This window comes from Papaver somniferum, chromosome 2 (assembly GCF_003573695.1).
Source record: "Papaver somniferum cultivar HN1 chromosome 2, ASM357369v1, whole genome shotgun sequence".
Taxonomy (NCBI): domain Eukaryota; kingdom Viridiplantae; phylum Streptophyta; class Magnoliopsida; order Ranunculales; family Papaveraceae; genus Papaver; species Papaver somniferum.
The window spans coordinates 182,817,023-182,889,111 of NC_039359.1; the positions used below are offsets into that span (position 1 = coordinate 182,817,023).

The following is a 72,089-nucleotide window of genomic DNA, read 5'->3' on the forward strand; positions in this document are numbered from 1 at the left end:
ATGAGGTCAAGGAATTTCCATGAGATTATGGAAATAATAATAATAAAATAGGAATTCATGAAGTATGGGACCGGCTATGGCCAAGGAATGGCCGGGCGGCCAATGAGCACGGTCCCATGGCACTTTCCCAAATTTTATATTATTTTCATGACTTTAGGGAAATATCATGAAATCAAGGAGTTTGTTGAAACTAAGGATTTTCCTTGAAGTGAAGGAGTTTCCATGAGATGAGGGAAACAAATAATATTAAAATAATGAGACAAGGACGTGTGGGATCATCCACGGCTAGGGCGTGGCCGGCCGGCCAATGAGCCCGGTCCGTGAGCTTTTCCCTAATTTTATATTATTTTCATGAGTTGAGGGAAATATCATGAAATCCGGGAATTCTCATGGGATGAGGGAAATAATAATAAATCATAAGGAGTCATGAGGTGTGGGACCGGCCACGTCTAGGGCATGGCTGGCCGGCTAGCAGGCTAGGTCCCGCGACACCTTTTCTAATTTATTATTATTTCTTTGATACGAGGAAACACCATCAGACTGGGGAGTTTCCTTGAGACGAAGGAGATTTGTTCACATGAGATCATGGAAAAATAATAAAATATGATAAAATATAGAATTGGGCATGGGACTGGCCACGACGTGACTCGCCGGCCGGTGATCCCAGCTCCCTAAAGCCTTTGCTAATATTTTATTATTTTTATTTTTCTTCCTATTTTGTTTAGGTTCATCGTTCCTTCATGTTTTGGAATGCTCGTTCGTGCATTCAGGTGCTCGTTTGTGTATTATTGCTGAGTACACTTGCACCATTATGGTCGGGGTTTACTCGATAGCGGCTCAGACGCCCGTACGTTGAATATTTATTACTAACCCATGGAATTCTTCTGGGAAGAACCATGAATTGAAGTAGCGAAATATTATGAATAATGTAGAATATTTTTCAGGGATTCAGTTAATGAATCTTAGTAATTTAGGAATAATTAATCAATATCTCTATAGTAGTACGATCGTCTAGGAGCATTGATTATTCAGGAATTGGGCGATAAGATCTTGTTGAAGCGTCATACTTCTTTTATATAGTCAGGGAAAAAATTGTTACATCCTGAAGACGTTATTGCTCTATACTAGCAGGCAAGCTGTCTAGGAGACGTCCAATCTTTCGATTCTATATAGAAGTAATTACTGAAATTGCTCAGTATTCATGAGATATGTCGTTGCCACAGCTGAGAGACTACACATCTATATAAACTCTGAGAGACAGTGTTCTCAATCAGAGATTCTTGTGGCATGAGCTTTCATGCTTCAATGAGAGACATGAGCCTCAATACTCATATGATTGCTGGGTCAAGAGCATGTATAATTATGGTTTTACGATTTTAGCCCTTGTCGAAAATCCACCATCTACATTAAGTCCCCTTCTTAGTAAGGGACAGTCGTGTTCCCCAGTCAGCACTGAATGGTGATTTTCTAGTTATAAACAAAATAAGTAATTGAACTTAGTCGTAAGATAAGATGTTACCGGATTTTCGATTGCATGAACGAACCATGGATTGAAAGAAGATCCCAGTGGCATGATAGAGCATCGTCTAACGAGCCTAAATTGATGTAGAACCGCTGGTTTGGTGATGGAACCTTGGTTGATTTTGGATTCATGGGTCCGGGCCGAAGAAAAGAAATCCTTGTTTTAGGAACAGACCCTCGTTATTTTGTTAGTTTAAGGAACAAACAAAATAGACCTCAGTCTAATGATATAAAATTTTGTCTATGAGCTTTCACGAAAACCTTTTTTTTAAATATATGAGATTTCACAAAGTGGAATAAACTCTCGTTTCAAAGGTGGATGCTCGTACGAGAGAATTTTTTTTTTTTTTTTTCAAATAGACGTGCGTCTATTAGTAATAAAATTTTGTTTATGAGCTTTCATGAAACTTTTTTATCTTCGAGTTTTCAGAAATCTTTGAAAATATAATATCGCTTCAAAGACAGATGCTCGTGCGAGGGAACAACAATATATAGATATATTTTTCAAATTTACGTGAGTTTCACGTTAAATATTTATATATTTTGTAAAATCATGTTTTGATTTTGAACAACTGTTGAAAGTAGACCGTTATATATGGTGAAATAATGTTTGTATGTGAGTTTTCACAATAGTAGAATGGACGTCTGTCTAGTTTTTGAAAAACCTCAAGTGGGTTGTTCACGGTTTTATGAAAATCATGTCATGATTTTGAATAATGAATTTTGCTCGTCTTTGCAGGTTTGAGGGAACGAGCAAGTTTTCAAAATTCTGACGTTATAATCACCACAGCTAGTGAAATTGTAAATAGGTAAGAGTTGGATTGTTACCATTTTGTTATGCGTTTGTTATTGGTATATCCATGACTCCATGTCTTTCGCCTTAGATAGTGGTGACTTCTGGTTACAACCACTCTTCTGGACCTTCCGGGGAACGCTCTAGAAATATCAAGTCAAAGATTAAGACTTCTGCAGATGTTCATGCCGAGGTGAATTGACCTTTCAAAGACGCTGGAAAGCTGATGCATTGTATGTCTCTCGATCATCTGGGAGTCGTCCATGACGGAATCAACGCTTTCATAGACTTAGCGGATGCAGAAGAGAAGCAGGGACGAGATGAGTTATTACTGAAAAGGAAAGCTGAAGATGAAAGGCTTGCAGCTTATCAGCAAAACGCCGCCGGCTTCAGCAAATGAGACTAGCGGCTGAAAATGAAGTCTGATCTCGCGAGGAAGGCGTAGCTTTTGATTCAGGTGTAGATGAATGAAGAATTTCGTCATAATTTGTCATCAGAAAATTCAGAAGTCAGGTCTTCATTGAAAATGCTGTAGAATCTTCGTTCGATGTCGTATTTTCGCGATCTACCCATGTTTCTTCATCCTCAGAAAATTTCCAAGATAAGTAAAGAAGATTTTCGGCTTTTGATCACGTTTAAGGGACGAAATTGACGAAACAGTAAACTTCCAGGAGACTTCCAGAAATATTTCATCTGGTATGTAGTCCAATGTTTTGGCCACATCATTTTGCTCGTTTCTCCAATTGCTATGAATTTTGGATATATTGTAGAGGACATCCATACGAAGAGAATGGTATATGACCCATCCTTATATTATTCACCAATTTCTCCCATCTCGCTGCTTTGTTCATGAAAGTGTAAAATCATCTCAGGCGAGCTTGTTGTAAAACACTCATGTTGTGTCTTTAGACCATTCGCTTGTGTCTGGAACGGTTGGTGAAGGATTTTAATGTCATTGATTAATTTGAGATCAGGACCCCTTGATTGATACATGAGCATGGTGCTTGCAGTGCCATCTTGTTTCTGTCAGTCGTAGAAACATCACTTCTGAAACCCTGATCACGGGACCATAACTGAGGTTGCTCTTAAGAGGGGGTGATGTAATGACCATGGTTGCATGTCCTGGTGGTAGCATTCCTTTTATGATGAATGATTAGCACATGAGAGTCTGGTATTACGGGTCTCGGACTGTGAAACTGATCATCATGATCAGCGGACTGTCAGTCCCCAGTATTTTATTAAATCTCTCCTTTTCGTTTTCTCTTCTTCTGGAAAGACTTGGATAGAGGACCCAGGTAGAAAAATTGATGTAAAGACATAAAGGGTCGAAGTTTAAGGTACCTTGATGAAGGACTTAGTGGAAATACCTGGTGGACACCGATCGACTGTGGAAGTTATAAATCTCGTCTAAGAATTGCAGCTTGCATATTGTATGCTCTGGAAGCTGCAGGAACCTCATACGACGTTGGAATTTGATGCTTGACCCCAACTTTTGAATCTAAGAGACTGAAATATCTCATGAAACAAGAATAACTCAATTTGGAGTTGTAGAGATCAGCCAACGAAGCGTGCACATTTGTAATTTGTAATCTCGTATAAATTTTTCATATTTCGTAGACCTGACGGTAAAGGCCATATCTTTCATATCGTATATCCGATTGATGCGACCTTTTGGTATGTTGTAGAAGAGACATAAAAAAACATCTTTTGTTCAGGAAGAATTGTCCCATTCCTCACCCATTGGTACGTTTTTCTAAACCCATGGCTTGAAGTGTTGTATCTCATTTGTAGAGGTGATGAGAACATCTTGTAGAAGACTTGGGATTGTGCCTGCCCATCGTGAAAGCTTCGGAAAGACTTTCATATGAACATACTTCATGTATACACACCTTGATATGAATCATTAGTGCTTGGATAAGTCTGCTTCGTCGAGCAATAGTTCAGAGAATGGTTAATTGATGAAGCCCTGTCATGTGGATGTTGCTCTTGAGACCGTTGTTGATGCTAGATCACGATTGAAATTTTTCCAGAAATTCTTTTTGTTGCTGAGACCATGAACAGAGTTCCTCCACATATCCTTGTTGATGCCGATACTATGTTTGGGTTTGCTCCAGAGACCGAAAAAGGCTAGAACCATGATTATCGATATAGTGGTTGCTCCTTCATCCAGTGATACTTTTACATTCACGAACTAGTTGGTGAGTTGAGAATTCCTAAGATGAAGATGTTCTAGGAATTCAACCCAAATTCTCCTGAATATGACTTTACCGTGAAGTGGCTTCGTCAGGGAATCGATGTTGTTGTGGCAGATAACAACGGCAGTCTCCATTCTGGATGTGAGGAGAAAAAGTTCCTTGGTCGTGCAAGGCTTGTGATATAGAGAGGATCCGTTGATGAAGTTTCATGGAATCACATCAGATTGCAAATTCCAATAAGATCAAGTTCCCAGTGTATGTTGAAAGAGTTTGTGCCATCCATGGATGAATGATGTTGCATCTGTTTCAGAAGTCTTATCATGGGATAATGAAGAATTAGCGATTGTAATTTAGTTACACTTTGATTGCGCTGGTGTTGAATCAATGTGTCATCGTCGAGATATTTATGCTGAAGCTAGATGCGCTATTATATGAGGTGTATTCTTTGATTGGGAGTACAATTTGAAGGCTTCTTAGATGCTTGAGCGTTGAAGCGTCATATCCCTTGAGCATGTCTTAGGTTTGATCGTTTGGGTCCCAACTATCTTCTGTTGATTCAGCATTCATTTAGTCGCGGTAGTAGGATTCAACACTTGTGCAGACATCAGAGCTTTCTGGTTTTGTGGCACACATGAATACTCCTGCAAGGCTATGGAGAAATGCCCAAATTGTTCTTTTCCGTGCTTGAACATCATCTCAGTAATGAATGTCTCAGTGAGATGATCTTTCGGAGAAATGTCAGATTCAACCACTTGGTAAAATATTGCTGAAATGAGATTACCCACTTATAGCGTCTTGCAATAGCATAGATGCTAGCAGAATTGAGTCCCCATGCTAGAATAGCATGTGAGGAAATATATGACATAGACACGGGAGGACTGAGACTTGCCTGAATGCATGACCTTTTGATGAATGTTTATGCATCTTTTTTGGGTTCTTGTTTTAACCTCGTCAAATTTCGAAATTCCTCCAAGTGCTCTGATGATGGAACGTGTTAGAGCATTGCTCGGTCGAACTCGCATGCGTTGCTATCTCAAGCATGTTTGTCAATGTTAATGATAAAAATTATAAGTCTTGATTTCTAGTCTATTATAGCTAAGTCTCGTACTAGTATAGAAAGTGTAGTTGAGCTCAAGGACTTCATGGTGATTCATCATACAAGTAGAAGAACTACTCAAGGAACCGGTGGAACTTCTCTAAAAAAAGGTATGTGAAGACTTGAACTTATCTATCACTCAAAAGTCTATCTACTCTATCTCCTACTCTTTGAGACAAAAAGTCGTATGCTATATATATAGACTTGGATTATACACATTTGGTATTTCGAGCCGAGTATACCTCGCCTATCTATATCTCGAAATATGTATTGGTAAGCTTTTCGCTTCGATCAAGTTTATCTTTACCATGTGACGAAAGTCGTGATATGTTTCAATCATCTTGAAAATTTATTTGACGAGAAATGGTGTAACAACTATATAACGTCCTCTAAGAATGTTCCAATGATTGAACTGAGAGTTTAGATTACATAACCAATGGTGGACTTAAGCATTGTTGTGGAAACACATATATGTATAAGTCCTATTCCTTGAACCAAAGTTTGCGAACTTTGTTGATCAAGAGAACCGGAAGAATGGCGTGAGCCAAGTCCGCGAACTACGTCCGCGAACTGCCGAAGTTCTCAAACCCGAGAATTTCCGCTGGAGTTGACAAACTACTTGCGTGAAGCTAATTGAAATAATAATTTCCGCAATATATTGTTATTTCAATTTCCGCATTATATTGTTTTATCTTTATAATTGAAATAATACAGGTTGTGCGTCTAGATCATCATTTAGAATAATCCAACCTTTGGTTGTTGATTGTCATTGATTGATCCTTGGATATTGGTCTTTGGTACCATCCAAGTTATTCCTTGTGTTTGATTAAAGACTCGCTGATTTCTATTAGCTTGAGTAAATCAAATCAAGAGAGAGATATTAACTTCTTGAGATACTTTTACCTAGATTGAGTCTGACTGTCTAGTTCATTCTCTAGAAAGTATTTCGGAGTTAGTCCATACAGATTGCTAAGCGAAATATTGGGTGGTGTTGTTAGACCCCCGCTTTTTCAATTGGTATCAGAGCAGGCAAACACGTTCAAGACCTTACAAGTCTGTTGTTAGAGCATTGCTCGGTCGAACTCGCATGCGTTTCTATCTCAAGCATGTTAGTCAATGTTAGTGATCAAAACTATAAGTCTTGATTTCTAGTCTACTATAGCTAAGTCTCGCACTAGGATAGAAAGTGTAATTGAGCTCAAGGACTTCATGGCAATTCATCATACAAGAAGAAGAACTATTCAAGGAACCGGTGGAACTTCTCGACAAAAAGGTATGTGAAAAGTTGACCTTATCTGTCACTCAAAAGTCTATCTACTCTATCTCCTACTTCTTGAGACAAAAAGTCGTATGCTATATATAGACTTAGATTATACACATTTGGTATTTCGAGCCGAGTATACCTCGCCTATCTAAATCTCGAAATATGTGTTGGTAAGCGTTTCGCTTCGAACATCTTTATCTTTACCTAGTGACGAAAGTCATGATTTTTTTCAATCACTTTGAAAATTGCTTTGACGAGAAATGGTGTAACAACTATATAACGTCCTCTAATAATGTTTCAATGGTTGGAATGAGAGTTTAGATTACATAACTAATGATGAACATAAGTATTGTTGTGAAACACATATGTGCATAATTCCTATCCCTTGAACCAAAGTTTGCGTACTTTGTTGATCAAGAGAAACCGAAATAATGGCTTGTTGTCAAGTCCACGAACTCAGTCCGCGAACTGCCGAACTTCTCATCCCGAGAAATTCTACTGGAGTTGACAAACTTGTTGCGTGAGTACCAATCCGCGAACCCAGTCCACGAACCCGCGGAAAGTCTTTGCCGAGATTTTCTGCTGGAGTTTGTAAACTCTGCCCGGTTGCTTAAGTTCACGAACCTAGTGTGCAAGCTTAAGAAGGTTATATATCTGAAGATAATATCTGAACTTAAACTTATAAGACTAAGGAATGCAATTTTCAAACCGTGGCTATAAAGTTCATGAACCGATTCGAATGAATTAAATCATCTTTGCTTCAGTTGTGTCTTGTGTAGTACATAAGAACTCCTTGCAATTGAACAACTCTCTAACTAGTTCAATTGAGTCATTTGAACTTGTTATGGTGAAGAAGAATATGGTTGGTATGAAATGCTCATATGGCTAACCTTTTGGTTAACTATTATTGAACCAACAAATGTACACGTTTGGGTACGGTTAACAAACCAATAAGCGTACATTCATTTGTGTATAACAAGATAAGTTTTCGATCTAACGTTTTAGAAGTATTAGCTTGAATCTAAATCAGGTTTTCATCTAACGGTATATATTGTTTGCTTTGTGACCAAGGAGAAACCCTGATTTGAAAGAATATATAAAGGAAACATATAGTATTGTCCAAAACTAATCCCCACACTTCACGTGTGATACTAGTTTACGTGCTAGAGTCGTTTATCCTTTAACCTTTGGTTTCTTCTTCTAAAACCAGGTTAACGACTTAAAGACTTCATTGGGATTGTGAATCCAGACCGATACTACTTTTACCGTAGTTGTGTGATCTGATCTTGCATCTTCTATCGTACGAGCACAATCAGATTGATTGGTTTGAGATTAATATATCTGATAGGCAAGATATAAAAAGTAGTCACAAACATCTTCATCTCATTGTTTATAATTTCGCAACATCTTGTTTCGCTACCATACGATTAAGATTGTTGTGAGGTGATTGATTTATCTAGGATTTTCTTCGGGAATATAAGACCGGATTATCAATTGGTTCCTGTTCACCTTGATTATTATCAAAATACGGAACAAAAACTGTAGGGTTTTTCTGTGGGAGATAGATTGATCCTTTGATAGACTTGTCTGTGTGAGACATATTTGTTTATTATCAAAGCCTGCGATTTTGGGTCGTAGCAACTCTTAGTTGTGGGTGAGATCAGCTAAGGGAATCAAGTGCGCAGTATCCTGCTGGGATCAGAGGCGTAGGGAGTACAACTGTACCTTGGATCATTGGGAGACTGATTGGGGTTCAACTACAGTCCAGTCCGAAGTTAGCTTAGAGTAGGCTAGTGTCTGTAGAGGCTTAATACAGTGTGTGTTCAATCTGGACTAGGTCCCGGGGTTTTTCTGCATTTGCGGTTTCCTCGTTAACAAAATTTCTGGTGTCTGTGTTATTTCAGTTTCCGCATTATATTGTTTTATCTTTATAATTGGAATAATACATGTTGTGCGTTAGATCATCAATTAGAGTAATCCAACCTTTGGTTGTTGATTGTCATTGATTGATCCTTGGATATTGGTCTTTGTTACCATCCAAGTTATTCCTTGTATTTCATTATTACTCGCAGTTTCTGTTTGAGGAAATCAAATCAAGATAGAGAGATATAAACTCGTTGATGTACTTTTAATTGATTGAGTCTTGTTGATTCTCTTAAAAGTATATTCGAGTTTGTCCATACAAATTGTTAAGCAAAATATTGGGTGGTGTTGCTAGACCCCCGCTTTTTCAATTGGTATCAGAGCAGGCAAACACGTTCAAGACCTTACAAGTCTGTGTTTGTAGCGATCTGACTCTATGGACAGAGGTGCTATCTCTATTAACGTACCACCAGTCTTCGATGGCTCTAACTACTTATGGTGGAAAATTGCTATGCGGGCTTTTCTTCAAGCTCGTGATTTTCAATCACGGGTATATGTTGTTAATGGCTATGATGATCCAGTTGTGGCAGTTGGAGATGTAAACGTTCCCAAGAATATTGGTGAATATAATCCTGCCGAGATACTTGCTCCAGAGAAAAATTCCGATGGTTTGAATGCCATCATACATGCCATTACCCCAAATCTTCAGCACCATGTGTCAAATTGCATTAGGTCTAAAGATTCTTGGGATATCTTAGAAAAAGTATTTGAAGGAAACTCCAGTGAAAAGGAAGGTAGGCTTCAAAACCTTAATTATGAATGGGAGAACCTTCGTATGGCAGATGAAGATACATTTGATGAGTTTAAACACAGAGTGTCTGAAATTATTAATGCATCTATTGCATTGGGTAAGACTTTTCCTGAAAAGGACATTGTGATAAGCGCGTAAGTTCTACATTTTATACCCATATTTATATTAGCTAGGACTCGATATTTTGACTAATGACACTATTTTTGGTGCTTTTGTAGAAAACACAAAGAATTCTGTTCTTCCAGAGAATAAACATCTAAAGTAGAAGCTAAATTAGCATTTACGGCTCATACACCAATGGAGCCAGAGCTTAACATTAATGTTCCAGTGGAATACCAAGTCACTGATTCATTTTGCACCATCACTTGCCATTTGACGGCCAGAGGATGATAGTGAGAAATAAAGTGGTCTCTTTGTTTAAGGGAAAGCACGTGAAGGGTTAGAAAAGTATTGGGACGTGGTGTTGTTCGGTTCATAAGAAAGAAGTGCATGTAATGATTGGTGAAACTATTCCGAGCAATGGATTTGGGGTGAGTTGTGGATGAAGTACCATCGAGAAAACAAGGCAAATATCTGTATGTTGGTTGGTTTTATGTGGAGTTGTTGTTCTTGAGAAATAGATGAGAAAGCTCGGGATACTTGGTAGCTTACTGCCGTGGATTTCTCACTGCGAACTTTTGATTCGAATAAGAATGCAGCAGCGAAGATGAAGGGTCCGTATGTCAGCTGGAGTTGGGAGAGTTTGCGAGAATGAATGGCAGCAGATCTCTGCAATCAGTCCAAGGAAATGAATGGCGTGTAGGCTAGAAATAGAAGGGAAGGTGTACTGACTGATTTGAGTTCGATCTTATACCTACCATGGGTTCGGTCAAAAATTGGTGTTGGTTGTTTGTATACTGCAGTTTTGTTTACACAGCAACACGAAGTGAATGTGGAGGTTTTCGGTGGACGGAGATAGTTTCGAGACGGAACGAATGGAGCTGCAGGTGGTGATCAGTGGTGTTGAGACGAAAATAAGATTTTGCAGTCAATGAGAGTTATGTCTCGGCAGCAGTGGTCGATGGAGCAATGAAGGTGTGTCGACTGGGGGAGACGGATTTGTCTACAAGGGAGACTGGTCTTAACTGTGAACTCACAGTTTGTTTTATACGTACAAAGAGCTGGTGCTGCCATGATGGATCGAAAAGAGAAGAACTGTGGCCATTGATTTATTTGTACAACTGAGACTGGAGATTTTTATTGCGTTTGTTGAATGGTGAACTGAGTATGATGGCTGCTTTGGTTGAGAGTGAGAATAGAAGTGGAAAAGCAGGTGTTGGCTGATGAGAACCGAGTAGAAGTCTTGTGGTTGGATTCAGCTGATACGTTTGTGCCGCGACTAGTTATTTGCACGAAGGTGTTAGACGGCATCAGAACAAGAGGTGTTGGTCGAGAAGATGAGTTGGATGAGATGCTCTGCAAGCTGCAGACGTAAATGAAGATGGGCAGGTACTCGAGAAACAATTGGCTGCAACATATGGTTTCATGTTAAGCTAAAGAAATTTAAAGAAGAGTGGGACTTTGCGCTGAGATTCAAGCAGCTGCGGTTCAGTTGGATTATGGATGGTCTTGATTAGACGGCAGTTGTACATAAAGCTGTAGATATGAAGAAAAAAGTCGGATAGCGAGAAGATAGGTACTGTGGTCAGTTTGGGTGATTGGTATGTTAACCGGTGGGTGAAATTTAGATGGTCACGGTGGAACCTGGATTGGATATCGGCATAGGTATTGGACTGGGCCTTGTCAGTTGTTGTTAGGTCTTATGTAAACCCACAGCAACACTTATAAAAACGAGGAGAAACAGATTAGTGAGGTGGGGAGAAGAGGAAGGCGGCTGCAGAGCTGTTCGACGGAGCCGAGCACAAGGAGAAAAGGGTTTAATCTGTCAATTCCATTTTGATTATCGATTGGTTTGATCCTCTCTTATAATATTGTTTATGGCTTTTGAGAAAGTCATGTTTTGCTAATTTTTGTGACTAGAGTTTTATGGATTGAAACCACCTGGGGTATTAGGCTGTTTTGATTTGAATAATTGAGCATAGACCATTATGATTTGAATAGATCAATTTTTGATATTGTTTATTGACTAATTGAAATATGAGTTGTTGCTTCATCGGTTTTGTAAACCTTTGTGCGTAGTTGTTAGGATAACAAATATATTTGTCTACTTATTTGATATTTCATGCTTGGGTTTAATCCTTTGATGGGGTATTCTTAGAATAGCTGGGTATTATCTGTGAACCTATATTTAGTTTCGTATAATTTTCTCACTAATGCAATTTGATGGTGCATGCTTGGGTTTAGTCTTTTGATGTGCCATGCTTAGTGTTTCCCAGTGATATTTGCGACTCTATACATATAATAGGTGATGTCGATAGAACGAAGAATAAATAAATATTCATGAGTTGTGTTTCAATTCAGTAATTGACTAGAAATAGTGGTGGATACCAATAAAACCATGGTTACCGATTCTCCCATTTAATTCGTTTTGTTACTTTAGTTTATTTTTCTGTTATTATTATTTCAAAAATCCAAAAAAACATTATTGTTGGTTTATTTATCAGAGATATTGGTTACAATATTTCCAGCGCTCCTTGTGGGAACGACCCGTACTTGCCTTCTGTGCGATTGCGGTTATCACAATAGGGGTATCTCCGGATCCCATCAATTTTTGGCACCGCTGCCGGGGAGCGGTTGTGGAATATTGTAATTGATATTTTCTACATATTTATTATTTATTTAGTTTTTGTACATAGCTTATTTTTCTTTTATTTTTATATTATCTTTTAGTTGTTTTTACGCAGCTTATTTGATTTTTTCTTAGGTACCTTAGTCTGAAGAGCAACGATTGGAGTCAATAGCAGGCCTATAGTAGTACTTGATATTCTCGCAAAGCTTTTGCAAGGTGAGTTATTGAAAATTTTACTTTGGATAATGGTTTCCAGTGAGTTGACTTCTTTTATTGCTTTTTGGAATCTTACCAAAAGAGCTGAGACAGAGGAGTCATTTGATATTTCACCTGAGGAGTATGCATATGCACCTTCTCAATCATTCTCATAGGTATGATCATTCCAAACCTTGTGAAGGTTATGATCATTACCAACCTTACCCTGGTTATGAGCCACAATTTGTTGATTCCAATTATTATTCACACATTTCTCCGTCACAGTATGAGAGAGATGATCAATCTTACTGTGACCCATTTTCCTCACAACTATCTTTGCTAGAATGCCTGAATATTGACATTGTTGAACAGACCAAAGCTAATGAGTTATTTTTTGCTGAGCTGAGTAAAACCCATGCTTCTATTGCTCAACTTGCTGAACAAACTAATTTATCAATTGCTCAACTAACGCAGTCGGTAAAATATTTTGGTCTTACCGAGGAGAAAAGTTCTAATTTTTCTAATACTCTTGATATTTATGATGAAACCGCTTTAACTAATGAATCAATGTGTATGGAGAATGATGATGAACTTGATAGTTGTGATCATAGGAATAGAGACATTTTCATACCAAGTGAAGGTGGTGTATTTAGTCGAACTCCTGATCGTGTTAATGATCACTCGCCTATTCAAAAGGATGAATTTAGGATTGAAGACACCATTCTTTTAGACGGTGTGACATATCGGTGCTATAACAATGATGCTTATGAAGAATGTGTTAATTCCGAAGAGACCGTAGTTAAGTCTAACGACTTAGAGACATTACACTCTATTTATAAGGTTTCTTTTAATCATCTTTATTGTGATATTCCTATTGATTCCCAGGTTTATGATATTTATGATAATGAATTAGTACAGGTTTGCAAACCTAGTGGAGAAGTTAATACACCTAGAATTGTTAGCACAACTTTTCGGAAGATTCCTAATTTTGGATTAGAACTGCGTGCTTCTCCAATATTACTAGATTATTTTGCATCTCGTGACTTCTCTTTGCCTGTGCATGACTCTCAGATCGTTTCAGTTCCCATCCCCAGTGAACCACTTGAGTCGGTAATTCTTGTTACTGATGATTTATCCTTTGCAAAAATTAGGTTTGGGAGTAGCTCTTTCCTTTTGATAGTTTCTATATCTTTACGTTGCTACAACGAGGATTTGAGGTTGTCATTGTTTGTAAATACTGTATTTTGGGTTGATCTCCAAATTTTCAGGTTATTAGTGTATGGGGATCCTTTATGTACATTCCAATAGGTATTTTTATTTTCTTGTTTTATTTTTATTTGTTTATTTTCACATATTATGAATTTCCCATCTTAATTTTACGTTGGATGACTCAATTACATTGAGGACAATGTAATGTTTAAGTTTGGGGGAGTGGTTAACTTTTTAGTTTACTTTTTCTGGAATTTTCTTGCAAATCATGATCAGCTGTTGAGCGGGTCTATTGTAGGTTTGTACGTATATTATGACCAGTTGTGTAGCGAGTCTAATATATATATATATATATATATATATATATATATATATATGTGCATATGACCAGTTGTTTAGCGGGTATTTAAAAAAAATTGCATTTTATGATCAGCTGTTTAGCGGGTCTTTCTGATTAGTTGTCTCGTTGTTTAGCAGACTTCTCCACTCCACTGTTTAGTGGTTTTTTCTTGCTGTTTAGCATACATTTCTATACCACTGCTTAGTGGATTCGTCTCGCTGTTTAGCAGACATTCTCGATCTTGCTGTTTAGCGGATCTGTCTCGCTGTTTAGTAGACATTTTTCTTCATATCCAGCTGTGCAGCGGTTAAATTCTTTGTTTTGCTCGAGGACTAGCAAAATATAAGTGTGTGGGTGTTGATAAGCGCGTAAGTGCTACATTTTATACCCATATTTATATTAGCTAAGACTCGATATTTTGACTAATGACACTATTTTTGGTACTTTTGTAAAAAGCACAAGGAATTCTGCACTTCCAGAGAATAAACATCTAAAGTAGAAGCTCAATTAGAATTTACGGCTCATACACCAATGGAGCCAGAGGTTAACATTAATGTTCCAGTGGAATACCAAGTCACTGATTCATTTTGCACCATCACTTGCCATTTGACAGCCAAAGGATGATAGTGAGAAATAAAGTGGTCTCTTTGCTTAAGGGAAAGCACGTGAGGGGTTAGAAAAGTATTGGGACGTGGTCTTGTTCGGTTCATAAGAAAGAGGTGCATGTAATGATTGGTGAAACTATTCCGAGCAATGGATTTGGGGTGAAGTGCCATCGAGAAAACAAGGAAAATATATGTATGTTGGTTGGTTTTATGTGGAGTTGTTGTTCTTGAGAAATAGATGAGAAAGCTCGAGATACTTGGTAGCTTATATTACTTCCGTGGATTCCTCACTGCGAAATTTTGATTCGAACAAGAGTGCAGCTGCGAAGATGAAGGGTCCGTATGTCAGCTGGAGTTGGGAGAGTTTGTGAGAATGAATGGCAACAACTCTCTGCAATTAGTCCAAGGAAATGAATGGCGTGTAGGCTGGAAATAGAAGGGAAGGTGTACTGACTGATTTGAGTTCGATATTATACCTACCATAGGTTCGGTCAGATATTGGTGTTGGTTGTTTGTATACTGCAGTTTTGTTTACACAGCAACACGAAGTGAATGTGGAGGTTTTCGGTGGACGGAGATAGTTTCGAGACGGAACAAATGGAGCTGCAGGTGGTGATCAGTGGTGTTGAGACGAAAATAAGATTTTGCAGTCAAGGAGAGTTATGTCTCGGCAGCAGTGGTCGATGGAGCAATGAAGGTGTGTCGACTGGTGGAGACGGATTTGTCTACAAGGGAGACTGGTCTTAACTGTGAACTCACAGTTTTTTTTTGGACGTACAAAGATCTGGTGCTTCCATGATGGATCGAAAAGAGAAGAACTATGGCCATTGATTTATTTGTACAACTGAGACTGGAGATTTGTATTGCGTCTGTTGAATGTTGAACTGAGTACGATGGCTGCTGTGGTTGAGAGCGAGAATAGAAGTGCAAAAGTAGGTGTTGGCTGATGAGAACCGAGTAGAAGTCTTATGGTTGGATTCAGCTGAAACGTCTGTGCCGTGACTAGTTATTTGGGCGAAGGTGTTAGACGACATCAGAACAGGAGGTGTTGGTCGAGAAGATGAGTTGGCTGAGATGCTCTGAAAGCTGCAGAGGTAAATGAAGATGGGAAGGTACTCGAGAAGCAATTGGCTGCAACATATGGTTTCATGTTGCGCTGAGATTCAAGCAGCTGCGGTTCAGTTGGATTATGGATGGTCTTGATTAGACGGCAGTTGTACATAAAGCTATAGATATGAAGAAAAATGCTGGAAAGCGAGAAAATAGGTGTTGTGGTCAGTTTGGGTGATTGGTGTGTTAACCGGTGGGTGAAATTTAGATGGTCACGGTGGAACCTGGATTGGATATCGGCATAGGTATTGGACTGGGCCTTGGCAGTTGTTGTTAGGTATTATGTAAACTCACAGTAGCACTTATAAAAACGAGGAGAAACAGATTAGTGAGGTGGGGGAAGAGGACGGCGGCTGCAGAGCAGTTCGACGGAGCCGAGCACAAGGAGAAAAGGGTTTAATCTGTCAATTCCATTTTGATTATCGATTGGTTTGATCCTCTCTTATAATATTGTTTATGGCTTTTGAGAAAGTCATGTTTTGATAACTTTTGTGACAAGGGTTTTATGGATTGAAACCACTTGGGATATCAGGCTGTTTTGATTTGAATAATTGAGCATAGATCATTATGATTTGAATAAATCAATTCTTGATATTGTTTATTGATTAATTGAAATATGAGTTGTTGCTTCACCGGTTTTGTAAACTTTTGTGCGTAGTTGTTAGGATAACAAATATATTTGTCTACTTATTTGATATTTCATGATTGGGTTAAATCCTTTGATGGGGTATTCTTAGAATAGCCGGGTATTATTTGTGAACCTATATTTAGTTTAGTATAATTTTCTCACTAATGCATTTTGATGGTGCATGCTTGGGTTTACTCTTTTGATGTGCCATACTTAGTGTGTCCCAGTGATATTTGCGACTCTATACATATAACAGGTGATGTCGATAGAACGAAGAATAAATTAATATTCATGAGTTGTGTTTCAATTCAGTAATTGAATAGAAATAGTGGTGGATACCGATAAAACCCTGGTTACCGATTCTCCCATTTGATTCGTTTTGTTACTTTAATTTATTTTTCTGTTATTATTATTTCAAAAATCCAAAAAACATTATTGTTGGTTTATTTATCAGAGATATTGGTTACAGTATTTCCAGCGCTCCTTGTGGGAACGACCCGTACTTGCCTCTGTCTACTAGTTAGACACCGTGCAATTGCGGTTATCACATATAGGGGTATATATGGATCCCATCACATTGCGATGAAAATTCTAAGATCGTTGTGATAGACGCATTTATGTGTCTAATATATCTCATTTGTATATACTGTTAGTGCCCGTTTTTGTACTCATTATGGTGTTTTATTTATTTATAGGTGTTTTTGGAAAAATAAGGTTTTGCGACGAAATTGGTTAAAAATGCGGCGTTTGGAGCTCCGTTGACAGTGTACCGGAAGCGCCCCAGAAGTGTGCCGGAAGTACCCCAAAAATGTCCCAGAGGAACCCCGAGAAAGTGCGGAAAACGCCCCAGAAAAATCACTAAAGGCACCAAAGAAAAATCGATAAAGGCACCCTTTTCTTATTCAAATTTTCAAACTCTATTTTGGCGGGAAAATGCATGCAAGAACTGGTAATATTTCATTTCGATTTTTGATGGGCTTCTGAAGAGATTCAATCACCGAAATTGATTGGGCTAGGCCTGGTTAAGCTAAACAGACCATATGCAAGTGTTATAATCGAAAAACCTGAGCTAAACAATCCGTTGGAGAGGATCAAAGTTTAAACAGAGAAGAGAATAATATCGTTTCTGTTGGAAAAGATTTGCGCAATTAGAGAAGATATTCTCCTAGGATTTGAATATATCCAAGTCAGAGAAGTTTTAACAGAGATTAATAAGCGGCGTACAAGGAAAGGGAAGATTTGGGGGACACGATCTTCATAAAACAGAAAAAAAATATTTGAAAAGATACGAAGTGCTGTGAAGATTAAATGCGAGATTGCGTGAAGATTTCTGGAAGCTGATGTGTATAAATAGCATCCTTAGGAGTCAGAGAAAGGTTATCAAGAGTTTGGAGAAGGTTTGGGACGCAGAGGAGCGAAGAAGAAGGATTAACAGCAATTCCCACCTGCTGCTGCTGCTGCTGCCATTAGAGGACCTTGAAGAACACGAAGAACAGACTGCACAGAGCAGTCTTATTTTCCGCAGCGTTAACAGAAGCAGCTAAGTATCATTGTTTTACAGCAGTCTTCTATCGTTGATTTCTGGACGCCTTTTGTGGGTCGTAGTTTCACTGTTTTATATTTATCACTCTTTTAATCATATTTTGAGCATCAAGTATGTATTTTGAGAACATGATTATTATGAGTAGCTAAACCCCAATACTGGGATGATGGAGGAAGCTGTTTTTCAGCCATGTGGTTATTTAAATAATTCTTAATTCACTTTTTGCACCGATTTTAATTGATTTGTGATTTCAATTAATTACTTGTGATTTTGTTTGATGGAACATGCTTAGTCCTAGGGATTCTTGATGTGCCATGCTTATAATATACAAGTAATATTTTATGGAATCTAATTTGGCAAAGATAGAGTTAATATTTGTTTTATTTTGAGCTATAATCGCCTAGGATTAATTTCTGAGCCACTTGAATATGAAACACATTGGAATCCTGAGTCCTGGTTCCTCTTGATCTTGTGACATAATTTTTGTACATATATTTTTTTTAAATCTTTTCAATTCCGAGTAACGAATCCCCTATTTACCGCACAATTATAATACTACAACAAAAATGGCGCCGCCGACGCGGACTTGTATATAGATTTATTTTTAGGTTTATTTTTTTTTTTATTTCTTTATTATTTGTTCCTTTTTACTTTGTCTTTTTGTCTTTATTTTGCAGGTTCAAAGTGAAAACTAAGGACTTGGAGAGGAAAAGCTTAAAGCGAAAAGCGAAAAAGAGAAGAAAAGAGGACAATTTTAGGATTTAATTTTTAATTCTTTTTGAGTGTGTGAGGAAAACTGTAATTTTTTTTTCTTTTTCTTTTTGAACTTTAAATTGGACTGGACATTTGGACTTTAATTTTTAAACCCTGCGGAAGGGTACCCTTAAATACAAATTGTGTGCAGGGAAGGACGGTGATTACAATATCACCTTGGCCCCTCGGGTTCGCACACGGCATAGGAGTCGTGGCCCGAGTCGACGACAACGGTTCATCCCCCGTATGGTACGGGAGGTAAGTCCAATCGAAACACTTGCGAATCTCCTGTAAGCGAGTTATTGTATTCCTTAAGGTGATCATTAATTGAGGACGAATTTGGACTGTCTTTATTTTCCTAGTAAAGGGCAAGGCCTGGCCTAAACAAAGATAAGGGTTCGGATTTCATCATTGCTCCCTTCTTGCCCGCTTTAGGAGAACAAAACCTAACGCGAACCCAAGCTTTAAAATCTGATTAAAAAGAGACCTATAGGGTATCGCGCTTATTAGGAAAAATTTTCGAAGGATATTGGTTACTTTCTTAAGCACACCTCGAAGTTCATGATGGTTTTTGTGAGTTGAATGCGTGACTGCGCCGCCTTGTGATAGCGGTGAGGCCTTGGGTATAAAAGCTCCACTAAGCTTCCCTCGCCTCTATTCAACTTACTTTGACTCGGATTGATTCCAGAGGGGTTTGCTCAAATTGCAACGAATTCCCTTTCGAAAGATAGAAGCTGGTCTAGAAACAATCTAAGTGGAGCCATCATGCTTTTTGTTTGCTAGAATTTATAGGTTTGATTTGGTCGAGTCATCCTTGTTTGTGATTGTGTAGAGTTCCTCTGTAGTTTGTGTTTCCTCGGTGATGAATCCTTTTCAGGAGACGCCACCTGAGATGACGTTACGAGAATATATGTCTAGAAATTCTCGTTATCAAGAGACGTCTTCGGAAATGACTCTTGGTGAATATATGTGTGGGAAGCGATATATGGATACTCCAACTTTTATTGAGGAATCACCTCTAACGATTTATGAGAAATATTATAAACATAAACCATGTAGTTGGGAACAAAGCTTGAGAATTCGTGAATGTCAAAAATTATATTGTGATGATGATGAGGATGAGGATGGTGATGATGATTATAATGATATTTCTAGTTCAAATCCAAATAATTTTAATAATTATTTACCTATTCAAAAGGACGAGGATTTGACTAGAAATACCCCCGTTTTAGACGTTGATTACGAAACTGATGATGGTTTAGAGGAACCAGTTTATATTGAGAGTACTGTTTTCGAGTCAAACGATTTAGAAACAATAGTCTTAGATGAACTCGTAGAGATTAGCGGGGATGAACCTCACTTAGAAAAATCAATCGCCCACTTTCAGGAATCTGATGACCTAGAAATTAGGGAGATTATGACCAGTCTACCTAGAGACGCCGAAAAATCTAAGTTTGGGGGTGATTATCATTCTCCATGTTCTTTAACTCTTACAAAAATCCCTCACGTGGGACTTGACATTAATGCCTCAACCATCTTACAAGACTATCTTCGTACTCGTTTTCCCGAACTTAATAATATTCAACACGAGTCTCAACTGTTAGAAACCCATCCTCTGGTTGATGAGGTTAGCCCAGGAAATAATACCAAGATTGACTTTGTTTTCCCACCAAAAACTTTTCTACCAATTGTGGGAACATATAAATTTCAGATGTGTCAATTATTAAGTTTTGAGACTAAACCTAATTACTTTAGGAGATTAGGGTCGACACATCTGTTTAAGGAAGACCACTACTCTCATTGTGGTCAATTATGTAAGTCAAATCTTATTGACTTAGAGGATCCTCAGTTATTTAGGTTATTATTGTGCGCTTCTAAGATCATATTTGAGTTTTTCCAGACTCTAGGACCTAATGATTCGGATCCCACCTATGAAGAAACACAGCCAATGAAAATTTTCTATTTAGACCCTTTCATAGAACCTGAAACTGAACCAAAATTAGATATAAATTTCTTAATAAGGAAACTAGGTAAGGGGTTGCTAGTCTTGTTCAATTTCTTGGTTTATTGCAGTTTCCTTTGGTCATCTCTATTTGGTTTTGAAGACCCACAGTTATTTCGACTGTTACTATATGATTCGAGGTGACTAATTTTTCCTAAGTCTGGATGAAGACATTAAACTTAGAACTTCTTGGGAGGTAACCCAATCTCATGCAACACGGTAATATCTTTCCTTATCTCTTTTGCTTCAAATGGTAACAGTTTCTCCTTGTTCATGCTTTTAATTTCATCTTTAGAACATTGAGGACAATGTTAGATTTAAGTTTGGGGGTATGGGAGAAACTTTTTAGTTGCAGTATGAACAAATAAACTCCAGAGCATAGAAATTTATGCGTATTTAGGATGGAACTAACCAATCTAAGTGGATGGAAGCATTTTGGTTGTAGGAGTTGAGGAACCAATCTGAATAGATGGAAACATCTAAAGAGTCTATTCATAAAAGCACAGAGCTCCGGTGTTAGAAATAACATGATAGTTTCACCATATCTCGTTGAGTCCTTTTCACTTCTATTTTTATTTTATTTTGTTTTTAAACCATGTTTCTCTAAGTGATAGGTGGGGCCCACGATTCAAGTTGTTACCAATGCTAGGATGAATTAGAGTGATTGAGTTACAAAAAAAAAAAAAAAAATTGAGAACAGACCATTTGACCAAAAGGAATAAATTTAATAAAGTCGACCACTGGTACCCTTGTATATGCCAGTTGTGTTGACCTAGAGTTAGGTTATCGACCACTGGTTCCCTTGTATATGCCAGTGTGTTGATATTAGTCAGACTAGTACCTCAATCCATTAGGATAGGTTCATTTTGGCAGAGGCCTTCAGACAGATATGGGAAACGCCGTTCACTTAGTAAACATCAAAACCATCTATGTTTTTATATATTCATCTCTTAATCTTTCCATGTGATTAGTTTGACTCCGAATATGATGTCCGTAGTGCAACTATCTGAGTAGAGCTCTGTCACTTATATATGAATTTTAGTATGCTTGAGTGCAAACTCGTGTACATCAATTGGAATTTCGCATCAGGGTACTTCCTCTTGTAGTCAATAAGTATGCCAACCAAGGAGATTCGTTAGTGCCTTCCAAGGTTCGTTGTAGATATCTAGGGTCTGGAGTATTAAGGTTTTGTGGGTATATCTCTTGTAAGCCCTCCCGAGACTATAACTCGGCCACTAGCGCCACCTAGGGGTTTAAAGGCTTGTTGCATATGCTAAATGCAACCGACGATGCCTGCGAAAGTGAGTTAGGATTTTATTTTGTAGTTTTAATTTGCTCGGGACTAGCAAATAATAAGTTTGGGGGTATTTGATAGACGCATTTATGTGTCTAATATATCTCATTTGTATATACTGTTAGTGCCCGTTTTTGTACTCATTATGGTGTTTTATTTATTTATAGGTGTTTTTGGAAAAATAAGATTTTGCGACGAAATTGGTTAAAAATGCGGCGTTTGGAGCTCCGTTGACGGTGTACCGGAAGCGCCCCAGAAGTGTGCCGGAAGTATCCCAGAAATGTCCCAGAGGAACCCCGAGAAAGTGCGGAAAACGCCCCAGAAAAATCGCTAAAGGCACCAAAGAAAAATTGATAAAGGCACCCTTTTCTTTTTCAAATTTTCAAACTCTATTTTGGCGGGAAAATGCATGCAAGAACTGGTAATATTTCATTTCGATTTTTGATGGGCTTCTGAAGAGATTCAATCACCGAAATTGATTGGGTTATGCCTGGTTAACCTAAGCAGACCATATGCAAGTGTTATAATCGAAAAACCTGGGCTAAACAATCCGTTGGAGAGGATCAAAGTTTAAACAGAGAAGAGAATAATATCGTTTCTGTTGGAAAAGATTTGCGCAATTAGAGAAGATATTCTCCTAGGATTTGAATATATCCAAGTCAGGGAAGTTTTAACAGAGATTAATAAGCCGCGTACAAGGAAAGGGAAGATTTGGGGGACACGATCTTCATAAAACAGAAAAAAATATTTGAAAAGATACGAAGTGATGTGAAGATTAAATGCGAGATTGCGTGAAGATTTCTGGGAGCTGTTGTGTATAAATAGCATCCTTAGGAGTCAGAGAAAGGTTATCAAGAGTTTGGGGAAGGTTTGGGACGCAGAGGAGCGAAGAAGAAGGATTTACAGCAATTCCCACCTGCTGCTGCTGCTGCCATTAGAGGACCTTGAAGAACACGAAGAACAGACTGCACAGAGCAGTCTTATTTTCCGCAGCGTTAACAGCAGCAGCTAAGTATCGTTGTTACAGCAGTCGTCTTCTATCGTTGATTTCTGAACGCCTTTTGTGGGTCGTAGTTTCACTGTTTTATATTTATCACTCTTTTAATCATATTTTGAGCATCAAGTATGTATTTTGAGAACATGATTATTATGAGTAGCTAAACCCCAATACTGGGATGATGGAGGAAGCTGTTTTTCATCCATGTGGTTATTTAAATAATTCTTAATTCACTTTTTGCAACGATTTTAATTGATTTATGATTTCAATTAATTACTTGTGATTTTGTTTGATGGAACATGCTTAGTCCTAGGGATTCTTGATATGCCATGCTTATAATATACAAATAATATTTTATGGAATCTAATTTGGCAAAGATAGAGTTAATATTTGTTTTATTTTGAGCTATAATCGCCTAGGATTAATTTCTGAGCCACTTGAATATGAAACACATTGGAATCCTGAGTCCTGGTTCCTCTTGATCTTGTGACATAATTTTTGTACATATATTTTTTTTTAAATCTTTTCAAGTCCGAGTAACGAATCCCCTATTTACCGCACAATTATAATACTACAACACGCTGCCATCTAGATACGAGTCTAAGAAGCATGCCATCCTTGAGGGAAATAACCTTGATAATCTTTCCCGAAATACATCGGTTGGAAAGCTAAAGATCTTTGATCATGAGCATACATCCAAATCGGAAAGGATGTTTCCTTTAAAGCACAGAAAAACACTATGTTACTTGATAAAAGTAAAAGTGTTTATGTCTCTGAGGATGATCAGTCTGAGGGTGATTTTTCGGATGAAAATCTTGGCAAATCAGTCTCCTTGATCACAAGACATTTTAGGGATTCTATTGAAGAGAAGTAAACGGTTTACAAGAGACAAACCTAGGTCGTCAGATAAACCTCACAATCGCGTTCCTCCTAAATGCAGGGATGCTGACGAGGCTGATGACGAGGATATGCCACAATGCTTTAAGTGTAAAGGTTTTGGTCATTTTGCAAACGAGTGCCCAAATCGTAGAAAATACACTAAGAACAAAGGTCTTGCTGTAACACTTGATGAGATGTCTGAGATCTATGATTCTGATGAAGATAGGAAATCAAGTGTTGGCCTTCTATGTGAAAACATTGATTTTGATAATTGTAGCAATACATATATCAACCTTGATGGTTTCGGTGAAGAAGAGAATCCAATCAAGATGGAAGAATCAATTGACCCATCCTTTTGAAACTCTGGTTGTAATGTTTCAGGATCTACTATGTGTCTGGTTGCTTTCACACCACAGATGCCTGAATACTATCCAAGTTTGACGTGCTCGTTTTGTTCTCGTAAGGGTCATGAACTATCAAGATGTTACAAGTACAAACATCAAGTGAGGCACGCCAACAAACTTCAATGAAGATCAAACCGATTGGCAAGGAAGATTAAACTTGCTCAGAAGACTGCTGAGGTATGTAGGATTTTATCTTCGTCTAAGAAGTTGGTTTCCAAAGACAAAATAAGACCATTAGAGAAGAAGGTATGGTCAAATCGCTTTAATAGACAGAAGTATGAGGATTCCTCTCAAGATAAAAATGGTGGACAAATTGTTGTTCACCACAGCACAAATTAATTGTGTTGTTTGGTAAATCTTGTCTCATGTGCCTGATCAAAAAGAGATAAGATTGTGTACCGCTCAGGCTTTAGGAAAAGTTTTTTTTCTTAGGATTTTTTTTCCTGTCTATCAAATAAAGTAAAGGGTTATTATCGATAATTCTAATCTTTATAGGGTTTAGAATTGGGCGTCCACAAACCTGTTTAAGGGTTGCGAACCCTACATTCCTTTTTCCTCTCTGATATCTTTTATATCTTAAGACTGCTTGATGAGATTGTGATTTCCACTCACAAAAACCAGTTGTTTATAATTGTTCTCTAAGCATCATGTCTTTGGATGGAAAATATGTCAATATGATTGTTAATCCATCAATCAAGGAAAAAGAGAAATCTCCAGTAACTCCTTCCTTGAAAATAAAGAGGAGGAATACAAGAAAGCCAAGGGATGTCCCTTCCAACTCTCAGAGGTTTTACGATGTTCTTGATGAGTTGAAGAAAGTAAGAAAGGAGATTAGTGAAATAAAGGCTTTCGTTTTAAGATCTTTGGAAATTCAAAAGGCCCTGGTTCGACATCATCGGCCAAGACGGTTTGTTGGTATTGACTCCTTCCTCCACGAACCTTATATTCTGATGGATGTTGACGACAAGGAGTTCGGGAATGATAGGGAATTTCTCAAAGATATTGTTTCCTAGCATGTATTCTTTTTGGTTTAGTTGGAAGAATAACTAGAGCTTTAATATCAATGATTGTGACTACACATATCTATCATTTTTCATCTTCTTGTTCTTTTTTAGGTTTATTGGTTTAAATTCTAAAAATATTTGGAGGATGATGGTTTGCAGTATTTAATCTTTATGATTTGTTATATTGCAATTTGTTATGGGATATTGGTGTTTACGTCCGTGAACTATGCTGTCCCATATTCTGTCAAAAGTAAAGTCGTTCATGATCGGTATTCATGTATTGATTTAAGGATGAATAGACTTTTGACATATACAAAAGTTAATCCTATACTGTCAATTCTTTGATGGAAGATAGGTTAAAATATTTTGTGTTCAAGGATTATGTCTATTAAATATCGTTATGCAAATAGTGATGGAAGATAGAATGAATCCTTGTGTATTCCACGGTATTGATCTTCACTGATCCATATTTTATGTAATACTGCGAGGCTCCGTAATGTGTCTTATGTTGAGAACGATACAATCAAGTTGATTAATTTTTGATTAGCTTGTTGGTTGTTCCATAAGGTACTTTATGTTGAGCATTCTTGAACTAAAATAATCATCTTGTTTGGTTATTTAGTTATTGCTCCATAAGTCTTTTTATGTCGAGCAAAACATATGACAATTAAATTGATTACTTTTGTAATTAGTTTGGTTGTGTATTCCAATTAGATTAATTATGGGTTCTCTTGTAATTAATCTAGTTGAGTATTTTCATACTCCGTAAGATTCCTCTTATGTTGAGTATATGAACGACTATCATATTCATTTTCTAATAGTTATGTTAGTCGTATGCTCCGTAAGTTCTCTTATGTCGAGCATAATCAATGAAGTTGATCACTTTTGTGTTTAATTTGATTGCGTATTCCGATTAAATTAATCATGGGTTTACTTGTGATTAATTTGATTGAGTTTTTGGATATAGAAAATCATTCTCATGGTTTTTGGTGTCCAATCAAAATCCTTCTTTTCTTTTGAAATTAAGGTCGCTCTTGTTGTTCCCTTGGTAATGACATCAAATGGGGGAGAGTTCTTTTGAACTTGTGCTTAATGGTCATATCTTAAGGGGTGTGCGGCTGTGGAATTTTAAAGGGGTTATCTTGTATCTTTAAACTCCTTGATGAATGCTATTAGCTTCGTCTATATGATTTCATCTAAATTAGATGGTATGTACTTTGTTTTAGTCATGAAATGTCTCTTACGGAAATTTCATTATGATACCGTTCTTGTACCTTTGCCAAGTTTATTTACAAAAAGGGGGAGAATTAATATGTAGTTCACACTAAAAGTACATATGGTTTTCGGATCATCGTGTAAGTGGGAGTGGTTTCCATGTGAGATGGAGTATTGACTAAGGGGGAGTGATACATATCACCATAATATTATTGTTGAAGTTATGATACAATTGGACTTTGACACTATGTAATAATACTATGACATTGTATAACAATGATCAAGACCGATACTTTCTCATTGTTATAGCTACGGATCTTCAACAACGGTGATGCTAAACTTACAACCTTTTGGATCATTGGAGTACTTGGAAGTGACGAATATTTCGAGGAATGTTGAAGATTAGACATGTGAAATAGGAGCTACTAAAGTTTATTTATCTTTTTTGTATTCCATATGTATTGATAGTTTTGTCACTGAAATTGACAAATGGGGAGATTGTTAGAGCATTGCTCGGTCGAACTTGCATGCGTTGCTATCTCAAGCATGTTTGTTAATGTTAGTGATCAAAACTATAAGTCTTGATTTCTGGTCTACTATAGCTAAGTCTCGGACTAGGATAAAAAGTGTATTTGAGATCAAAGACTTTATGGCAATCCAACATACAAGAAGAAGAACTACTCAAAGAACCGGTGGAACTTCTCGACAAAAAGGTACGTGAAAAGTTGACCTTATCTGTCACTCAAAAGTCTATCTACTCTATGTCCTACTTCTTGAGTCAAAAAGTCATATGCTATATATAGACTTAGATTATACACATTTGGTATTTCGAGCCGAGTATACCTCGCCTATCTAAATCTCGAAATATGTGTTAGTAAGCGTTTCGCTTCGACCATCTTTATCTTTACCTAGTGACGAAAGTCATTATTTTTTTCAATCACTTTGAAAATTGCTTTGACGAGAAATGGTGTAACAACTATATAGAGTCCTCTAAGAATGTTTCAATGGTTGGAATGAGAGTTTAGATTACATAACCAACGATGGACATAAGTATTGTTGTGGAAACACATATGTGATAAGTCCTATCCCTTGAACCAAAGTTTGCGAAATTTGTTGATCAAGAGAAACCGGAAGAATGGATTGTTGCAAAGTCCGCGAACTCAGTCTGCGTCCGAACTTCTCATCCCGAGAAATTCTGCTGGAGTTGACAAACTTGTTGCATGAGTACCAGTCCGCGACCCGGCGAAAAGTCTTTGCCGAGATTTTTGGCTGGAGTTTGTAAACTCTGCCCGGTTGCTTAAGTCCGCGAACCTAGTGTGCGAACTTAAGAAGGTTATATATCTGAAGATGATTTCTGAACTTAAACTTATAAATACTAAGGAATGCAATTTATAAACTGTGGCTATAAAGTTCATGAACCGATTCGAGTGAATTAAATCATCTTTGCTTCAATTGTGTCTTGTGTAGTACATAAGATTTCCTTGCAATTGAAAAACTCTCTAACTAGTTCGATTGAGTCATTTGAACTAGTTATGGTGAAGAAGAATATTGTTGGTATGAAATGCTCATATGGCTAACCTTTTGGTTAACTATTGTTGAACCAACAAATGTACACGTTTGGGTACGGTTAACAAACCTAGAAGCGTGCATTTCATTTGTGTATAACAAGCTAAGTTTTCGATCTAACGGTTGAGAAATATTAGCTTGAATCTAGATCAGGTTTTCATCTAACAATGGATATTGTTTGCTTTGTGACCAAGGCGAAACCCCAATTTGAAAGACTATATAAAGGAGACATCTAGTATTGTGCAAAACTAATCCCCACACTTCACGTGTGATACTAGTTTGCGTGCTAAAGTCGTTTCTCCTTTAACCTTTGGTTTTCTTCTTCTAAAACAAGGTTAACGACTTAGAGACTTCATTGGGATTGTGAAGCCAGACCGATACTACTTTTATCGTAGTTGTGTGATCTGATCTTGCATCTTCTATCGTACGAGTATAATCAGATTGATTGGATTGAGATTAATATCCCCGATAGGCAAGATATAAAAAGTAGCCACAAACATCTTCGTCTCATTGTTTGCGATTCCGCAACATCTTGTGTCGCTACCATATGATTAAGATTGTTGTGAGGTGATTGATTTATCCAGGCTGTTCTTCGGGAATATAAGACCGGATTATCAATTGGTTCCTGTTCACCTTGATTATTATCAAAAGACGGAACAAAAACTTTAGGGTTTTTCTGTGGGAGACAGATTGATCCTTTGATAGACTTGTCCATGTGAGACAGGTTTTTTTATTGTCAAAGCCTGCGATTTTGGGTCGTAGCAACTCTTAGTTGTGGGTGAGATCATCTAAGGGAATCAAGTGCGCAGTATCCTGCTGGGATCAGAGGCGTAAGGAGTACAACTGTACCTTGGATCAGTGGGAGACTGATTGGAGTTCAACTACAGTCCAGTCCGAAATTAGCTTGGAGTAGTCTAGTGTCTGTAACGGCTTAATACAATGTGTGTTCAATCTGGACTAGGTCCCGTGGTTTTTCTGCATTTGCGGTTTCCTCGTTAACAAAATTTATGGTGTCTGTGTTATTTCAGTTTCCTCATTATATTGTTTTATCTTTATAATTGAAATAATACAGGTTGTGCGTTAGATCACCAATTAGAGTAATCCAACCTTTGGTTGTTGATTGTCATTGATTGATCCTTGGATATTGGTCTTTGGTACCATCCAAGTTATTCCTTTTATTTTATTAGTACTCGCTGTTTCTTTTTGAGGAAATCAAATCAAGAGAGAGAGATATAAACTCATTGATGTACTTTCAATTAATTGAGTCTTGTTAATTCTCTGAAAAGTATATTCGAGTTTGTCCATACAGATTGCTAAGAGAAATATTGGGTGGTGTTGTTAGACCCCCGCTTTTTCATCCGTATTTGTAGCGATCTGACTGTATGGACCACAAAGTCTCAATTGACGCCTCACCAGGTTTAAAAACCAATCGTAGGAAAAAGTCTGATAAAATGGTTACTCTTCGAAAAGGGTTGGATGAACAAATCCAGATCAACTCTGGTCTTGTTGCAGAAATTGCATTTCTTAAGGATTTGCTTCATGTTAATAGTCCCTTGATGGATTTGAGTAACTCCAATTATTCCTCTTTAAAGAATAGTCGCAAATCGGATGGTAAACAATGATCAAATGTTGTGAAAACTGATATGACTAGGAACCACTCAGACAAACTGCAAAGTATTGGCCCGTGTTGGTATTGTGATCCCTTCGATCACATTCAACAAGTTCATATGTCTTTTGAAAAGAATCTGAATGTTGCGAGTGATCCTTTTAAGAAAACTAAACAACTTTTTGTTACTCTAAAAAGACATACAAAACTATCAGGAAATTCTAAACAGAAAGTACTGATAGTATGGGTACCTTTTCTTTAAGTCCTACATCTCTCTTTCAATGGTTTCTTGACAGTAGATGTAGTTATTTATTATATATGATAGGAGATTCTCCATGGTGTGTGTCATCTATCAACTATGAAGGTGGAAGAGATTCTACAGCCAAAACAAAAGGACAACTTCAAAATATGTGCAAGATTGGATGTTATCTTTTACAAGTAGAATCAGGAAATTCTGATGAAACTCTGAACGACCCCCTTTGGGTGAATGCAATGCATAAAGAGTTAAATCAATTTCAAAGACAAGACGTGTGGGATCTTGTACCATGTCGTTCCAATATCAATATTATTGGTTCTAAATGGGTATTCAAGAATAAGTCTGATAAATTAGGCATAACTGTCAGAAACAAATCCAGACTTATCACTCAAGGATATTCACGGATTGAAGAATTTGAGTTTGAAGAAATCCTTGTTCCTGTAGGATGCCCTGAGTCCACTCTACTTTTTTTTAGCTCATGCTTGTTTTCCTAAGGATAAGCTGTTTCGAATGGATAATCGTCATAGGTCCTATGAGACGAGTATTTCCAGAATCAAAAGGAGGAGGATTTCTTCTCACACAATAAACCTTGAAAATTCACGATGTGATAAACAAGTGGGGCTTTTGGATCACTACGTATCTATCTAACTCCATAGACGTTCGCATCCTCGTCTTTAACTTGAGAAAATGAGGTTTTGCATCTTTTCGGCTCAAGTAGTATTTTCTTGGTTAAAAAGTTTGTTTTAAAACTATATAAATAACGAACTACAAAAGTTTTGTTGTCCAGGATTTTAGTCGTTCGTAAATGTTGTGTTATTCCCCAAAGGAATACTGTTTCATGGCTCCTGTAACTAGAGGCAGCACAAGCAGGGATGCAGTGGAAGCAGCTAACGTACGTCGGTGTACAGGAATTTCCTCCACAAGGGTGAAGAAAGTGAAGGCTGAAAATAATGGTAAAGGTCCTTCCTCAAACTGGTTCTTCTCCTTTTATCAAAGTGATATTAACTCAGGAACCTGGTAAAAGAATTCATCAGCAAAAGAAACGATTTAAAATCTCAAATCGGTTCGTCTTTGGAAGAACTAATTCACTATGAACGGATGTTGTCTCTAACAACAAACACCGTACATAAACTGAAAAGAGAACTTAGTAAGTTTACATTTATTTCCAAAGAGTTGGAGGAATTGAATGATCCCGTTATCAATGGGTTTTTCAACAACGATAAGGAATTCTCTGAAGAGGACTTGGGAAAGCCTCATGTTGCCTAGTATGTCTTCTTTTTGGCTTAGTTGGAAGAATAACTAGTGCGTGGAATAGCAATGATTATGACTACACATAGATATTATTTTTCATCTTCTTATTTTTTTTAAGGTTTATTTGGTTTAAATTCTAAAAATATTTGGAGGATGATGTTTTTGCAGTATTAATCTTTATGATTTGATATATTGCAATTTGTAATGAGATATTAGTGTTTACGTCCTTGAACTATGTTTGTCCCGTACTTTGTCAAAAGTAAAGTCGTTGTGTTCGGTATTCACGTACTGGTAAAAGAATGAATGGACTTTTGACAAATACAAAAGTTAATCCTATATTGTCAAATATTTTGATGGAAGATAGGTTAAAATCTTTTGTTTTCAAGGATTATGTCTATTAATTGTCGTTATGCAAATAGTGATTGAAGATAGAATGAATCCTTGTGTTTTCCGCAGTATTGATCATCCCTGATCCATATTTTTATGTATTACTGTGAGGCTCCGTAATGTATCTTATGTTGAGCATTATACAACCAAGTTGATTTTCTTAGCTTAGTTGTTGTTCCGTGAGATATATTATGTCGAGCATATTGAACTAAATTAATCATCTTGTTTGGTTATTTAGTTATTGCTCCGTAAGTTTTCTTATGTCGATTTAAACAAATGACAATTAAATTGATTACTTTTGTGATTAGTTTGGTTGTGTATGCCAATTAGATTAATTGTGGGTTCTCTTGTAATTAATCTAGTTGAGTATTTTCGTGTCTCCATAAGTTTTCTTATGTTGAGCACAATCAATTGAATTGATCACCTCTTGTGTTTAATTTGATTGTGTATTCCGATTAAGTTAATCATGGTTTTACTTGTGATAAATTTGATTGAGTTTTTTGGATATAGAAAATCATTCTTATGGTTTTTGGTGTCCAATAAAAATCCTTATTTTCTTTTGTAATTAAGGTCGCTCTTGTTTTTATTTCGGGAATGACATCAAATGGGAGATAGTTCTTTTGAACTTGTGCTTAATGGTCATATCTTGAGGGGTGTGCGCTGTGGAATTTTAGAGGGGTTATCTTGTATCTTTAAACTCCTTGATGAATTCATTTAGCTTCGGCTTTATGATTGCATCTAAATTAGTTGGTATGTATTTTTTTTCCTTTTGTCATGAAATGTCTCTCTCGGAAATTTCATTATGATCCCGTTCTTGTACCTTTGCCAATTTTATTGACAAAAAGGGGGAGAATTAATATGTACTTCATACTACAAATACATATGGTTTTCGGATCATTGTGTAAGGGGGAGTGGTTTCCATGTGAGATGGAGTATTGACTAAGGGGGAGTGATACATATCACCGTAGTATTATTGTTGAAGTTGTGATACAATTGAACTTTGATGTTGTGTAATAATACTATGACACTGTATAACAATGATCGAGAACTATGTTTTCTCATTCTTATAGATACGGTTCTTAAACAACGGTGATGCTAAACTTACAACCTTTGGGATCATTGGAGTACTTGGAAATGACGAAGATTTCGAGGAATGTTGAAGATTAGACATGTAGAATAGGATCTACTAAAGTTTCTTTATCTTTTTTGCATTCCATATGTATTAATAGTTTTGTCACTAAAATTGACAAAGGGGGAGATTGTTAGAGCATTGCTCGGTCTAACTCGCGTATTGTTATCTCAAGAATGTTTGTCAATGTTAATGATCAAAACTATAAGTCTTGATTTCTAGTTTATTATAGCTAAGTCTCGGACTAGGATAGAAAGTGTAGTTGACCTCAAGGACTTCATGGAAATTCATCATACAAGTAGAAGAACTACTCATAGAACCGGTGGAACTTCTCGACAAAAAGGTATGTGAAGACTTGAACTTATCTATCACTCAAAAGTCTATATATTCTATCTCCTAATCTTTGAGACAAGAAGTCGTATGCTATATACATAGACTTGGATTATACATATTTGGTATTTCGAGGCGAGTATACGTCGCCTATATATATCTCGAAATATGTGTTGGTAAGCTTTTCGCTTCGACCAAGTTTATCTTTACCATGTGATGAAAGTCATGATATGTTTCAATCATCTTGAAAATTGCTTTGACGAGAAATGGTGTAACAACTGTATAACGTCCTCTAAGAATGTTTCAATCATTGAAATGAGAGTTTAGGTTACATAACCAATGGTGGACATAAGCATTGATGTGGAAACACATTTATGTATAAGTCTTATTCCTTGAACCAAAGTTTGCGAACTTTGTTGATCAAGAGAACCGGAAGAATGGCGTGAGCCAAGTCCGCGAACTTCCGAAGTTATCAAACCCGAGAATTTCTGCTGGGTTGACAAACTACTTCGTAAAGCTAAGTTCGCGAACTCATTCCGCGAACCGGCGAAGTTCTCATACCCGAGAATTTCTGCTGGAGTTTGTAAACTCTTCCCGGTATCCTAGTCTGCGAACTTGAGAAGGTTATATATCTGAAGATGATTTCTGAACTTAAACTTAAAAAGACTAAGGAATGCAGTTTGCAAACCGTGGCTATAAAATTTCATAAACCGATTCAAGTAAATCAAATCATCTTTGCTTTAATTGTGTCTTGTGTAGTACATAAGATTTCCTTGCATTTGAACAACGCTCTATCTAGTTCATTTGAAGTCATTTGAACTAGTTATGGTGAAGAAGAACATGGTTGATATGAAATGCTCATATGGCTAACCATTTGGTTAACTATTGTTGAACTAACAAGTGTATACGTTTGGGTACTGTTAACAAACCTAGAAGCATGCATTATCAAGTGTGTGTAAAAATCTAAGTTTTTTATCTAACGGTTGAGAAATATTAGCTTGAATCTAAATCAGGTTTTCATCTAACGGTGAACATTGAATTCTTTGTTACTAAGCTAACATTGATTGCAAACCCCGATTTGAAAAACTATATAAAGGAGACATCTAGTATTGTGCAAAACTAATCCCCACACCTTATGTGTGATACTAGTGTGCGTGCTAGAGTCGATTCTCCTTTAACCTTTGGTTTTCTTCTTCTAAAACCAGGTTAACGACTTAAATACTTCATTGGGATTGTGAATCCAGACCGATACTACTTTTATTGTAGTTGTGTGATATGATCTTGCATCTTATATCGTACGAGTACAATCAGATTTATTGGATTTAGATTGATATCTCTGATAGGCAAGGTATAAAAAGTAATCACAAACATCTTCGTCTCATTGTTTGTGATTCCGCAACATCTTGTTTCGCTACCATACGATTAAGATTGTTGTGAGGTGATTGATAACTCTAGGCTGTTCTTCGGGAATATAAGACTGGATTATCAATTGGTTCCTGTTCACCTTGATTATTATCAAAAGACGGAAAAAAAACCTTTAGGGTTTATCTGTGGGATACAGTTTGATCCTTTGATAGACTTGTCTGTGTGATAAAGATTTTTTTATTTTCAATGCCTGCGATTTTGGGTCGTAGCAACTCTTAGTTGTGGGTGAGGTCAGCTAAGGGAATCAAGTGCGCAGTATCCTATTGGGATCAGAGGCGTATGGAGTACAACTGTACCTTGGATCAGTGGGAGACTGATTGGGGTTCAACTACAGTCCAGTCCGAAGTTAGCTTGGAGTAGGCTAGTATCTGTAGCGGCTTAATACAATGTGTGTTCAATATGGACTAGGTCCCGGGGTTTTTCTGCATTTGTGGTTTCCTCGTTAACAAAATTTCTGGTGTCTGTGTTATTTCAATTTTCGCATTATATTGTTTTATCTTTATAATTGAAAGAATACTGGTTGTATGTTTAGATCATCAATTAGAATAATCCAACCTCTGGTTGTTGATTGTCATTTATTGATCCTTGGATATTGGTCTTTGGTACCATCCAAGTTATTCCTTGTGTTTGATTAAAGACTCGCTGATTTCTATTAGCTTGAGTAAATCAAAACAAGAGAGAGATATTAACTCCTTGAGATACTTTTACCTAGATTGAGTCTGACTGTCTAGTTGATTCTCTAGAAAGTATTTCGGAGTTAGTCCATGCAGATTGCTAAGCGAAATATTGGGTGGTGTTATTAGACCCCCGCTTTTTCAGAATGTCCGCAAAATCTTCTGGATCAGAACTTTCTTCGTCGGAGAGATGTGTAACCAACATGTCATATCCTGGATCTTCCTAATTATGTTAAACTTGGTTTCTGTCCAGGTTGAACTTATGTTCACTTTTAGAGTGATGTAGTCATAAGTATTTCCGAGCGTTTCTTCAAGGTATCTGATTAAGATGGACCATGAGTAGATTATTGTCGAGTGATGCCCGTGGATCCGAATGTTTTCAGTGGAATGTTGTTAATGGCGGTGCCAACATCAATCAACGTTCTTCCAAATTCGTTTATACTGAGATTGACTGTGGCAAGCAGTCCCCAGTCGTACATCTCTTGGTATGTGGCTAGAGGCTCAAGAAGTATTTCCGGAATGGGCTTCTTGACACGATGTGGTTCAGTGTTGTGAACATGTCTCTCTTTTGTGCCTTCTACAGATAGAGCAATTCACGTTCGACCAAGGATTGAACTGCCTCTAGGTTGTTCAGAGAGTGTAAAGGTTATGATTGGGAGAGGATTCTTGTGTACTCCTTCAGTCCCCAGTTGAAGCTATTTTGAATCAACCTTCTCTTTGGTGACGTGCTTCAAAATATTGCAGTTACTTGTCGGATGATTGATAAATCTATGAAGGTGCCAGTACCTGGGATTCTTCTTTTTTATTCAGTTGGCTCTCTATGATGAGCAACAATTTGATTGCACCATCTTGAGCCCAAACTTCCAGTAACTCGATCACTCATTCATGAGAAGAAAGAAGTTTGAGTCTGTCTGATCATTTCCCCGTTCGTTGACACCGGGTCAAGGTTTGTGCATTTCAATATTGATTATCTTTATTTGGTGCTTTCAGAGGAGCTGGAGAAGCGTGCTTGCGTTGTGACTCAGCTTTTCATTTGCTCCCTTCTGCAACAACATTTGTGGAAAGTTGGAGGTTGTATGTTTATTGATCAAACGACTGTTACCTCGAGTTTCTCGTGATTCCTAGGTTTTTGTATCTTGATCTTTCCAGTAAAGAAGGTGTTGTAGTTGTTGATCTCTTAGCTGCTTCATTAATTTCTGAAAAGGTCTGGAACCGGAGATTTTCCAGTAAAGATCTGTAGATCGAGATCATTCCATTGATGCACAAGTCTACAAGTTGCTGCTCTGTGACATTTGGATCATGACAGTCCAGGGTTTGAACTCTGAACCTTTTCACATAATCATTAGGATGTTCTTTGCTCTTTTGAAACATCCTTCCAAGATCAGATAGGGTGATTTTCTCTGAAACGAAGAAATATTTTCTGTAGAAAGCATTAATCATTTCTCCCTAACTGGTGATACTTCCTGGTGCGATGTTGTTGTACCATATGTGTGATCTGCCTGAGACTTTGAGAATTCTTTCAGTTGGACGACATGATTGCGTTAATGCCTAATGATTCTAAGAATCGAGAGACATGTTCTCGAGTATTTCCTGTTCCGCTGTAAAGCGTGAACGTTGGAGAAGTGTAGCCTTTCGAGAGAGGATTTCTCTGTGTGGCAGCATGATATATGGAAGTTGGTGACGTTGGACAGATGATGTCTTGTCTTTTATTCGATCCTCCAAAAAGCGCTCCAGGTCTTCACGAGTGATGAAACTTGCAGTTTCCTTTGTTGGAGAGTCATCTGCGGCCCTGCGCGTCATCTACAACATGGATTGGAGTGACTTCAGGATCAGCATCCGAAGATGTTTCTTTGGCTTTTCCTTTCTCTTGAGTTTTCTCTGACATCTTGTCTGTAAGAGTCTTGAGATAATTGCATAATTCCTTCTGAGTAGCAGTCATGTCAATCTGATTCTTGGCAAGAGTTTCTTGCACCTTCATGAGATCACCATGGTAGGCGGATTTTTTCTGACTTCTTCAAGGGACCGGCTGAAGAGAGGATTGTTGATGGCGCCAGTACCGTCGTTTTCAGGGGTGATAACTGGAGCACCAGTATTCGGAGGAGTAGTATTGACAGGTTGCACTGGAGGAGTGGTATTAGCGGTACCACTAGAGCTTGTAATTTTAGGGTTGGGTGTTGAACCCGAGTTTGTAACTGAACCCAACCTAAGATCGAGCATCTTTGTGAGAACTGAGATTGCAATTGAGAGAATGATATCCCACTATGGTCGCCGATCTGTAGATGGGAAAAAATGATTTGCTGGTTTTTACGGAATTGAGGAGATGACCGTACAGAGGAGTCTCCTTGCACCGAACGAAATGTTTAACCTCACACAGATACACTGCAAGAAGGGAGTTCTTTAAGTTCGAGAGATCAATCTGTAGGACTCCGGCCTAAACCAAGACAATGGACGTTCCATAGTCAATTCGGTCACAAGAGAGGATGGGTCGATCTGTAGGAGGGAAGCTGAGAAATGTGTGAGATCAATGGTGATCTAAGATTTTAGGTGTGTTATGTATTCTGCGTAAAGAAATAAGATAAGCTGTGATAGATTGAATTTGCTCTGTTGAGAGTAATTGCTCAGACGTTGAGTTGTTAATATCGTGTTGTCTGTTTGACCAGAAATTGTCCGTTGTTTGAATCATGATTCAGAAACGTATTTATATTGCTATAATTGTAAACACCTTAATCCCATGAAATGTGACAATTGTTGGAGTCAAAGAGTAGGGAAGTGGAAATCGTGTTAAAACCAGTTGCTCATCGCGCGAAGACTTGGTTGATTTTCTACCCACTACTTTGCTAACTCCTCCAACTGATTGCACGACTTGCTCATATTCTCGTCATGTGTATGAAGACACGTGTCGTAGACCGCCAGACCAAAACCCTAGTTAATATCCCCATGTGACACAATTGATGTCTCGTGATTGTGGATCCAGTTGCTGACTTCATAGAACGACGAGTCCTTGTACTGCTAAGTCGAACGTGATTTGCAAATGTTCTGAGACTCATGAATTGAACAAGTCTGTTGAGACAAAGTTATCATTGTCAATTTTTTGATAACTTAAGGTGAGCAAATGTTGCTGAATCGTTGAATATTGATAATTAAACCAATATTCCTTAGTCTGAGCAAATATTGCTCGACTGAGAAAATGTTGCTTGTTTGATGAACTGTTGGTATCGTTGAATATTGATAGTTGAACCAATATTCCTTAGTCTGAGCAAATATTGCTCGTCTGAGCAAAATGTTAATTTAAGATGCTGACATCTGACCCCAAGCATAATTGTTAAAGTGTTGATCACGGGATCAACGTAAAATTATTAGTATTTGAATCTGCTCAGAATTACGTTTTTGCAGAGCTCTTGATTCGAAACCCTAATTTTTTATCAACTGATGATTTATTGAAAATCAACCATAGAGTGAAGGAAGGACCAGCTACATGGGATGACGAGTCGACCATGTAACGCCTAGATGCTCAAACGAGCAAAATACCAAAGTCTCTTGAAGACCAGTTGGTGAAAGGATGATTAAATGATGGTTTAATCATTTTATTAAAACAATGCCCGTCTCAGCTTTAGGTGATGAAACCTAATTATGAAGAGATGAGGTACCGGCCAAGAGGGAATGAGACCAACCCTTGGTAGTCGCGGGACCGTCGTTTGAGCAAACCCCAAGTTTATTTGAGAAGAGTTTGGACCTAATATGAGAAATTGAGAAAATTAGGTCAAAATTATTAAAACATGTGGGAACGGCTATTTTCAAGACCTAGGGTCGGCCTTGGTCGGTCAAGGAGACATGCCCGTGTCACCATAATGTTCGTGTCTTAGTCCTGAGAGTTTCGATATTTTCTGATGCGCGTTTGAGCAACATTCTGAGAAAATATGAAGGATTCAGGGTTTTGCTGAAACTGAGGGACTATTAACAACTGGTCTTTTAGTGTGGGCTATTAACATTCTGAGAAAATATTAGGCGAGGGCGCAGGTGCAAGATGGAATTGAGGTGGATCAGGTGCACCTAGATCAATTGCAGGCTGTTGCACCTCTTCTCCATTTTGATCTTTTAGTCTTACACCCAAATCAAAAGTTGGTCGCGAATCTTGTGAGGGAGGATCCAAATCTTTAGCAAAATATTGTCAAAAATTTATGTTGGGTACAATTTTTCCATGCTTTCTAAACTACCAGTCAACTGGTACTCCAGATCAAGACTTCCTAGAGACGATAAAGCATACCCCATAATTTAAGCTTGTAGATATCTAGAGTACTCATTGGTATAAATAGTATTGCCATGGATGGCCAGGTCAATGAGTCTCTCAATCGACACTGAATGCATTTCTTTCAAACTCGGTAGCTCAGAAACCAATGGCATAAACTGTATATGCGGCAACATTTCTTCAAGTGAAGCATCCTACATAAAAGGAAGTGTCAAACTATATTATTTATAGTATGACAAAGTATAAAATAAGCCAAACATTTTATTAGATACATCAAACTAGTATAACGTACAACTCTCACATGTCTCTCCCTAAAAGAACTAAATTCGGATTTTATATTACTCATAACTTGTGTCACTGCTGTGTGTTTAAGTTCAACTTTCTCAGTCTGTTTCAACATAAAGTGATTTTTTTGTTTAGGATTGGAGATATGTACTTATATGGTTTTTCAGTATAGTTGATATGTACTGACAAGTTGCAGCAACAGTTTGTTATTTTAAAAAAAATACAAACTAACATTAGAAGGATTATAACTAACCTGTGATAGTTCTTGCATGCTCTTTTCCTCTTGAAGTTCTTTGACCTTTTGCTCCAAATCAGATCGAGCCCAAATTTTAAATTGGGAAACCTCAAGATCATATTGTGTGAGATTTTCTTCAGAGCTCCCCAAAACAGGCACATTTGAAGTGGCATCTTCCTGAGCATTTGTTGTTTCTTGTGTATCAACTAGAATTTCCTTTTCATTTTGCGCTTCTAAGGGAGTAGTTGTTGATGGAATGGTGTTGTCTGAATCAGCACTTGAACGAATATCGTCTTTTGAGATACTGCTAGATTCTCCATCTTCTGAGTTTGACTGCAAATGTGGGTAAGCTTTGTGGTATATATCACTCAAAAGTTCCTCTAGCTTACTTACATCAGTTGGTAGGCCGCCCTCTTACCTGATCTGTAACTCGCCCCATTTTGATACGATTGTAAGCTTTAAATTCTTATGTGTCTCTTCTGAATTATCATACTTTTCTTGCCAATCTTTTTTCAATGGTGCGTCTTCAATTGGAAGCTTTTGAGCAATTTTATTCAAAATTTCTTTTTCATCTTGAGTATACTCAACTTTAAATTCTTCAGAAAACTGAAAATGAAAATAAAAGTTAGATTAAGGTGGAATATTATGTTTGTGTTAGTAATTACAGTGCAAGTATATATGTATTGGTTTTCACCAGTTTTTGTATCAGTATAACATTTATGCACTCAAATTAATATTATAGCATTTTTTGTTAGTAATTACATTGTAATAGTGAATAACACACACACAATCATTTTTGGGGGCTTACTGTGTCCTTCAGAAACTCCATAGATATTTCTTTGATGTTCCACTTTGTCACTCTCGGCAGGTATCGTTCATCTAGTAATTGCAGTGGTGCCACCAAGTGAGTATGCTCTGCATACAACAACTGCAACAAAATAACATAAATAAAATAAAAAATAGTATCTTAAATTGACGGTACAATAAATATGTACTGCAAAGAAAACTTGAAAAACACGATCATACCAGCAAATATACGACACAACCAGTGATGTCCTCGGGAGTGTTTTAGTTCTGATTAATTTTTTCTCTAAGAAACCACGAACTAGGTCAGGCCACGATACATTCTTTGACTTTTTGAGATCATCAACTAAACCGAAATACTTCTCTTTAAGTTTATGAGATTCTTTTGTTGTAAAAACAATGTAAGACAGATAAACAGGCAGATTAGCTTAACCATATCTTCTAGCGTCTGTTCAGTTTCTGTTCTTGGTATTATGTGTTTAGTGTCTTCATTACTTTCGGTATTATCTTCACTGTCTTCGTCACCTTTAGATTCAGTATTGCAATCTTTACCATTCTTTTTCTTTTTCTTGATTCTAGTACGCTTAGGTAGGTTCAGGATTGCATTTTGTAAAATTGGTCTTGTAACCATGTTGCTTCTGCCAAAGTGTCTAAGTAAAAGGGTTTCTTTCTTCATCCACTACCTCCCATCAAATTGGTGTCATCAGTTCTTCTTCCTGCCATTCTTGGCAACCCAAAGATTACAACCAGTTTTTCTGGTGTTGATGTGACAACATGTGTTTCTCCCCTTCTAACGAACTCAAATGTGAGTTCATTCTTGACTCGGCCACTTTTGTAATACTGCAAGAACTTTTTGACATCACCTTCTAGCTTTTCCCAATGACTTTCTGTGTACTTAGTGTACCTAAACATTAAGAATATTTGTCCATAAGAAGATTCACCTAAGTTTTTTAACTAGGATTCACTCAAAGTATATCCACTCCATTTCATTTTGGCAATCAGACTATGTAGTGTTGTGAAACCAGATCTGCACAACTTTCTAACAGATTTTGGCTGTAAAATTTAATTAGTTTTGTTTCAGTATAACATTTATGCATTGCATATTCATCATGTTTGAAACACAAACAATCAGTATTGGCCTTATGTACTGCATACCCAAGATCATTATCTCATAAAGCAACAAAAAAAAATGAAGCATATATGATTATTTTGTGTCACAAACAATCATGTATGGATGCATAATAAAGCATATAATGATTTTAAAGTACATAAACAGTTATGTCTCAGTATTGCATATATAGGCATCCACACATTGTTATTCAACAGTTTTTGAGTTATGTACTGGCCATCTGTGTACCAGAAACACAAACAATGATATATGGACACATAAACAATGTTACTCATTCAGTATTGGACTTATATACTGCCAAAAAACTCCCAAAATCATAAAAAAGAAACTCAACATTTGATATATGTATTGGTGGCTCTATGTATCAGAAACAAAGAAAAACACATTGCATGTCACTTTTGATTATTATTCAACAGAAACACAAACAATGATACATGGACACATAAAAAACGTTACTCATTCAGTATTGGATATGTACTGCCAAAAAACACCAAATATCATTAAAAAAAATCTCAGTATTTGATATATGTATTGGTGTTTCTATGCATCAGAAACAAAGAAAAACAGATTGCATGTCAATGTTGATTATTATTCAACAGTTTTTGAGTTATGTATTGACAAATCTATGTGCTAGAAACACAAACTGCAAGTTGCATGTAAATTATGATAGGTATTCAACCATTTTTCATCAGTACGTCACATATGTACTGGTGTATCTATGTCTCAGAAACACAAAAAACAAACTAAAAGTATTAGAAATAGTAGCTTTCTTCGGTTTTGCTACCTTTTTTTTGGTGTTATTACTTTTTTTCCTCGTTGATCTTCGTTTTGATCTTCTTGATTCTTTTTTTGATGACCTAGGAGCAGTAATGTCATCCTTTATTACTTCTTCTTCTTCGATTTGTTCTTTTGATTCTTCTTGTAACCATTTTGGAAAATCAATTTGTAAAATCAGAATCTAGGTTTTTGCATTTTTATGATTGGTTTCAAAATCAGAATCTGATTTGGGTTTGCTGATTTTAAGATCTGTTTTTGATCCCACTGAAAATTGGTTCTCTGATTGAGATTCTCTCTGAAAATTGGTTAGGTTTCTCTGTAACGTTAGAAAACATTAAATGATTTTCTGACCGTTTTCTGTGATTTTGTACGGGAAAGAAAACCGTAAATGGTACGTGGTTTATATGCATTCTTCATATGTGGTTATTATTAGGGTAAGCTGGTTATTTTTTCATTTTCAAAAAATTATGGACCTAATGATAAGGATGAATCCCGATTGGATCCTAGTATAACTAAGTATATGGGCTTAGGACCAAATAGCAAAGCCATCCTCTTGTTTCCTATTATTTAAAAGTTAATCCCTCTATTGGCATCCGTTGGTACGTCGGGACGCGAGAAAACGACGTGCACCCCACCTGCTCACGCGCACGATACCCCACACAAAAAACCTCTAGTTTGCAAGATCTAACCCTAAAAAGAGGAGAAAGAGAAGATTGAAACCCCATTATTATTTAGCGAGAAAGAAAGACAAAAAAAGAATTAAAAACAAAACCACCACCTAAACTCCTCAAACCCACTAACTCATCAACCTAAGTAATCAAGTATATACTCCACCAAAATTAGGAACAACTAATAAGTAAAGTCTCTTCCCTTCTTCTACAATTTATTTTAGTCTTGTTGTTGCTGGCTTGTTAGATTTCAACCTAGCTGGCTTTAGTTACAGATTTAACTGTTCTTGTTACCTACAAATCATTACAGGCTTCGTTTTGTTTTTTGTTTTATCAATTTAGAAAAAAATACGTAGTTGGATATTAATGTATTTTTTTCTATCGGTAGTTGGATAATCATAGTTGACTACTACTTTTGTTCTATATATCCAGAAGGAAACCCTAGCTAGAAACACTTGGGCTTGGTAGTTATCTGTTTGATTTGTATAAATAATGGCAAATCGATGGTGGACTGGACCGGTAGGGTTACCTGGGATGGAACCCTCATCAGTATCAGTTTCACCAGGGATGAAGAAACGAGATCCCGATGGGGGTGATGAAGAAGAAGAGAGAGAAAATGAAGATGAACAAAGAGATGATCAAGGTGCAGTTGAAGTTGGAAGTCGTCGACCAAGAGGTAGACCACCAGGTTCAAAAAACAAGCCGAAACCGCCAATATTCGTCACCCGAGATAGTCCAAACGCTCTTCGTAGTCATGTAATGGAAATAGCTGGTGGAGCTGACGTAGCTGAAAGCGTTGCACAATTTGCAAGAAGACGTCAACGAGGAGTTTATGTGTTGAGTGGAAGTGGTGCAGTTGTTAATGTAACCTTAAGACAACCAGCTGCACCAGGTGCAGTTGTAGCATTACCGGGTCGATTCGAGATTTTATCATTGGCTGGTTCTTATTTGCCTGGACGTGCTCCTCCTGGTGCTACAGGATTGACAGTTTACTTAGCTGGTGGCCAAGGTCAAGTAGTGGGTGGATGTGTTGTTGGAACACTTACAGCGTCTGGTCCTGTTATGGTCATAGCAGCAACATTTGGAAATGCAACGTATGAGAGGTTGCCATTAGAAGAAGCAGAGCATAACAATCAGCAAGATCATGAAGAAGCAGGAAGCGGCGGCTGTGGAGGACAAGGATTGGAAAATTCACCTCCTGCAGTGGGTAGTAGTGGAAGTCAACAGCAACAACTGCCTGATCTGTCAACCCAGATGCCAGTTTACAATCTGTCCCCAAATCTGCTTGCAAACAATAATAATGCTAGTGGTGCCCAATTGAACCATGACGCTTATGCTTGGGCACATGCACGTCCACCTTTCTGATCATGGAACTAAACTAAGTTAGCTAGTTATAGTGTGTGAGAGAGATAGACTGATAGAGGGAGGTAGAAAATTAGTAGTAGATATATAGCTTGACGATGAGGATGATTTCAGTTTCCGACTTTAAATGGAAGAAAAAAACGAAGGGGGATACAGAAAAAAGAATCATGGGTTTTTGATTTACATTGCTATGTATATTTTAGTGGGTTTATTTTGTTCTTTATTTTCCTTTCTAAATTTATCTCTCTAGAGTCTGGACTAAGTTTGAATATAAAAATTGCAGTTTGGTTCGTTTGAGTTAGTCTATTTAATTTAGTACTATATCTTTTTAAATTTTCTGTTTGATGTTTTTTTCTTTTTTTTCTGAAGTATTCTGTTTGATGATGATCATCATATTGCAATATAATCAAATGTGTGTTCTTCAACTTTCTATAAAATAATGTTGTTTGTTGGTTTATTTATTTCATACCCTTTTACTTTTGCTGCTTTTTGAGGATTATTATTGCAAAAAATACGTAGTATAATATTGTGTCCTATTTCCCCGTTCAATAAAACAAAACAAAAAAAGTTGTTCCAAATTCTTTTCTCTATGAGTTTGAGTATCATTGTTAAGGTTGTAATACACCTTGATTTTGAAATGATGGATTAGATGGTTTATGAGTATTCTAATTTGATGAGATTGATGGGTTAATGTGTAAGAAAAAGAGAAATTCGCTTCTAGGGGTTTCCATTATGATGATCCTATGAGTTGGCTGGTTAATAATCAGATACCTGCAAAATAAGGCTAGGTCAAATATTCAGTCACGGATGATATGCTCAGCTGTGCACGGAAAGGATGAGTTAAAAGCTGAGAAGCTGAGAAGGTTTATTCCGAAGCATTAAGGGAGGGAGGGGATCACAAACTGCTTGTAACTTGAACGCTTCATACATGGAACCATTCAACAGGTCAGTCAGACAGGGTGCGAGAGGAACAACAGTCATATTATATTGTTATCTAGTTTGGTGAAAGTTGAAAACCTTATCAAGAGGAGTGTAAGAATTCATGAACATATTTTGTTTCATATGGCCAAGTCATGGACCATCCGTGTTTCTTCTCTTTCCTTTTTGATCTGGGTCCTCTTAACCTATGTACCCGTATAAAGGTCGAGGAGCATTTAATGATACATTTTTATCTTGTTTTTCTGCCTTTTTATCCAAAAACGAGATAATCATTAATAATGAATCTGTTATATTAAATAATGATCAATTTCCATAATTATCCTCGAAGTTTATTAACGAAATTTAAAAACTTGGATTCCACTATCATTCCCTAGCAAATCCATCCACTGCGATTTGCATTTAATCTTGTAACTGTTATTATGTTATTATGTCTCCTCTTAAAGACGGTCGTTTTGAATTCTTCTTCTCCCCTTTGACCTATTGCTTGAATGGAAAAATTAATTATCTTAATAAATTAAGGTAACTAAATAAATCAATGGGGTTCGGAAAAATCAACGGGAAAAGAAAAATAGGAATGTTAGATTTTCTTAAACAAAATCATACTTAGAAATTAAAGAAAAAAGAAAATTTTGTAAATCTTATACTCGTATCAATTCGATATCATAAATACACGACATCTATCATAGCACACCAAATAACACACATGGTATATGTAAGAAGAAATAAAATAGACATACGACTAAGGCTCTCATATTGAGAGATATGAAGTCGTACAACTTTCACCCACCCTAAAGAATCTGTATCTCAAAACCTCTTTGACTAGTCAAATACCACTATTTCTTCATCTAAAACCACCTTATTACTCCTAAAACCGCTCTCTTCTTCTCTGAAATTGCTTAACTATTAACTGGTTTTCTCTACCAGTTTCTCTCATTTTCTTATAGCTCAGATCTATTAGTCCCATTAGTAGATCGTTTTCTCAAATCCTTGTTTCTCCCATTTTTCTTCTATTCTCTAAGTTTGCTAGACGGATTTTGAATCTGTTTTCTTAAATGTTTGTTTTGTATCCTGAACAGTGATTTCATTGTTTAATTTCTACATAAAACTTCGGTTCCAGTTGTTTTTCTCTCGAAGATTTCCTAAGCTTTTTTTTCTTTGGTTTTGGTAAGCACGATCTCAACTGGTTCCTTCTTCTGGTAATGATGAAGTTCAAAGTTGTGTCCCACAAGTATGAAGATTTTCCTTTAAAAAACGTGAATCCCATTCCTTCAGCAGATGAGGAACTTCTTTGTTAGATGTTGAATCAATTTGAATCAAATCTTAATGCTCGAAAACCATTTGTTAATCAGCTTCTTGGGATAATTTCTCTTAATGATCAAGCAGAACGAGTCGTCACAGGCTCCAACCATGTCACTCTGAAGACGGACTCGATTAACTTGAAAATCTCCGGCGAGAAGGAAAGAACTACGTTGTTCAACAATAGTAAAGCAACATGAGACTGGAATTTCAGGTAACTGCAAGTTTAATTTTTCCGGCGAAAGAAACTGTATCGGTGTTCCAATACGAGCGGTGGGTTATAAAAGTTTACCGACAGATGAAGTTGAGGATTCAGGTAACCTAATTTTAGGTCAAGTCTCTTATTTTGAATTAAGTCCTTCTCCTGGTCTAAATGTGAACAATGGGCTTGTAATAGACTTTATAGCCTTTGGTGTTTATTTCATATGTGGGATTTATTGGGCCTGTCTTGTTTTATGAGAAAAAGAAGTGAAAATCCAAGGGAAGTTGTTACACTGAATTTTCCGGGGAGGTCGGTTAATAGTTTCAAAGTCTCAGATGACCTAGTTGTTGGTCAAATTAATCTCAGATATGACAAGGGTAAATGCTTTAGCCAAGGCAATGGTCGGTCGGAACAATGTCCAAGGTTGGGTCACGTCAAGCATTGCTCTATTCAAGGAAACTTCGGGACTTGCTTGCAAAACTCCATACTGTTATCTTCTTCAAATACAGTAAGAACCTCGGAAAGCACAGGTACTGCATACCCCTTTACGGTCTTCTTTGCTTAATTAATATCAAGACTTGCAGACAGATTAGACTTGATTTTTATTTGTTCTCGTTTGAGTGGAAGGGTTTAAGTTTTTCTCTTCATAAGAAGTATGCTATCATCTGTATGATTACCTTGATGGATGAAATTGATTTGGGGTGTTATTGTCTAGGATGTACTCTGAGTATTTGTATTAGCACTGATGGTAATATATCCTGGTTCTTGAACTACTTGAGATGTAGATGTTTAGGGAGGAACCTTAAGGATGGATGTGTTTTTAAACAAGGTTATAGAGATTAGCAGCATCTCGCAGTCGGGAAAACGGATAACTATAGACAGATAAAACTTGATGCTTATTTGTTTTCTAGAGAATGGATATGCTTTGATACCCTGACATCTAGAGCTTATAGTGTAAGTTGTACTAATACCTTGGATGGTGAGTTTGTTATGTGGACTTCATACTCTGGATGTCATTTGAGTATTTGTAACATGATGAACGATAATCTTCTTTTTCCAGTAATTGTTCTGAAATTTAGACCCTCAATACATTCTTGTGAAGTTCATAAACTAATTGAGCGGTATGATGAGAACTGGTGTGGCTCAAGTCAAAAGAAGATGGATAATCCTGATCCTCACTACACCTGTAAAGTTTTTTATAAGATCTTATCCATCAGAGTGGTTGCTTCTCGACAGATTGAATTAGATTTTTATTGGTTCTTTCGTGTGTGGAATGGACTAAATTCACTGTCCTTTATGGAATATGAAATGAGTCTTATGTTCAGAGATTATTCCTTGAATCATCTTTTTTCTTTGAGTTCTTGGGATGAATTGCAGGTATTCAGTTTACTCTTATGTTAGACTTATCCTGCTGCCAGACCTTTAAGCCAGTTATCACCTTCGGGGGCTTGGGATGTCAGTACATATGTTTAGGATAGTAGTAAGATGAAGCATGTGTTTTGTCATAAGTGTTTTGGATGGAAGTTTCAGCAGTTTGGGTTTTCTTTTCGGCATGGTTTCGAGGAATTTTTCACTATGTTCTTTTTTTCCCATCAGTATACTTCTTGGAATTCTTGGGATATTATGTGGGATCTTGGCTCTCACCCATGTTGGGCATACCTCGATACCAGACCTTTAAGCCAGTTTACTCCTTAGGCGAGGGCTTGGGCAGTCATTACATATATCTGGCATAGGTGGGAGTTGATTTTCTTCGATGTTCGCAAGTTGAATGATGTTCTACTGTTTGGAGGGAACTAGTCAAGCTTCACCTTTGTTAGTCATCTTCCTTCTTATGGGAGGAAATATGCAACTCTATATGTCACGCATGGCTCATTTATGAGAATTAAACGTCAACATATTCACGTCTTGAAAGAGGTTCTGGTAGCAGTACATTGTAATCATGACCGGAGTGGGGCTGATGAAGACTTGGTAGACACTTTTGTTTTCTTCTCAGTACTTGACCGAGTGATGATATCTACTTCACTACTTGGTAGAATTTATTCTTGTCTAGACACATATCTATATTTCCCTTTTAGTGCCTTTCCTTTGTGTTCTGATGTTAATCTCTGTAATGGTTCAACCTCCAGTTCAGCGTCTACTGACTGTGATGGCTAATTTGTAACCGTCGTTTAAAAAAAAAAGTAGTTGCAGTGTAGGAAAAGTAAGTAGAAAAGAAGGAAGGGATTTTTATAGCCCAAGTTACATACATAATAGACTATCAATGTCCACATATCTCCCCACATATCTTACTTGTGCATGGTTGTAAGTCAATAATTATCTTTACTTGACCAAGTTAAGCTGGTGGACCAAGATAAATTACAGAAATGATAAAGCTACCGAGAGTGCATCCCGATGCCAAATTCCGACTAAGAGAGAAAAACTGATGGGCCCAAACCCACCCCCTTATTGTCTCTAGTGGGTCTCAGGGCTGTGTGTATCAGGAACACACGTCGGGATCTAAATTCGGTGGCTCTATCATCTCTCAGATAAATTAACACCCGAAAAAATGGTGGGCCACATGTATAAATGACGTGTTCACATGACAGGACCGTAAAAATAATTCATTTGATCCGATTTAATTTATTCATGTCAAGGATAGAAATGGAATTACGGTTTTGTAAAATACATGTGAATCTTATCCCAAGATAATTATAACTCCAACAAAAATCATCAAATTTCAAGATAAAAAGTGTATCATTAAATGCTCCTTAACCTCTATACAGGTATATAAGTTAAGAAGACCCTTGATTTGGACATTAATTAGGCAAAATAATACTCCCTCCTTCCCACTATTAGATGACCTAGTTCAAGTTTGCACAATTCTTAAGACAAAGAATGGGAAGATGTATGGGAAGATGTATATTAAGTATTTTTTACAATTATACCCTTATGGATTATAATTTGTAAAATCTATAAATGATTTATCTCTCAAACTATACCATGGATTTTCGTAAACTTTGTACCATTGGAAAGCATTTTAAAACACCTACATAACGAGTATAAACATGAATATCAAATTATATACATTTCTTATACTAACGATAATCAATCAAAAGGATAATTTTAGAAATATTCCTTGTTTAATGAAATAGGTCAACTAATGGTGGGACAAAATTTTAAACTAAATAGGTCATCTAATAGTGGGACGGATGTAGTACTAATGATGTCAATAAAGGCTCTTTTTCTCTCTCTTATTCTGGCGATTTTCATGGCTTCTGGGTAATTAGGAATTTGTTAGCTTGATAGGATGATAGAGGGGAAAGGGAAGTGGATTCACTATCAGTTATTATTAGAGTTTAATCTATCTGAGCGATTCATGGCTCTCAAATCCTTTCCAGATGTTGATGGAATCGCCAAACTCCCTTTTTTCATATTTATTTTTTATTTTCTTGTTCTTCTCTTTTAAGTTCTTATATTCATTGTCGTTTTTCTGATTCTTGAGTATGTGTTTATTAGGATACCATTTTCCCTATGACGTTCCTTTCAAATGTATTGTTTTGATAGTTTGGTACATTGATTATAATGTTTATGTTGTCCTTGATTTTTCACCTCCAACTTTGGAATCTTAACCTTAGGATTATTATATCCCTCCTTTGCCTCATATTCTTCTAAATCCTATGATTCACTCAAATCTTGCCGTTTTTAGTATTTGTATCTTTCTTAGCCCTTTCCTTTTAACATTATTCATTCATTTCCTCTAAATTCATGTTTTCTAGACCTCTTCTACCATGTGTTTATCAAAATGTTCTTTCTAATCTTTGTTTGTTAAGATCATCTTAAAGTCTTTATCTTCAATTATTCATAAATTTTCATATTCGTAGGTTTAATCTTTTATACGACCTTTGCAAGATTACTTTTCTTCCTCTTCCTATAAGTTAATAATTGAATCAATCGAAAAATTGCTACCAATAATTAATTAAAATTCTAGTTCATTCATAATTAGGAAAGCCAACATTTCCACATAAAACATTAAAAAGCAACACCGACGCCCGAAAGAAAAATTAAATAAAATCCAATCATAAAGTGATTATGCCTTTGTTAGATCAAATCTTCTTTTTCTAATCTTGTTCCATACCAACCCCTTTGAGAACATGCCTTCCTCTCTTTTGCAGGTACTGATCCTCCTACCTTGAGCATATTGACCATCCTTCCCTGGTCGCATCTCTTTTTAAGGAATTGTTATCTTAGCAGGTCCTTTATATTAGAGCATTACTCGGGTGAACCCACCAAGCGTTTTGGTTTCCATATTTTAGTATCAAAACTCATAAGTCCCTTGATTAGGTTACCAGAGTCAACTTCGTAATTAGGTTAGACCAGGAAGTCTATAAATATTGAGACATACAATCTGAAGACCTGAAGACTCCAAAGACATATCGTTCCTCCTCTTGAGGTTAGTAATACGAGACTTGACTTGTTTCCATTTCTATGTCGTAAGCTTTCAAGTCTTTTCTTAATGAAAAATAGCATGCGAAGTTATATATATGAAACTATAATATAATAGACTTGATCATCACATTGTGATCAAAGTGTCAAGGATCAATATATCAATAGTGATAAGTGTTGGTATATTGAATTATAAAGTATAATGCTTATCTTTTGAACTTTATAATTGCGACATCAACATAATCTTTGTAAGTCATTACTAGATTGTGTAGTGAACATAGGTTTGATTTCATACCTAGAAAACTATGTCTAATTACATGAGTTTAAGGAAGTAGACATACAAACTTGTTTTGTAGTCGAAAGGAAATCAAAAGGATTGAAGGTTCGATATTCATTGAAGATCTTAAGGTTGGACCGATCCTAACATATATAGGGAATCAAGGTAGAACCTATCCTAGATTATGTTGGGAGTCACCTACATTGAGAGTCAAGGTAGAACCGATCCTAACTTGTTTTAGAAGTCATGGTAGAACCGGTCCCAATAGGCAAAATCGATTTTATTAAGTCACGTACACTTTAGGGTTTGTGTGATTCGGAAATTGGATATATTAGTTAAGTGCTAGCTAATATTGAGTTGTCCATGAAGTTTTCATTTATACAGTTGTATATTGGTGGGAATTAGACAAAACTTAATTTAGGTGCTTTATTGCATATCTTAATAATGTTTTCGGTTATATATGGAAATTCCTAGGTGTCCAAACTAACTTGTTTATGAATAGTGAAGTTTGTTCTTCTTACAAACTTATCCTGAGCTAGGAAAACATCACCTTTATGTTTATGGTGTAGCTGACTAATAGTATTCTCATAATACTATCTTGGAGGGGAGAGTAACCTAATTAGGTGAAATCCTTTATGTCCACTAGTTTAAATACTTCTTTGGGATCAAGAAACATTTACTAGTACCATTGGTAGGAAACTATTGATTTGATTGAATAACGGTTTGTTAGCTCTTGATTGCAGCTAGTTTAATTATTCTTGAGAGCCTTCTCTTCTGACATAAGGTAAGTCAAACTAGATCAAGAGATTAACATTAGCTTGTCATCATAATAGACTCCGTTTTGTGCTGATCGATCATAAGTCGGAATCAAGTTTGTTATTGTACAGGTACACAACACTATTGAAGATTTGAAGACAAGAAGATTTTTCTTATTGGTTTCGTATCATTGTGAATTGCTTTATGCATAAACTTGATCGTCTAGGTCCAACTAGATCTAGTTTATCTTTAAATAGACTTGTTATTAATAGTCCTATTTAGATCGACAAGCTATCATTTGGTGATACTATTCAGTATCCAAATTTGGTAGTTCTGTTTGACTCTATCTGGTTAACTTTTTTGATCAAGATCTTGGAATATTTAAACCCGACAAAGGAATTTAATTGATTTTAAACAGAAAATCCATTGTCATGCTCAACATAAATATCTATGATTGATTTCCTGAGATAGGAGGGTGGTTACCAAACAGATTAGTCCTTTACTGTTTTGAAGACGATAAAAAGGCTTGAGTGCTTAAAACCTTCAGAGAGGTTGAAGAAACCTAAGACCATATGAGTTTCAATCGGAACACCTTATATGATCCTTTGATAAAGTCTACCAACCTGGGCTAGAACTTAATCCCGCTAAATCAAAAATCCACACAAATCATAAGGGTTACATCATGAGATCGAATATTAAGGTTAATAAAAACAGAAATCAGACATCTCATAAGTCGAAAACACATAGAAAAAATATAAGCATTCATTCACAGGCTATGTAATCGGAAACTATCACATGAAACAAAAATTATAAAATACAATTTTATTCATAAATAATAATTGATAGTTTTATTCAAAATAAACTTTATACAAGAATATCGAAATTACTCAATATATTGATGTTTATTTTCCTCTAAATAAGAATTGTTAATTCTCTCACAGTTTCTCAGTTTTCTTTGGAGTTGGATCAGGAGATCTCAAAGAATTCCAATCATCTTCAATGATCACTAGTCTTGATTCAAGACTCATAAGATTCTTATTGACTTCCTTTACTTCCTTTTGCAAATCCTTTTCCATGTTCCGTACTTCATATAAAACTAGATCTAGTTTTAGTGAAAGATTCTTGAGAAGATTATCATTAAGGGATGAAATCTCTCCATTAGGAACATCTTGATTAAGATCTGGAGTAGAGTCTGAATCACCATCCGAAGATTCAAGACGAAGTTTCTTGGTAGGAAACAATATAGTACAAACTTTTTCAACTTTGTGAGAATTGTAGCTAGAGGTAGACATTTTGTCACATCTCTATGAAATGAAATGAAAATTTCATTCTCCGATAAATAAGAGAAGTTTTCTCACTTTGAGAATATTTTTCATTTAATTACATTAACCGAAAATATATTTTTTGTTAAAATATTTACAATCATATATCCTTAATGTTTACAATCAATAAATAATAAGGATACATGTTTTTGATAATCAAGATAGGTTATCAATTTTCGGTTGTTGAATTTTCTTCCCTTAGAAAGTCAACATTCTTACAGATTTGAGATTCTTTTCCTTTTGAACTGTTAGGTTCTTTTCTCAAATTTGAGATAAGATCTTGGTATCTAAAATTCACATCATTCAATTTCCTTAGTTGACTTTCTGAAGTGATTTTTGTTTTTGACTTAGATCTTGTCTTTTTAGACTGACAGTTTTTGTCTTTCTGTGACATTCTAGGACATTGTTTCTGATAATTCTCCCATTGTATGCATTGGAAACAGGGTCCAGATGTATTCCAATTACAACCCTTAGGTTTGATAGATTTATCCAACCTTTTATTTGTGACTAATTTTTGGTTTATGCACATCAATGGTTGATTTACAAGGACAGATAAGTGTATTCCTCAATTTCAAATTCTCTACTTTTAACTTTCTGATTTCATCTTGACAACAATTGATGTCTTTGATGAGTTTAGATACTTGTTTTTTCTCAGAACATAGAGAGAGTTCATTTTTCACAAGGAAGTTTGTTGACGAGGAAACCGTAAATACAGAAAAGCCCCGGGACCTAGTCCAGTTTTGAATACTCTCAGAATTAAGTCGATATACAAAATATAATACCAACTTCGTATAGTTGAGACCAAGCAGACTACCCCTAGCTACTTAGTTTCCTCAATATCCCTATGCCTTCGACTTCTAGAATCACGCGTGTGAATAGCAAGTCCTTTGGATCGCATTCCAAATAACAAAGGAATAATATGTTTGGTAACCACTCTAATCAATCTTTATAAAGATATAGATGAGTCTTTGACAAAGGATCTTCCGTTTAATCTAATAAACTCCTTTGTTTGGTTAGATCAATCTAACTTTAACTAACAAAATAATCAAGTATAGATTCGCACTCAATCAATAGAGATATCAAAGAGAAATATAGAGAATGTCGATCTCATGCAACTAATAAATCATATCTATCAAAGATAAACTGATTCTAGTTGGATCCCAGCCGATCAAGGTTTGTGCACTAAATCCTCAAGATAGTAAAACTAATAAGAATTCTTCTTCGTCTTCAAATATTCTTTTATCTTCAAAACCTGCACGACACCACTTGAATCTCTTGTAATCAATCATGCACAGAACAGAGTCTGTTAACAATGGATTATCAAAAGATGTCATTAGATATAACAACAGTTCTTATGATCCCATCGATACTTTGATCTATACCGAGTGAATCTTATATCAGAAGAGAATATTCTCAAGAATAAACAAACTAGGTGCAATCAAAGTTTCAACAATCGTTAGTCAATCAAATCAAATCGAAAACTAATAACACTGCAATTATCTTGTTTCCCACCAGCGGTACTCGTAGAGCTTCTTGATCCCACATAAGTCTTTAAACGAGCTGAAAAAGCGGGGGTCTAACAACCAAACCCAATACTTCGTTTAGGCAATCTATATGGACTAACTCCAATATAATTCCAAGAGAATCAACTAGATAGTCAGACTCAATCAAGAAAAATATATCCAAGAGTTATATCTATGTTTCGCAATGTAATCAGCAAATCGAACAGATAGAATCTGTGAGCCTGATTATTATGAGAAACAACTTGAACGGTACCAAAGAGCAATTTTCAAGTGTCAATCAATTTCAATCAACAACTAAAGATTGTATTTACCAATTGATTCAACTACGCACAAGCTATGATATTTCAATTATATAAACAAGTATAATGCGGAAAAGAAATAACACAGACACCAGAAGTTTTTTTGGCGAGAAAATCGCAAATGCATAAAAACCCCGGGACCTAGTCTAGTTTAGAACACCACATTGTATTAAGCCGCTACAGACTCTAACCTACTACAAGTTAACTTCGGACTGGAATGTAGTTGAGCCCTAACTAATCTCACACTGATTAAGGTACAATCACGTTCCTTACGTCTCTGAATCCCAGCAGGAGGTGTGGTGATTAGGTTTCCCAATTTCTATAGTTCTCCCTTATATAGTCTTCAAATCAGGGTTTGATAACTTTTTGGAACAAAGCAATCAATATTCATCGTTAGATGAAAACCTGATTTAAGATTCATGCTAATATCTTTCCACCGTTATATGGTCTTAGCTTGTTACACACGAATGAAATATACCTTCATTTAGATATGGGTAACGGTACCTAAACATGTATATTCAGTTGGCTCAATAACAGTTAACCGAAGTTAACCATATGAACACTTTTGTCTTAATCATGTTCATGTTAACACTTCTATACCAAATGATAATCAAATGAATCTAATTGTGTTACTCATAGAGTTGTTCAATTATTTATATTCTCAAAGAAGTATACAAGACACAATTGAAGCAAAATCATACTGATTCAAAAGAATCAGTTCATGAACATTTTAGCTACGGTTTGCAAAGACTGCATTCCTTTAATATTTAAATGTATTTGTTCATGAGTATGAAATCATACTTTGCCGATTTTAGAACTTGAACCACTTAAGTTCGAAAATGGGTACGCAAACTTAAGTTCCGGACATTGGTCTTAAACCAACAGTTTGCAAACGGGTATGTTAGTGCACTGCTCGGTCGAACTCGCATGCGTTGCTATCTCAAGCATGTTTGTCAATGTTAGTGATCAAAACTATAAATCTTGATTTCTAGTCTAATTATAGATGTCATGTCTCGTACTAGGACATAGATTGTGTAGATGAACTTTAGACTTCACGGCGTTTATCATTTGAAGACGAAGAACTACTAAGGCGAGCTTGTGGAACTTCATCAACAAAAGGTATGTGGAGACTAAAACTCATCTATCACATGGAAAGTCTATTTCTAATTTATCTCCTATATTGTTACATAAGTTGTAGTGCTATATAGTTTTCTATTATGCGCATTTGATATTTCGAGTTGAGTTTAACTCTCTTACATATTTCTCGAAATATGTGTTGGCAAGCTTTCGCTTCGACCAAGTTCATCTTACATTCTTGACGAAAGTCAAAAGATGATGATATGAAAATTGCCAAGTAACATCTTACATGGTTTGTATGATAAAATCATTTGGTGTAGACTTGGAATATATCGTTATGATTATTTCAATAACTTGAAAATCTCTTTGATGCTAATAGTGTGTGAAAACGGCTATTGTCATCCTCTAAGAAAGTTTCAATGATTTAAATAAGAGTTTAAAACACTTAACCATTATTGGATTTTGACATGTTGTGTACTCTTGCACATATGTAATCCATGTCCGGGAACCATAGTATGTGTACCCGTATGCGTACCTGTTGGTTTGAGAAATCCGAGAACCTAAGTATGTGTACCCGTAGGCGTACTAGTGTAAGGTTCATGACCGAGAATTTCTGCTGGGATTGGAAGTACGCATGCCCGTTTGTGTACCGGCGAAACCAAATATTGGTTCGGGTATTCAAGTATGCTTACATGTTTGCATACTTGAAGGTTAAAGTTCTAAAATCGGTTGTGTACATGAACTTCAACATTTATATGATAAGGAATGCAATCTTTCCAAACCGTGGTTATAATGTTCATGAATTGAGTCCAGCGAATCAAACCGATTTTGCTTCAATTATTTTCTTGTATACTTCTATGAGAATATAGCAATTGAACAACTCTTTAACTAGTTTCATTTGAGTCATTTGAACTAGTTATGGTTAAGATGAGCAAGATTATATGAGAGTGTTCATATGGCTAACTTCGGTTAACTATTGTTGAGCTAACTAGGTGTAAACGTTTAGGTACGGTTACTCAAACCTAAATTAAGGTACATTTCATTTGTGTGTGACAAGCTAAGTTCGATCTAACAGTTGAAATATATTAGCTTGGATGAATTTGGTTTTTCAGCTAACGGTGAATATTGAATGCTTTGTTACCAAGGTAACTTAGATTGCAAACCCTGATTTGAAAACTATATAAAGGAGAACTCTGGCAACTGAGAAAACCAATCCCCACACCTCTTGTGTAATACTAGTTTCATAAAATAGAGTCGATTCTACTTTAACCTTAGGTTTTTCCAAAACCTTGTAGGTTAACTACTTGAAGACTTCATTGGGATTGTGAAGCCAGACCCAACTATTTTCTTTGTAGTTGTGTATTCTGATCTTGTGTGATTATATCATTTGAATACTATCTTCTCTAAGATTTGCTCTAGATTTATTTCTCCGATAGGCAAGATAAAAATTAATCACAAACATCTTCGTCTCATCGTTTGTGATTTCACAATATCTAGTTTGGCTTCCATGTGATTTAGATTATTGTGAGGTGATTGATAATACTAGGATGTTCTTCGGGAATATAAGTCATTTTTATCAATTGGTTCTTGTTCACCTTGATTTATCAAAAGACGAAACAAACCTCATAGGTATTTCTTTGAGAGACATATTTATCTATTCCAATAGACTTTTCTGTGTGAGACAAATTTGTTTATCAAGTCTTCGACTTTGGATCGTAGCAATTCTTAGTTGTGGGTGAGATCATCTAAGGGAATCAAGTATATAGTATCTTGCTGGGATCAGAAACGTAATGAGCGCAATTGTACCTTGAATCAGTGTGAGCTTGATAAGGGTTCAACTATAGTCCAGTCCGAAATTCATTGGTAGTGGGCTAGTGTCTGTAGCGGCTTAATACAGTGTGGTGTTCAAATCTGGACTAGGTCCCGGGGTTTTTCTGTATTTGCGGTTTTCCTCGTTAACAAAATTCTTGTGTATGTGTTATTTCTTTTCCGCATTATTTTTGTTATATAATTAAAATATCACAGGTTGTGCATTGAATCGATCAATTGGGAAATCCAACCTTTGGTTGTTGATTGAAATTGATTGATCCTTGGACATTGGTCTTTGGTATCATTAAAGTTACTTCTCTTATATTCAATCGGGCTCATAAATTTCTATTTGATGATTGCGGATTTAATTGAGAGATAGAGATATAAACTCCTTTGATATACTGTTCTAAAGATTAAGCCTGGCTGTCTAGTTGATTCTCTTGAAAGTATATTGGAGTAAGTCCTCTCAGATTGCCAAATGAATTGTTGCGTGTGGTTGTTGTACCCCCACTTTTTCAATTGGTATCAGAGCAAGCAAACACTATAAACCTAATAAGTTTGTGTTTGAATGATCCTTAAAGAGTGTCCTCATGGGAAATTTCTTTTGGAAACTTTCTCTTGGCATCTGTAACGCACGCCAGAACTCCTTAAAGTATTCAGAGATTATTATGGACTAGACTTTTGAGTTCTCATGATAATTTCATTCCATATAAGATTTTGGAAAACTTAGATGACGAGAAACAATCTAGAGGAAAAATTAAAAGTTTTTCTAAGAAAGGAAAGTCGAGAAAACGTTCTTTACGCTCAAAGATATGGAATGTCACTAGATTAACTCTTAATCTTTTTGAGGAATACTATCATGATGGATCAATTGCTATTTAGAGCATTTGAAAACGTTTTTAGATTCTTAGAAAAATTTAATTCGATTGAGAATAAGAACCGCTCCGATAAAAGTTCTGTACATGTCAAATCATGGAATCATGATGTACGAACCAAACATGTTGTCAACACAAGTGGGTCCAATAAAACGGGTTCTTGTGTTTTTGATACATGTTCGGGTTATCGTAAAAATCTTCTTTCCAGTCATATGAGAAAGAAGTTAGAAAGCTCTGTTAACCCTGATTATCATCATTACTATGGTTATATCACTGGTATTGTTCACAAATATCAACCGAAAATGGTGCATGAGGGTCTCTCTGCACATCTTTCCACTTGGTAACTTGTTTGGCACTACCCCATTTGTATATATCTTGATATGGGGAAAGAAAAGGTTTGATTTGTTTGTTTGTACCCGGTTTAATGTCTTTTTTTCCTCCTCAGGATAATTTTGAAATAGCTTTCTACTGCACCGTCTTTTAGCACGTATGTGTGTTTTCACGGGTTGCATAACCGTGGTGTTTGATCACCTAAGAAATCCTACATTCCTTTTGTGGTTCGCGGTTCAGGAACGGGTCCAAGACCATCTTTGGGTATATAAAAGGGAGCGGTATGCATACCTTTTTCTTCCTCTCATCTTGTTCGCGTACGTGAACTTTCTAGGGTTCATGATTTTTCACCATTAATCATCTTTGGAGTCAAAAAGTGAAAAAGGGTTTTCAAGGAACATATCGAGTAAGTCTTCTCTTCCTCTAATTTCTCTCAATTCCTAGATCTCATGGGGAATTTAAATTTTTTAAAAAATTTGGGTTCTTCTTCTTCTAGCATGAACTTACCTATTGATCAAAGTTCCATTAGAATTAGATTTGTCAATGATTCTTGTGGGAATGTTTTTGAAAGGTTTTCATCTAATGAGTTTATTCTAGAAAAGAAGTTGGATTTTACTAGTTGGAATAAAGAGGATTTTATATGTTTTGAAAAATTCAATCTTGGGAATATCCTTGATGGTCTGAAGGTTTTGACACTCTTACAAGAATCTTCTATGCTAACATTAAAGATGTTAATCATGATGACATGGAATTCATGACCATGATAAATAGACAACGGATTTATGTAAATAGAGAGTTAATTTCAAAGATTACTAAAATTCCTTTAGGGAGTTTTCGCCTTCCAAGACCTAGACGTGAAAGACCCTCTTATGAAACCATTTGTTTTGGTCTCTGTGGTAAGAGTGTTGATTGGAATGAAGGAAAATTTTCTACTAATAATCTTAGTCTCTCCTTAATGTCCTTTGGTAAACTTGGTATATCAAATCTTTGTCCCTCCACGATTGAGAATTCTCGTTGGAGTCGTGAGTTTGCGGAGTTGGTCTATTTTCTTGAGTTGGGAACTCAAAGTCTCAACATTTGTGGTTTTATCATACATCAAATGTTGTCAACGACATTTTACAACAAGAATTTAGGCTATCCTAGCTTGATTGAGCGAATTTGTCACACCTTTTCCATTGCTCCGATTGGCAAATCCATTGGAACTCCCAGGCTTGTTAGTCCGTGTACTTTCAAACGTATGAAGGAGAATGCTTGCAAGAGACAAAAATGTGACACCCTTGATGGCACATGTGATTCCAACTACATGAATCTTCTTCATCAAATTCTCAAAGGTGTTTTTAAGATTAATGCAAGGTAAGGTGTGTACAAGGACAATTACTTGTGATTCCTACTAAGTTTCCAGAAATCAAGGATGACAAGGATAAGATTCAATCACTCTTATGGTCTCCGCTGATGATTAGATTTTCATGCTTTCTCGGTTTTTTTTTTAAAGTTTGTTTTGATCTTGTCTAGGAAATTTCTTATGAGAATTTTATTCTTTTGTTTTTAAGAAGGATAACTAGGGTTTGGAATAGCCATTATTGTGAGTACACATAGCTATTTCCAACGTTTTCATCTTTCAATGTTTTTAGATTTATTTATTTAAATTCTAAAGTTGATTTGGAAGATGATGTTTGCAGTATTAATCCTTATGGTTTCCTATATTGTAATTTGTTATGGGATATGTTGTTTACGTCCGTGAACCTTGACTGTCTCATACGTGTTCAAAAGTTATCTCTATTATATGTCGGTATGAAAGTATTGATAAAAGATAGAATGAACTTTTGACAACAAAAGTTAAGCCTATTATGTCTTTATTGATGGAAGATAGGATGAACTTTTGATTATAAAGATTAAGTCTATTATATGTCATTGTGAAAATAGTGATGAAAAACAGAATGAATCTTTGTCTATTCTGCAGTATTGGTCCTTCTCTGATCCACATCTTTGTGTATATACTATGTTGCTCCGTAAGTTTTCTTATGTCGAGCATGGCCAATTGAATTGATCATTTTCTTTGTGGTTGATTCAATTGTAATTTTTGGATACAAATTCATGTTCTCATGTGATTTGATTATGTCCAAAGAAATCCTTCTTTTCTTGTAAAAGTAAGGTCGCTCTTGTTGTTCTTTCGGGAATGAAATTTTATGTGGGAGAATTCTTTTTGAACTTTTGCTTAATTGCCAAATCTGTGTGGGGAGTGTGGCTGTGGAATATCGTAGGAGCTTTATTGTATCTTTATAAACTCCTTGATGAATGCATTTAGCTTCGGCTATATGATTGCATCTAAACAATTTGATATGTTATTCTCTTTTGGTCATGAAGTATCTCTATGAAAATTTCATGAGGATCCCATTAGTTTTCGTACCTTTTCCAATTTATATTGACAAAAAGGGGGAGAATTAATGTGTAGTTTCATATTAAAAATACATATGGTTTACGGATCATTATATAAGGGGGAGTGGTTTTCATCGTGAGATGAAATATTGACTAAGGGGGAGTGATATATATCACCATAGTATTATTGTCAAAGTTGTGATACAATTGAACTTTGATGATGTGTAATGATACTATGACACTGCATAACAATGATTGAGACCAACTGTTTTCTCATTGTTATCGCTACGGATCTTCAACAACTATAATGCTGAGTTGAACACGTTTATAATCATGGAGTACTTGGAAGTGACGAAGATTTTGAGTCATGTTTAAGATGCCAAGGAGATCGAGCATTTGGATGAGAAGCTACAAAGTTTTATTTATTTTGTAATCCATATGTATTTGAGAAAGGGGGAGATTGTTAGAGCACTGCTCGGTCGAACTCGCATGTGTTGTTATCTCAAGCATGTTTGTCAATGTTAGTGATCAAAACTACAAGTCTTGATTTCTAGTCTACTTATAGATGTCTCGGACTAGGACATAGATTATGTAGTTGAACTTTAGACTTCACGACATTCAGCATTTGAAAACGAAGAACTATTAAGGAGAGCTTGTGGAACTTCATCAACAAAAGGTATGTGGAGACTAAAACTCATATATCATTTGGGAAGTATATTTCTACTCTATCTCCTATATTGAGACATAAGTCATAGTGCTATATAGTTTTCTACTATGTACATTTGATATTTCGAGCTGAGTTTAACTCGCTTACATATTTCTCGAAGTATGTGTTGGCAAGCTTTCGCTTCGACCGCTTATATTCTTGACGAAAGTCAAAAGATGATCATGTGAAAAATTTCCAAGTAACATCTTACATGGTTTGTGTGATACAGTCATGTGGTGTAGAATTGGAATGTTTCGTTATGATTATTTCAATAACTTGAAAATCGCTTTGATGCTAATAGTGTGTGACAACGGCTATTGTCATCCTATAAGAAAGTTTCAATGATTGAAATAAGAGTTTAGAAAATTTAACCATTATTGGATTGTGACATGTTGTGTACTATTGCACATATGTAATCCATGTCCGGGAACCATAGAATGCGTACCCGTACGCGTACCTGTTGGTTTGAGAAATCCGGGAACCTAAGTATGCGTACCCGTATGCGTACTGGCGTAAGGTTCATGACCGAGAATTTCTGCTGGGATTGGAAGTACGCGTACCCGTTTGCATACTGGAGAAACCCAATCTTGGTCCGAGTATTTCAAGCATGCGTACCCGTTTGCATACTTGAAGGTTAAAGTTCCAAAATCGGTTGTGTATATGAACTTAAATATCTATATAATAAGGAATGCAATCTTTGCAAACCGTGGCTATAATGTTCATGAGTTGATTCGAGTGAATCAAACCGATTTTGCTTCAATTATGGTCTTGTATACTTCTATGAGAATATAGCAATTAAACAACTCTTTAACTAGTTTCATATGAGTCATTTGAACTAGTTATGGTTAAGATGAACAAGGTTGATATGAGAGTGTTCATATGACTAACTTCGGTTAACTATTGTTGAGCCAAATTGGTGTACACGTTTAGGTACGGTTACTCAAACCTAAATGAAGGTACATTTCATTTGTGTGTGACAAGATAAGTGATCTAACGGTTGAAAGATATTATCTTGGATGATTCAGGTATTTCATCTAACGGTGAATATTGAATGCTTTGTTACCAAGGTAACTTAGATTGCAAACCTTGATTTGAAAACTATATAAAGGAGAACTCTAGCAACTGGGAAAACTAATCCCCACACCTCCTGTGTGATACTAGTTGCATGAACTAGAGTCGATTCTCCTTTAACCTTAGGTTTTTCCAAAACCTTGTAGGTTAACGACTTGAAGACTTCATTGGGATTGTGAAGCCAGGCCCAACTATTTTCTCTGTAGTTGCGTGTTCTGATCTTGCGTGATTATATCGTTTTGAGTATTATCTTCTCTAAGATCTGCTCGAGATTTATTTCTGTGATAGGCAAGATAAAAAGTAATCACAAACATCTTCGTCTCATCGTTTGTGATTCCATAATATCTTAGATTATTGTGAGGTGATTGATAATACTAGGTTTTTCTTCGGGAATATAAGTCCGGCTTATCAATTGGTTCCTGTTCACATTGATTTATCAAAAGACGGAACAAATCTCATATGTATTTGAAAAGGAGAGGGTACCCAAATACACCTCAAGCTAAAACTTTTCCTACCTATAAGTCCTTTTTCCAAAAGTAATTGTCTATGGACTGTGTCGAGACAGTGCAACTAATCGGTTCACACTTCGATCGTCTATGGATACGAGATCGAGACAATACAACAACGAAGTATGTTTACTTGATAAAAAGGTTCGACTTAACCAAACACAATAGGATTGCTTATCAAGTAAATAGGAATTAACGTTTGTGTATTTTACTTTAATTATAATAAAACAATTATAACGCGGAAAATAAAAGTAAATGATACAGCAAGATTTTGTTAACGAGGAAACCGCAAATGCGGAAAAACCCCGGGACCTTGTCCAGAATTGAGTACTCTCGGGATTAATCCGCTACACAAAATTAAACCAACTTCGAATAGTTAAGACCAAGCAACTAAACCTATGGTTCACCTAGTTCCGTCTGTATTCCCACGCCTCCAACTTATGAATAAGTCACGTACTTGGAAAAATTCCTTTAGTTCGTATTCCATACTGTAAATGAACGAAAAATATGTTTGGTATCAACTCTCTTCAACCAAGTGATGTGAGTTCGACAAAGGCTCTTCTGTTAATCACAAATAAACTCCTTCGTCAGGTTCTTAAATCTATCTTATGTTCAACTACCAAAGGTAATTGTTAAGATTTTGCAATCAATACTTTTAATCACAAAGAATTTTATTGATGCCGATCTACACAACTAATCAATCCAATCTACCACAAGGATAAACGATTATAGTTGGATCCTCTTATACCGAAACAATTATTGTGCACACCAAAGATTATGAACCCCAAATAAGAAATCTTCAATATCTTCTTTGTATTCAAATCTTCTTATATCTTTAATAAACACCTGCACACAACAACTTGAATATCTTGTGATCAATTACACACAGAACGGAGTCTGTTAACAATGGATTATCGCAAGATCGTCTTTAGAACTAAAAACAGTCTAAAGATCCCTGGAGAAACTTCGATTTAGTTTGAGTGAATCTTATATCAGAAGAGAAGATTCTCAAGCGTAAACAAACTAGGTACAATCAAAGTTCAACCACTGTTAGTCAATCAAATCAATCGATAACACAAGATGAACCACAGTTATCTAGTTTCCCACCAACGGTACTAATAGAGCTTCTCAATCCCAAAGAAGACTTTAAACTGAGCGGCCGTAAGAGATTTCGCCTAATTAGGTTCCTCTCCTCTCTGAATAGGCGGCTACACCAGTAACAACACAACCGAGGAAGTTTGCTGTCACGAAGGATTAGTTTGCTAGAAATGCAAACTCCAAGTATTTATAGACAAGGAAGTTTGGACACCAAGGAATTTCCAAAACCGAAAATATTCTCAAGATGTGCAATAAAGTCCAGATTCGGTTTTCATAATTCATGGAAATGCTCTGTCCAAAATAATGACCGAAAATCTCTTTGGAAAATCTTTAATTAGTAAATGAACATTACTAATTCTCATTTTTTTAACATAAAATTAACAACCTTATTTAAAAGATTCTTAACTTATTTATCTTTCGATCCTGGGATTTTCTTCCTTTAGCTATTAAGGAATAACTTTGAACAATAAAAGATAAACATTACTGTACGTGTTTAAAGTATGTCGACATCCTTACTTTGTAAGTCCTCTTTCATACTTACAACCTTGAAACCGATTTTCCACACTTCCAAAAAAGTTTAGAATTGGTTCATCCGACTTTCAAAAACTATGTGATTGATCAAGAACACTCAATCACAAATCATGGGTTTAACGGTTCTACCAATATAAGTTTCGGTTCTACCTCCATTTGAGTACTGTGCATAGTGACACTAGCTTTCCAAAATTCAGTTGGCTAGGTAATAGGATCGGTTCCCCACATATATATGGTATCTAACTTATATATGGTGCACATGTTTATAGGATCGGTTCCCCTTTGCCTAAAAACGTGTTGCACATGTCCATAGGATCGGTTCCCCTTTCTGTTAAAAACTTGTTGCACATCATACAAGGATAGATTCCCCTTTGTGATGTGTTTCACCTCTTACTAGGATCGGTTCCCCTTTGCCCAGATTCGGTCATACACAATTCACAAACTCGATCATACCATCCTAGGTGATTACTTAAGATAAGTTTCACTAATAAAAGTCATACCAATACATAAGTCGGGCCTTTGTGAATAGTTTTACCAAGAACACAAACAAGTCATGAGCGGTTATACTAAATCACACATATTGGTTGTTCACAAGATATGCAATGAATAACAATACCAATAACTCATGTCGATTTGCTTTTCGATTCATAAACAAGTTTATGAACTTGCTTCCTTAGAACACATGTAAAACATTGTTTCCTAGGATGAAATTCTAACCTCATAACCATACATAATCACAATAGCATTTAAACGATTATGTCGATGTCTTATCTACAAAGTTTAATGGTTAAGCAATAAGCTTCATATTGTATTCCTTAATACTATGTCTATCTAGAGTGTTCATGCTTTGCAGTTTTGTTTTCAATATGCACGACTTGAAAGATACGTTAGGGAATGAAAGAGTTCATGTCAAATATCACTAACCTCGAGTGGAAGGATGATGTTGTCGTTGTAGCTTCTTACTTCTTCACTTCTTCAAGTCTTCGCAATACTTGTAATGTCTCATATCCTAAAACTTTCAAGCTAACCTTTACGAAGTTGACTCTAGTACATAATCAAACGAATTTTAAAATGACTTTTGATTCACTAAAATATGACAACCAAACTTGACATACCAACGCTTGGTGGGTTCAACCGATCTATGCTTTAACAATCTCACCCTTTGTCAATTTCAGTGACAAAACTCTTACAATTATATGGATGAAAAAATTACAAGAATTCATTACACATATGCTTGATTCCCGAATTCAACAGCACAATAACCTGTATATACATTCAATCCTTAAATGCCTTTGTTGCCATTATAATAACAAAGCTAATACTCCCCCTAAAGGTGAGATAGGTAGAACTTATCAATCCGCACGTCTTTGTTATACCAATTAATATGATATGCTACTCCCCCTTAGTCTATGCTTTCACTCTTTCGTTAGATAAACGTTTAAGCACAATTGTCCTTTCCCTTAGTGATACCAATATATATAAAATCAATGCCAGTATCACTTGTTTACTCCATATATTTCTCCCCCTTTTTGTCACAAAATGACAAAGAAACGACAAGATAAAGGACAAACCGAAAAAAATCTTACAAATCTCAAAATGGACTTGCAAACCTATAGAGTTAAGCACGAGGGTTCCACACACCATTTTTGATAACCAATATCAAAACCGAAACTACAAAGTAATTTGTTTTGATATGTTATCAAGGAAATAATTTCATGAAGCAAACCAAAAATCAACTAAGCACCTTAGTCCCCTTTGCTAAACCGATTGTACAAATACAACCGCTTCATTCGATAAGAGCAAAATAAATATAACTCTATTTTTCTCATCAGGCTCTAACTATCCATATAACTTAGACCTTTAACTTTTAAACAAGACATGTACTAGGTTAGTTAACTAGCATTTCTTGTTAAGTCATTCGATTAGACTTGAATAACCGAAACCTCCACTTTGATAAGTCTAACTTAAATAAACTTAGTTTCTCTTATCCGGAATCGAATTGGACTAAACAATCCATCCCGTAAACTTTTTTCTTTCGTTAAGCCATAAACAATTCATACATACCAAATAAATCAACTTGCATAATTATTCACCTCAACCGGAAGCAATTGAAACAACATAGACATTAAAGCACCGCAATTGCACCGAAATTTTGTAAGCCTAAATAATTGATACCACACAATAAAGCAAGATAACAATAGTTTTTATTAACCGGAACCAATTGAATCACACACACATCCGTACACAAATAATGGAATAAAACATCAATTGTACCCGAAATTTTGTTAAGCAAAAGCAAAATATATAAATAAAATTAGGCTTTTCTTAAACAGGAAAACAATAACTAACAAGATTGTTACCTCAAATTTCGCATCCACTTCTCCAATATGTTTGCATCTTCTTCCAGAGAGAATTGATATCGAAATATCATTATGTTGTCATCCTTATGAAAAACAAAAGAATAACAACAACCAACCTTTACCAGAGAAAGGTTGAAAACCGGTTTTTAACTATTGCAAGCAAAAGTTGAAAACCATCGAAACACATATGCTTTTATGCTAAACCAAAACCGATTCAACATATTGTGACTTTTTCACATATTGTTTCTACCAGAATCCCTCATGATCCTTTGATAAAGCCTACCAACATGGGCTAGAACTTAATCCTTCTAAATCAAAAAGTCACCCAAACCATAAGGGTTCACAACATTTTGAGATCAAATATCAAGGTAATAAAACCGAAGTCAAACATCCCATAAACATCCATAGCAATAATAAAGCATTCAAGTACAGGCTATATAAATCAAAAACCATCACAAGAAATATTATAAATCAAATAATTTTATTCATAATAGTTTTATTCATAATAGACCAAATACAATCATTGAAAGAAATCAAAAATTGATGTCTATTTTCCTGGATTAAGTATTACATCCAATAACTTAATCTCTAGTGGTGCTCCCATTATTTACCGAAGATTCCTCGGTGTTTTGATTCTTGAGTCTTCTCTTATCTTTCAGTTGATTGAGTCTTTGTTTCAGAAGACTCAACTCCACAATCGACTTCAAGAGGTTTGACTCGAGCAGTTTTTCATTCATTACTGCAGTTTCCAAAAGATCACAAGCGACCTCAAAATCTCCCATTAACATAAGCATAAGCTCAAAATAAATATGATTCTTTTTATGTTCGTTTGAGAAATAGCACTTGAACTCAACTGGAAAGGTTTCAAGTTTTCGAAGTTGAGATTCAATGTCAATAGTATTATCACCCATCTTTGACTGCAAACAAACACATAGCATCGGTCCTGTAGATGGTTTATATAAGAATTCAAACTTGATTTCCAAGAATGAAATACCTAATTGCGGTATTTTATTTTTGAAAATATACACTTTCGGAAACAGCTCCAAATTATTATGACCTAGGAGTTCTGAAAATATTTTTTTTTCAAAAATTTTCTCAGGGACTTCCCAAAGATTCGAGAGTATTTTTCTAAAAATAGAAAAGATATTCCAAGTATAAAAATACTTTAGATATTCAAAATCATATTCTTGTGCTCCTTTTAATAATTTCACTTTTTATTTGAATTGAGCACATCTAGGGAAATTCCGAAGGCCAACATCAGTTGTTGGTGTGAGTTAGTGATAGCTCAGAAATTATGGAACATGATCCATCATGTTATTTTTGAATATCTATCCTTTTGGGATTCTTCCAAGATTAAACTTGTTTCACTGTGTCATAGATGGAGTAATCTGATTTAATAGAATGATCAGATCGATGATCAAAATCATAAGCGTGACTTGAAGTTTTTTGAGTTGCGAAATAACCAGAACTCTTTTATCGACCCAGGAATTTCGTGGAATATGACATCATCATTTGATGAGATTGTTTCCTGTATTCTATCTTAGACAGTTGATTAACAACAACACAGCATGATCTGAAATCATTCCCTTTTGTGTGCAAGAGTTGATCTTTTCTTATGTCTGAGAGATAATCATTGTCATCATGGATGACACATGGTCTTGACCGGATACTAGTCATAAGATTACCCCTAGAAACGCATCCATCATGATTCTTGTGAGTGGTTAGACAATTAGAATCACAATGTTTTATATTAGTTAAGAGATTCTGAAGGTTATAATTAGATATCCTTGTTTTAACTAATATAACTCTTTTGGTTTGAGCAAGTTCAAGTCCTTTGGATTCAGCATCTTCATGAAAGGATTCTCTGATGATCTTTTCGACAGATGGATAATAGATATTATCTTTTAGATTATATTTTTCATCAAGTTTTATGAAAAATTTTAATCTCATCACAGTCATCTGAATCTCACTTGTTTGCCTCAACTTTTTGTTTTCTCATTAACACATCATGGTTAATGTTTCCTGAGTGGTGTTCCACTAGTGAAATAACAATGCAGAGTTGTTTATCAGGTTTTGGAACCAAACATCCTTTAAGAAGTATATCATCTTCTTTCTCAACGTTAATTGAATCATACATTAGATTCAATTTTTATAGGTTGGATCGCACCAAACACAGATTGTTAGATCTTTTCGTGTTTACCGCTCTGATACCAATTGAAAAGGCGAGGGTACCCAAATATATCTCAAGCTAAAACTTTTCCTACCTATAAGTCCTTTCTAAAAAAGTGATTGTCTATAGACTGAGTCGAAACAATGCAACTAATCGGTTCATACTTCGTGTGATTGTCTATGGATACGAGATCGAGACAATACAACAACGAAGTATGTTTACTTGATAAAAAGGTTCGCACTTAACCAAACACAATAGGATTGCTTATCAAGTAAATAGGAATTATTGTTTGTGTAATTTACTTTAATTATAATAAAACAATTATAATGTGGAAAATAAAAGTAAATGACAAAGCAAGATTTTGTCAACGAGGAAACCGCAAATGCAGAAAAACCCCAGGACCTTGTCCAGAATTGAGTACTCTCAGGATTAAGACGCTACAAAAAATTAAACCAACTTCGTATAGTTGAGACCAAGCAACTAAACATATAGTTCACCTAGTTCCATCTGCATTCCCACGCCACCAACTTATGAATAAGTCACGTACTTGGAACAATTCCTTTGGTTCGTATTCCAAACTGTAAAGGAACAACAAATATGTCTGGTATCAACTCTCTTCAACCAAGTGATGTGAGTTCGACAAAGGCTCTTCTGTTTATCTCAAATAAACTCCTTCGTCAGGTTCTTAGATCTATCTTATGTTCAACTACCAAAGGTAATTGTTAAGATTTTGCAATCAATACTTTTAATCACAAAGAATTGTATTGACGTCGATCTACAAAACTAATCAATCCAATCTACCACAAGGATAAACCGAATATAGTTGGATCCTCTTATAACGAAACAAGTATTGTGCACACCAAAGATTATGAACCCCAAATAAGAAATCTTCAATATCTTCTTTGCCTTCAAATCTTCTTATATCTTCAATAAACACCTGCACATAACAACTGGAATCTCTTGTGATCAATCACGCACAAAACGGAGTCTGTTAACAATGGATTATCACAAGATCGTCTTTAGAACTAAAAACAGTCTAAAGATCCCTGGAGAAACTTCGATCTAGTTTGAGTGAATCTTATATCAGAATAGAAGATTCTCAAGCATAAACAAACTAGATTCAATCAAAGTTCAACCAACGTTAGTCAGTCAAATCAATCGAAAACACAAGATAAACCACAATTATCTAGTTTCCCACCAACAGTACTAATAGAGCTTCTCAATCCCAAAGAAGAATTTAAACTGAGCGAGCGTAAGAGATTTCGCCTAATTAGGTTACTTTCCTCTCCGATAGGCGGCTACACCAGTAACAACACAACCGAGGAAGTTTGCTGTCACGAAGGATTAGTTTGCTAGAAATGGAAACTTCAAGAATTTATAGACAGGGAATTTTGGACACCAAGGAATTTCCAAAAACGAAAATATTCTCAATATATGCAATAAAGTCCAGATTCAGCTTTCATAATTCCTGGAAATGCTCTATCCAAAATAATGACCGAAAATCTCTTTGGAAAATCTTTAACTAGTAAATGCACATTACTAATTCTCATTTTCCTAAAATAAAA

At 36.1% G+C, this 72,089-nt stretch overlaps 1 protein-coding gene across 1 annotated transcript; it reads left to right on the top strand.

The window, feature by feature from the left end:
• The first annotated feature begins 43,303 nt into the window (after window positions 1–43,303).
• LOC113349959 (AT-hook motif nuclear-localized protein 20-like) lies at window positions 43,304–44,876 on the top strand. The gene has a single exon (XM_026594007.1). It carries the CDS (start codon window positions 43,710–43,712, stop codon window positions 44,580–44,582), a length of 873 nt encoding a protein of 290 aa, XP_026449792.1. The 5' UTR covers window positions 43,304–43,709; the 3' UTR covers window positions 44,583–44,876.
• Window positions 44,877–72,089: the final 27,213 nt, after the last annotated feature.

What these genes read in the sequence shown, in the direction of transcription:
- LOC113349959 (XM_026594007.1), top strand. Translation starts at nt 43,710, where the DNA reads ATGGCAAATCGATGGTGGACTGGACCGGTAGGGTTACCTGGGATGGAA.